This window comes from Dipteris shenzhenensis, chromosome 2 (genome assembly GCF_047967505.1).
Source record: "Dipteris shenzhenensis isolate YYH24624 ecotype China chromosome 2, Dip_SZ_1.0, whole genome shotgun sequence".
In the NCBI taxonomy this organism is placed as follows: domain Eukaryota; kingdom Viridiplantae; phylum Streptophyta; class Polypodiopsida; order Gleicheniales; family Dipteridaceae; genus Dipteris; species Dipteris shenzhenensis.
Genome location: NC_141597.1, coordinates 19,595,273 through 19,667,361, shown reverse-complemented (window position 1 = coordinate 19,667,361; position 72,089 = coordinate 19,595,273). Strand labels below are relative to the sequence as shown.

Genomic DNA, 72,089 nt, shown 5'->3' with positions numbered 1-72,089 from the left:
TTGCATCTGTGCTCAGATTCACATTCTGCTGCAAAGGAACTGAAATAGGCTTACAGCCTATCATCCCATATTTGGACAGCATGTCCAATCCATACTGCCTTTGCAAGAGCCATATCCCACTTATGGATCTAATCACCTCAATGCCCAAGAAGCAAGGCAGCTCTCCCAAATCCTTCATCTCAAACTTCTGCTTCAATAGCATTTTCACATGAAGGATATCTTCATCGCTATCACCTGTGATGATCAAATCATCAACATAAATGACAAGCAGCATAATGCCTTTCTCTGTTTTTCTCACATAAAGTGAGAAATCTACCTTGGAAATCTGAAAGCCAATAGTGACAAGATACTATCCTATCTTGTCAAACCATGCTCTGGGTGCTTGCTTCAAGCCATACAAGGCTTTCTTGAACCTACAAACAAACTCAAGATGAACATCATGCACATAACCTAGTGGTTGCTCCATATAGAGCTCTTCTTGCAAATCACCATGCAAGAAGGCATTCTTTACATCCATCTGATGTAAAGACCATCCATTTGATGCAGCCATTGCAATGACTGCTCTTAAAGTTACCATCCTTGCAACCGAACTGAATGTTTCTTCATAAGCAATGCCATATGTCTGTGCATACCCCTTGACAACTAATCTTGCCTTGTATCTGCTCACAGAACCATCTGCATTGTGCTTCACCTTATAAACCCACTTGCAGCCAATTGCATTCTTGTCTTTAGGCAAAGGCACCAATTCCCATGTAGCATTTGCTTCTAAGGCATCCATTTCTTCATCCATGGCTTTCTCCCATTTTTATTTTTCCATGGCTTGCTCAAAAGAAGTGGGTTCTAGTTCATGTATCACTTTGACCATATAGGCATAGTGAATGGCTATAAATCCATCATATTTCAATCTATCCACAGGATATTTAACTCTAGTAGACCTGCGCAAAATAGGCTCACTACCAGGTGCTCTCAAAACATCCCTTGTCTTTCTTACTCCAGGTGTAACAACTGAAGGAATAACCAACTCATCATCAAGGCTCTGTTCTGAGCCTTTGGATTCACCATCCACATAAGAGTGACTTGCATTCACATCAACCATGGGTTGATCTACTTTCCCTTTCCCTTTTGTGATACTTGCATACCACTATCTGCATTGCTTTGAGGAGATTCTCCTAATCTCCATGGCGAAGTATGTGAACCACTGCTAGAGAACACTATAGGTCCACTAATATTTTGTGATTGCTGCTGTGAATTCTGTGCAACATTACCATTTTGTGCATCTACATCATCAATCACATTTACTGGTTTATACCAGTTGCTCATCTCATCAAAAACAACATTTCTGCTCACTCTAAACTTACGAGTAGAAGGGTTATAGCATCTATACCCTTTCTGCTATAGAGAATAACCAATAAAGATGCACTTCTCAGCTTTTGGATCCAACTTGGATATCAACTCATCTGGCACATGAACATAGGCAATGCAACCAAAAACTTTCAAATGAGAAATATCTGATTTCCTACCAGTATACCTCTCCTCTAGCGTCATGCCATATATTGTTGTAGTGGGAGTCCTATTCATTATGTAGACTGCTATAGCAACTGTTTCAGCCCAATAATAATCTGGTAGATCTTTTTCATTGAGCATGGCACAAGATACCTCTCCAATATGTTTGTTTTTTCTTTCTGTAAGTCCATTTTGCTGTGGGGTATGACTGCATGAATATTGCTGCTTTATGCCATGATCTTGCAGGAACCTTGCAAACTCATTTGAGAGGTACTCTCCCCCTCCATTTGACCTTAGGCATTTTATTTACAAGCCTATTGCTTTCTCAACCATAGCTTTAAAAGCTTTGAGATGTCCAAACACTTCACTTTTCTTTTTCATAAAATACACCCAAACTTTTCTGCTATAGTCATCAATAAAAGTGACAAAATAATGATAGGCTCCAATAGATGCAGCTTTAGTAGTCCACACATCAGAGTGGATTAATTCCAATGGCCTCTTACTCTCTTGAACATGTCTAGGAAATGGTTTCCTTGCCTGTTTTCCAAATTGGCAGGCTCCACATACCTTATGCATTTCTGCAACCTTGAACTTATGCAATCTTGCAACAATATTTTGGGCCTGCATTAATTTAAGTCACTGTACATTAACATGACCAATGCATTTATGCCAGATATCAATATCTGCAACTACACTGGTCCCATGTGCAAACATTGCTACACTCAATTCAGGCATGTCCACATGCAATGTAAACATCCTGCCCTTCTTCTTCCCTTTTGCTATCAAGCGACCTTTATTTTCTATATCCTCAACAAAGCATCCATGAGGATTAAATCTGACCTGTAAGCCCTGCTCAACCATTTGACCAACAGAAACCAGGTTCTTGGTGATATTCAGGACATGAAATACATCAGACAGGTATTTCTTTCTCCCATCCTGCATAGACAAATAAATTTTACCAATCTACACAATAGGATGTGCAGTATCATCACTAGTCTCCACAAATCCTAGTCTTTTTATTTTCCTTGCATCTTGCATTCATTCTGCATGACCTGTCATGTGGTTTGATGCACCTGAGTCAATATACCACACATTATTGCTTTCTTCTGCACTTGTCACAAAATTGGTCATGTGTTGCACCATAAACAAATGCTCATTTTTGTCATCACCCTGTCTACAAGAGGATGCATAATTGCCTTGCTGCAATTTTCCATTCATGATGTCATTCTGCTTTTTATAGCAGTCTTTAGCCATATGACCCATTTTACCACAGTAGTAGCATTCAACATTGTTGTTTGCATTTTGGCCTCTCTACCATCCACCACGACCTCTTTGGCTGTCTCTAAAGTTACCACATCCTCCTCCATAGGATTGGTTTTCTTGAGTATGCTACATATCTGATTTTTGCCAGGGCCTCCAGATCAGCCTACTCTACCTCTGCCTCTACCTCTTCTAGCATTTGAGTAGAAGATAGTTTCTTTTGAAGTTCCTCCTGAGAAAGATGCACCACCATTTCTCTACTCTTCAGAAATTAGAAGAGCAATCAAATCCTCAAAATCAAGAAATTTTTCATGGACGGCAATGGATGTACGGAATTGTGCATAATCCTTTCCTAGACCATTCAAGGTCACATAAACTAAATTATCATGTTCCATTGGCGACCCAATGGAAGCAAGTACATCTGCAATCTTGTTCACCTTCATGTGGTAGTCATTGATGCTCATATTTTCTCTCTGCATATTATGCAACTCCTGCTTGAGCTACATTTTCCTGGCTTGCGTATTTGTGTTGTACATTTTTGTCAAAGTATCCCATGCCTCCTTTGGCATGCTTACATCCTGAATATGCACAATCATAGAATCTGAAATACTGATAGACAGCCAGTACATAACTTTTTTAGCGCTCTCATGCCATCCTTTAAATGCGTGCAACTCCTCTTGATTGGGAACATTAGGAATAACGGGTTCTTGTTCAGCTCCAATAATGAACTCCCAATAGCCTTTTTCCTTAAGAAAATTCGTCATTCTAAACTTCCATGCTTGGAAGTTGTTCTTGTCAAGCTTTTTAGTGACTATCTGTGAAAGAGCATCAAACGCCATTACAAAACACTACAAAATATTCTGTCACTGCAAAAAACACAACCTCTGCCTCACAAGGGCAAATCTGCGAAATTGATGAAAGTGGTATTTGACCACATAGTCACTTCCTAGTGACGATTTTGCATCAACAGGCAATAAGAATGATTCTGTCACTCCCAATACCTCTACGCACAGGCATACGATGCAATTTCTACAGCAACTTTTCACCAGCCTGCAGAACAGTGGTCGACTAGCTATTATTCATGGGCGGTGTAACAACCACATCTGTAGCTAACAAGTCAGTGACATAAATGTACAACGGTCACCCTAGCATATCACGAGTGGAGCTCGATATCTCAACACAATCTCCATAATCCATGAGAGGAATGGCACGAGTGCCAATCTCCATAGTCCATGAAGGGAATGACACTAAACAAATTTCCATGAATGCATGGAGATTGGCACTAGTGCCATTCTCCTTTTTTGCAGGGACGAAATGGCACTAGTGCAAATTTCCACCTTGAGATTGTGATTGGTCCTTGAATGGGACTAGTGCCAATCCACTACATGCAAGGGGGACTGGCTCTAGTGCCATTATTCTCTTTCAACAAGGGAGAGTGGCAATAGTGCTCAGTTCCCATTGTAGTGCCATTGTTCCTAGCAGAAGGACACTTGACACTACTACAATTCCTCTCTTGCCCATGCCATGAGTATAATGTCACTAATACCACTCTAACCTTGCAATAGGGGGAGTGGCACTAGTGCCATTCTCCACAAACTGATAGGGAGTTGGCACAAGTGCTAATGTCCTCAAACTTCCATATGGATTAGAAATGTTATCAATCTCCATGTGACTGTGCAGAGAATGTCACCAATGCTAATCCCAATATGGGGTTGCATGACATTGCTGCCAATCTCCACAATCGGTGAGAGGAATGGTATTGGTACTTCCATGCACGGGACATAGTTAAAACTTCAAAACTACTATACAGGTAGAATTGAATCGGAATAGAAAGAGACTATGAAAGATCACTGTATATAGATTTTCAGAGGCAAAAACTGTAGTCACAACTGCCTGCAAAAACTTTCTATTTCCATTTTGTCTTGGAAACACAACAAGATCATCTTGAGGCTTGCAAAAGCCTTTACAACGGTTCACCCATAGTCCACTAACTGCCAGACTGATAACATCATTGCAAAGACAAATCCCAAGGTAGTGGTCTTGCCAAACCCTTTTCACCCAATATATAATGTAAAAGGGATGATGACTTATCAGGGTGGTAACCGGGTGGTGAAACACCCCTCAACAAGTTCCTATCTATATCTCAAATGTGGGCTATTATCTAAAAATTGGTCTAGCCTTCAATGTGGAAATTGGCACTAGCACCATTCTGCCCCTACAAAAAGGGAAATGCCATCGGTGCCAATCTCCATGCTTTCATGGGAAATTTGTTTAGTGTCATTCCTCTCCTAGATTGTGGAGATTGGCACCAATGGAATTCCTCTCATGGATTGTAGAGATTGGTGCCAATGTCATTCCTCTCATAAATCTCTACAACCCCTTATTGGGATTGGCCTTAGTGCCATTCTACACACACACACACACACACATGGAGATTGATACCATTGCTAATCCGCATGGAAGTTTGTGTCAATTTCAATCCCTTGCCATGTTAACCAAAGAGGAGAATGCCAGTTTCACCACCTACTAGGATGTAGAACCCATTAGTCAAATAAGCAAAATTTGATGGGAAGAAAGGACAAGATCTAGATAGCCATCCAAGGGGAAGCAAAAATGCATGTAGAGGAGAGAAGTTGTATATATGTATGTATGTATGTACATCTATACACACACGCGCGCGCACACACACACACACACATGTGTACACATGTGTGTGTGTGTGTATAATTTTCCAAAACTTAACCCCAAAAAATTAGGTTAGGGCAATTTTTACAATGAAATTTCTAAAAAGGAAGTCATAAAAGAACATGAGAAATAACAGGAGCATTAAATTGAATTTAAGACTAGGGGAAATAAATGTGGAAAAGAATCTAAAACTTAGAGCATTAAGAAAAGAAAAAAATAAAGGCTTTGAGAAAAGTAATATAAGAGATTCTAACTAATGAGGAAGATAAAAAAGGAAACAAGTTATAAGAAAACACTTTAGAAAGCCATACTGGGGAGAGGGGGGGGGGGGAACTTAGGATATAGAGTATTAAATGTGACATAATAAATGGGGGGAGGGGGGGGGGGGAACTTAGGATATAGAGTATTAAATGGGGGGAGAGGGGGGGGGGGGAACTTAGGATATAGAGTATTAAATGGAAACCCCCCATGCTCTTACACTCCTCTTGCGCTAGCTTCTTTACTAGTCAGTGACTCCATGTTTTTCTTGAGCTCATAGCGTGTCTTGCTATTGATTGGGCAATAGTTGCTACCATAAGAGTAACTGAAGACCCACATAAGGGTATCGCCTTGACTATGGGAACCACCTTCATGGGTATCGTCTTTTGTGATGCGCTTGAAGAGCCCAGGTTTCCATACATATGGGAGGCATTAGGATTGCTACTTCAAAGCCAGAGAAGGCTGTTAAATGTAGCACTTGTATGGGCAGAGAGCGAAGTAGGATAGAAGCAACCATATCTTGTGCTAGCCCGGGAGGAATAAGAAGAAGGACCTGCATTTGAGATAGGAGCTATGGTGTGCATGATTCCTCTTCTTCGTGGGGTCAGACCTCAACTGTACTTGCTTGGAAGTCTTTGGAAAGAAGGTAAAATGCCAACACATGTCACATTTTCTCTTGTTGCGAGAATCATTTGGTTAACAACCCAATGCTTCCAAATAAATCAGGTCTTGACTTCTTTTCTTACTAAGATAAAAGGACCTTAGTGATAAACTCATATCACTTGGACAAGAGGTCAAAGAAGAGATCCTAGTCTAGCATGCAATCAATGGGCTTGCATCAGATTATGGACAATTTGTCTCTGCATTAGTCACTTGAGATGCACCTCTATCATTTCAACTCATGTCATACATGCTTATGCAAGAGCAATTTGAGACATGGCCTCAAAATAGATTCGAAGAATCATGACACCGCCTTCATAGTAAGAGTAGGCAAAAGAGGGTCATACAAAGAAAGAGACAAGAACTTTGGATGCTCTAGCAATGAGAAGGAAAAGGTAGGGCAGATAGTCTCCATCTTCATCGACTGAAGATCATGGTCCTCCCACCCAAAAGGAGACATGGAATTCTAGAAGTAGAGGAAACTTTGGAAGAGGAGGAAATTAGGAAAGTATCCCTAGGTGAGAGGAAAATTGCAACTATTGCGATATCCCACGCCATTGGGAATCAGAGTACAGAAAGAAACACCGGGATCTAGTCAATGTGGGCCAAACAAACAGTCTTACTCTCATCCAGGCAACCATCATCAAAAACAATCTAGCCACTATGCCCATGAATTGGCTATGCAATATGGCCTTGCTAATTTTCTAGATTATGATAGTTTAAAAGATGCATTTCTAAATAAATTTAGAAAAGAAAAGACTCTAGAAGCAGTGTGAGTTTAGAAATTTGAACTAGAGGCTAGCCGGCCCACAAAGTCCTTTTGAAGAGCAACTTGGTGATTACTTTTGCAAAGGATTGAACAGAGAATTGCAGACTACACGGCAGGAAGAGACCAGTTGGTAGCAGCAAATGACTTCAACAACTTGGTGGATGCAGCCAAAAGAGATGAGGAGATGTGGATATCTCAAAAAATCAAAGAAAGGAAAGAAGAAAAAAGCCCATGACTTTGACATAGATTTAGACACCGAAACTAATTCCAATGTAGAGGATGAGGGCAGTGATGACTTAGAGTCCAACAGCTCTAATGAAGATTTCAAAGAGGAAGAGCCTAGTAGAAGCAAAAAGAGGAAAAAGGCAAGAAGAAAAAGGCCAAGATTAAAATCCAAAGAACAAAAAGAAAGATGACAAGAGCTCAAACAAAGACTCTAGATTAGAACAAATGATCAAGGAACAATTACGAAATCTTAGGTTATCACCCAACAAGGGTAGGATTTATTGTCACTACTGTGGTAAAGATAATCATGACAAAGAGAAGCGTTGGTACAACCCAAACTTCAGAGGAAGGGTACCCCCTCACATTCAAGCAGTAAACAATGTCCACCACTAGAAGTCAATCGAATTGGAGTGGGAGGACCAATGCAGCAAAGATTCATTGCCATTGCACCAAGAAGACAAAACAACTAGAATTGGGGAGCTCAACAAAGACCCAACATGAATCAAGCATGTACTTACTATGGTGTGGATGGCCACAAATAAGGTCCATAGTGTGAATGATAGTGTAAGCATAAGGAGGAGAGAAGCATTTGAATTGTGCACTACAATGCAAGAGGAAACCCAAATCCCCCAGCCTACCACCACTAGGAGTTAACATGGTGTTTCTCACTCATATTGATGAATCGACATAGCCAATGCAGCGAAAGCATACTGTCAAAATAGTCCATAAAAAAAACGAAGCTAGTTATTTTCAGAAGTGGAACATGGACGCACATAATGCAAAAAGAAGGAGGATGTGCTTGCAACTGAAAAGGAAGTGTATGCAATGGCAGTAACGAGGTCCAAAGATGGTGGTAACAAGGTCCAAAGGTAAACAACCACTCCCAAGTTTGGGGGAATCTCTTATGAGTTCAATTCAGCCAATTGATTGGACTAAACAACAAAAGATTAGAAACAAAGCCTTAGAGCAAATCCTCAGATCATGCGGCCAATGAAGCAAAGGAAGCTCAGATACACAAAACAGGAAAACCAAAAGTGGATCCGAGTCCCAACTACACAGTTGTCCGACTTTAAGCTCCCAATAGTATTACCGACAATTAATGAGGAGACCGTTCATGCAAAAGATGCTAGAGCCTCACAATTGCCATGACAAATAAACACATCACTTAGACATCCATATCATTAGGAACAACAAGAGCACAATCAACCACATCAAATAGATGCCCCGAAGGCACAGATTCTTACTCCACTCTAACAGAAATCAGAGAGTAATCAAAAGGTCGAGAGAGCTATAGCCGACACCCAGTAATAAATTTGACAAGGGATATACCTCACATGCATGACAACAGTCTAATCTTGAAAAAGGACACTGCCCCCACAGGTCAACAAATGATAGTCCATCTGATGCCTTCTTAGTCCAAATTACCTTGGGTCAACTACTAAATTTGGTACCTGCATTTAAGGCCCAATTATTCTGAGGCTTACAAAATGACAATCTCCCTAAGGCACTAGAAGAAATGCTCAAGAAGGAAGAAGAGGAAGTTGCAGATATCGACACTCAATTGTGGAAGAGGTGGATTACAGAATACCCACAATTGATATACTGTACAAGCAACAAATAATTCATAGTGTACTTATTGATGGAGGTTTTGGAGTAAACATATTGTCTGAAGAATTGTTCAAGAAATTATGTTGTAATGAATTAGCTCCAATCCCATTCCAAGTAAGAATGGCTGATCAAAGGAGGATTCAGCCACTTAGCATTCTCAGAGGCCAAGAACAACACAAGGGGATTAAGCTTCACTACTATCACATTTGTTGTACTTCAAATGGAGGAAAGAGACAACTCCTACTCCATGCTCCTCGGAAGGCCTGGGCTCAGGGCTGTGGGCTCAGGGCTGCCAAAGTAAAACAAGATTGGGGAGTGAAGAGAATTGCAATCAAAAAAGGTAAGAAAAATCTTGAGGTCTCTCTGACAATAAAGAAAAATTTCCCTCGCCATATGCAACCATTGCATGCAGAAGGTGTGAACATGGTAGCTGAATTAGAGGAAGATGAAGAGAAAATGTTCCTTTGAAGAAATCCATCAGTTGTATCTCTAGTTGAGGTAGATGTGCTGAGCATTATGGAGCAATATATCAGTCCAAACCATAGCATTATGATCCTACTATCCCAACCACATAGGCACACAAAATCAGAAAGAAGTTAGATACAGATCAGTCACATTGAGGATGATACCTTGTAGGACAATCCCAAAACACGGCCATTATTGAAGCATCTGAGAAACAATTTGAAGAACATATGAATAGAACTGCAAGAGTAAAAGAGGACGACTTAGAGGAGATGAACCTTGGGGATTGTCATCAACCACAAACAGTGCTTGTAAGCACTGGGCTTTAGAAGCCATTCAAAGAATAGCTTAGAAATTTGCTATTGAAATTTAAAGATGTGTTGCATGGCACTATACTGATATGAAAGGGGTAGATCCTACATTTTGCCAACATAGGTTCAACCTAAAAAAAGATGCAATTCCAGTGATCCAGCAAAAGTACATAATGAACCCCAACTATGCCAAACAAGTAAAAGAGGAGCTAGATAAACTACTCAAAGTTGGATTCATATATCCATTGGATCATGTCACATGGTTGTCACCAATTGTCATTGTTTTAAAAAGAATGGCAAACCAAGAATATGTGTGGACTATAGAAAGCTGAATGCTACACCAATTACTGATCCATTCCCACTCCCATTTTGTGCCTCACATTCCTAGATGCGTTTTGTAGGTCATGAAATAAGAAGCTTTTAAGCCAAGATACCACACCATACTTTCCTCCCTTAGATGAGAATAATAGCTACTTTCACATATAAGGTCATTGCGTTACACTCACATGGAATAGAAATGCTCGCACTAGTGGAGACTCGCAAAATGAGATTCAATCCATGCATTGGCACTCTAGCCAGTTTACAATTTCTATGCACATAACATACATTCGTACTCGCGTTCATATCAGAATTGAGGTGGAGAATACATTTCACTTCTTTATTTCATATGACAAGGTGCATGAAACCCTCTTTGTCTAGCATTGTTTTATGCTACATCATAGGTGGTTGATAGATAAAGGGTTGGAGGTTACTAGGCATTGGGTTTAGTCGGACGATTCAACCTCCCAATTCAAGGCTAGAAGGCCTTTCTATTTCATATCTAGATTAGAGAGTGCGTGCTAAGATTTCCTAAAGATGTGATAGTTTAGGTGTTGAACTTTGTAGAAAACTACTCTTAAGACCGTATTAGATAATTCTGGAAAAACACAATTCCTAGAATGGCAGTTTTGGAAGAAATTGTAGCTCCCCTCAATGAAAAAACAGGAGAAATATGTGAAAATAGACTAGATAGCCATTCATGAAGTATGAAATATCAACTACATTGTCAAATAATAAATAGAATATCAGTGTCTAAACTACGTTATCATCAACAAAATAATAAACTTTGAAACCCATTTGAGTTAGATTCATCTCGTGAGCCATGGTGATGTTCAAAAACACCTTCATAATAGCTCTTTGGAATTTCCATTGATATTGAGACTCGCTTTGTTGTGAGCATTCTCATTTAAAAATCTCCAAAACACCGTTTAAAAAATGTAGAGTGTAATTAATAACCATGAGTATTAAAACGCACAGGCTCTTTAACTTGACCAAGTGTTTTTAGAGGAGAATGAATGCAAGATATGTAGTTGATGGAAAATCAATGGGCAATGACAAGCATTTGATGTAAATTAGGTGGCAATGACAATCATTTATTGTGCACTTTCAATGTTTAGACTGACTAGCTTTATTGTAAAAGGATAACTTTACATGTCATGTTGATTACTCATTGCAAAGTAAAAAAGTACACTTTAGGATGAAAACATAACAACTTGTTGATGCACCATTGAAATCCCTGAAATAAATCATGATTCCAAAGAAACTCTCAATTTCTAGCCCCAAAGAGAATGACACCGGAAAGAATGGCATGAGAGACACTCCTTCAAAATACATTATGAATGTAGTTATGAACATGTTTGCATATTATTTACACACAACACTTACGCACCAATTTACATAGCTGGCAAGAAAGTAGTAATTCCCATAAGTAATGATTGTATAAAGAAATATAATGTTGTTATTCAAAACTCATAGTCTGCAAATAACTCCTCTCCTGCATGTATATCATCTATGGATTCAATACAAATGTGACCATATTCTACAATATCTATGTTCATCATGGAGTCATACCAAGGTGGAACATTAGGGGAAAATACATAACAAACGTTTGGCTTTACATTGGTATTTCTATTGCTGTTAATAGATCCTGCCACATTGCGATATTGAACATCACCAATAATATGCACCATATCCTTCATAGGGATAGTAGGGTCCTCTTGGATAGAGAACTTCTTTAGCCTTGGATGAACTCTACGTAATTCCTTCCAGTCTCTGTAGGAGTACTTGTCACCTCCATAATGGAGAATAGTAGTCCCTCTCTTGATGGAGTCATGCACAAACAAGCCCAAGCTAGCACCTATAATGGTTGACTCATGCACCTCGAAAGCCACATTTTTTATCCAAAACACTTCGCTGATAGGGACAGGTAACTTTGGTGGTCCAAATGGATCGCTAGTTGAATTTGCATCTCTTCCGCTCTGGAACTTCCCTCCATCTCCACGTCGCATTCTGAGATCACCATCTCAGCCATCCGATGATCTTTATTCCGTGGACAATCCTTCCACTGATGAGACTGAAGGCATCCAAGACACAAGCCTTCTCTCCTTGCCTTTTGAGACTTAGACCAAGCCCGGGCTGCCATTGGGATTACTTTCCTTTTCACTCCAATGGTGGTACTGGATTTAGGAGTTTCAGCTGGTTTCGCCTGCTTGGCTTGACCACTCAGTTGAGAACCACTCCCTCTACTAATCCATTTCTTCTTAAACCCAGACTTCTTCGGATACCAATACTGGGTTCCGAACCCACTCGGCTTGTTGCCCTTGGCATCTTCATAGTTCAGGGCTATGGCTATTGCATCATCTAACGTGTTCGCGTACTTAGCCCGAACTTTCATTTTTATCCCATCATTCAATCCAAATATGAATCTTTTACTTGGATTAATTGAGGCAGGGGTTCATCAACCTTCATTACACTCTCTCGAAACTTATCAGTGTATTCTGCCACCGATAAATTTCTCTGACGAAGGTTTCTATATTGATTCCAAGCTCGAGATGCTTCGTTAGGAGGTAAGAAGTGTTTCCTGAATTCTCTTTTAAACCCCTCCCAAGTAGTGGATGCTATACCATCTTTTTGTTGCTTAATCCACCACCGATACGCTGCCTCACTAAACATGTGGGTGGCCTCGCGGATCTTCTTGATGTCATTTTTGATTTCACAAATGGGAAACGCCTTGTCCCATTTGTGTAACTAGGTCTCAATGACATCAAAACTACGGTCGTTCATCCGACCAGAATACTTTTCCGGCCTGTAATTGGCAATATTTGGTACTTTAGCCTTCCTAGGCTCGACCGTATGGACACTAGACTCCGGTTCCATTGGAGCCTTTCCCTTCTCCTCTCGAGAAGGTCTGGCAGACATACTGTGTATCGCTCTCCTAAGTTCAGACTGCCCTGCATTGGCTTGTAATTGCTGCGCTAATAACTGTTGCAAGGCATCCTCAAGCAATGCAATCCTGCCAGATAAGGTATGAGCTACTGGGCGCGACACCTGCTGGGTTGGTTGGACTCCTGACTCACCAGGGTCCCTCCTGGAAGCCCCTTCTTCTGCTTCCATTCAGTTCAATGGGTGTTTTGTTTTGTTTTTTTTAAAACACCGCTAGAAAACTGTATTTATAAACTAATGCAATTCAGTGTACTGACACCCTGACACAATTCCCTATACTAGGGAAGCTCCTGCAAACTAACTTTGATTGGAACACACAGGCATAGCCTCAAGCATAATCTGTCCCTACTATAGCATCATAAACTGCAAACTCTGCTACTACCACAAAAGCCTAATCTGCTTCTGACAAAACAGGACTGACGAAAACCAGAAGGAAAAATAGATAAAGTGCTCCCTGGACTTGTTCGCTCCTGCTTTAGCTCCACAACCAATTGATGCGCTCCTCTTTTCGTCTGCCAGCGCGTAGCTGTCTGATCGAAATCTGTCTGAGGGAATCAGGTCAAAACTGTCACGGGCCAGCCAGCCACGTAGCTAGATATCCCGAAGCTTGCAGCCCCAAGTAACTTCCTGATCGCAATTAATACGTCTGCCTACGAGCTGTTTACGTGACGTTGGAGAGCTTTGACCATATGACGAAGTGACGAAGTGATGAAATGATGAAACATAATTTTTTTTTACAGGCTCCCCATAATCTCCGTAATCCTGCCTGCGCGTTGCTCATCCACGAATTTCATCGAAGGCCTCCCGTAACACGTATCACTGTTAAGCCTCCATTTCATCGTAGACCACGAGCAGCGCCAACACCTTGCTCACGGGTTAATTCGTCGATCAAACGATCAAGTGATACGCCCTTCAATTGATAGCACTAATAATAAACCGTTCGTAGCTTTCATCACAACTCACGAACCCCTTCCCGTTCTGTTAGATCACGTTGCAAGAGAGCTCGACTCAAAATTCGTCCATCCCTTGAGCTCTTCCTGGCGCTCTGATACCAATTGTTACACACTGACTTCTATTTCCTACAGACAGATCACAGGAGAAGCACCACTATCGTTCCACCCAGCCAACCTTGCTGAAAATACCAAGAGAGAGACAACCGAGAATTCGAATTACAAAGCATACGTGAATAGTTCATTCTCTTCTCTCTCTAGCTTCAACAAGCCCCATCTCCCTAGATGGATCTAGATGCCACATGTCATCATCACAGGGCCTTCCTAATGCAACATTTCACCCCTCTCTTGGGATGCTTTAATATCCTTTGCCCCTAGGCACATTCCTTGCACTAGGCCCTTAGCCTTAGATCCACCTAGTCTGGTGCTATCAACCCTCACCTAGGACCTTGACATTAATTCCCTCCCGATCTTTTACATGAAGCGCAAACAAATAATTACAAACATAGATCCTTTAAGGGAAATGTCGACTGATTCTTCGGAGGTCATGCTACCTCGGCTAGAGCGTAACATCCTCCATGAGCTTTTCCATTTTAAACATTGTCATTCTTTTGAATTTTAGAGCACTTCTAATTTCAAGATACACATTGCATGTGAGGCCTAGAAGGATGGGTCCGGAACCTTCAATGCTCCTACATGTGTTGATAAGTTTTGGTGACTTCGTAGAAGTTTGAATTAGTTTGTACTTTTGTACTACAAAGAAATTGAACCCAACAAAGAAACAAGTTAAAAGTTAAATTTTTGAACAACAAACTCAATGTGAAGGGCCTATGAAGGAGAGTAGGCTAAAGTTTTTCTCCAACTTGCAAACAACATTATGGATATAAGATGGGGCTTTCTCAACCTCAATGAATGCAAGAATTGAGAGTTTATTTCCCAGTTCTGGCCTTGCCACTTGATGAGCTTGTGCCCACGCAAGATTTCATATTTCTTCTGGTTGCTACTAGCTCACGGAGTTCTACCCATTGGCTCTTGGTTGGAGTGATGCTCGGGTTGCGCAGAAGGGGTTTGGGAGATGATCCCCCATTGCTTGTGGGGTTATCAGGTTTTACATTAGATTTGGTTGGCTTCCCTCAGGATCATGGCTAAGCACACAGATGATGAGTAGAAACTTCAACTGGAAGATGGTGGCCTAGCTCATCAAAGGTGGGTGCATATGCCCCCTTGATTGATCTTATCTCACTGGCATACAAGATACATGGACAATAGGTCTCTCAGATAGAGATCCACGACACACTTTAACCCGCTCGTTCACGCCCACTCCCTCTATTGGAGGATAGTGGGTGGGAGACAATATCCAACATTACTGCTTGGAACATCTGGGTCCCTCGGTGTAGTTGGGTGGATATCATCTTTACTTTGCGTGCTATTTGGGAGCGTGGTATTCTAGGTTCAAGAGAGAATGAGGTCAGATATGGTCATGAGAAATCCTAGCTTTTGCAATAGTAAAAGAGGATTAGGAAAGAGAAGCAACCAATATTTTAAGATAAGTACTCACATGATACCAAAGAGCTTGATGTTGACTAATATGATAGACAATAAACAAGGACAACGGTAGATAGTGTGACCCTAGACTCTAGAAAGCCATAGTGTATGTGGGACAGCTCCCAATATGACATATGGCATGTCTAGGACTCACTAGACTATAAAACACACCTAGAACACTAATTTTAGACTCATTTTGGCTTCATATTCCAATAATTGCTGGTTGAGGCAGAGTAGAAACTATAGTCAAACTATCAAAATATGATGATGCCTCATCAATGAGAGCATTCTTGGATATAATCAACTTCTTCTTGACTCAATCATAGGGTCAATATGCCTTTGATTCTATAGCATATCCAAGGAACATGAGCATAAGAGAGAGAGCCAAATACTCCCAAGTGACCACTATAGGGATTAGTTACTATGAGTTCCTTTTCCAGTGTCATGTTTTACAATGAAGAATTACGGTTCCTATTCATCAACTACATAGCTGTGAGACATGCCTCTGCCCAATGCTATCTTGGAACATTTTTCTCAGGTCACAAGAAAGAATATCCTTTTCTAAGAAATTCCTGCGTATGGTGCCATGATCATCTATGTGATAGTAGTCATATTTTATTGGTTGATGTGATATCTGTCAAAGGAAAGATGATGCTAAAATCTCAGAACCTTAGTTGGGTCCTTCATATTTAAAAAGAACAGCTTTTTAGTAGCATTTTTTTCAATGGTTTTCGAATTCTTTAATGCAAGCTCCTCCAGCACACTGAGAGAATGTGTAGAAAATCTTCAGCTCTTGAGTAACCCAGAAGAAAAGGAAAGACGGCTGAAGGCACCTGTGGAAATCAATGCAGATCTACGTATGGACCCTAATTATAAGTCTGACGATCAGGATATGTCCGTGAATGACAACCAAGGTTTTTAATGAGCTTGAGGCTCTTTGATTAAGGATGTTGTGTTAATTTATTTTTGTATACCTCTAACCCTAAGCGATTAGTAGCAATCAACAAGACTACACAACTTGATGCATCACTATTTTCTATTGTTGTTCTTCCACCTTAGGGGCTTCAGCAGAAACTCAGAGCCCATGGGAAAGAGTCCTGGAGAGGAACGATGACATAAGGGCTAGAGAAAAGCACTGCCTTCATAAGAATAACAGCAGCTTATGTGAAGCTTTTGCAAAACCAGGAACATGGGATCCTAACTTTAACACCTCTGGCTGGGGTCACAAAGAACCTGGCGAGGATAAAGGCTCATGCAAATTTGCTAAGAAGCAAGCTCATAGTTGCAAGCCAAATTACACGACACTTGACAAGTGTAATGCTCTTAGGGAGTTCAAAAAGGGCCGGGGGGATGATGGAGTGAGTCTGGATCAACATCTTAGCTGTAATCACCAGGGAAGTTTTGGCAGGTATGGATTCTCTAGCAAGGGAACAGAAAAAGGAGGTGATGCACACAGAGCTGATGCAAATTTATTCTACAACGAAGGGGAAGGATCTAGCACAGTGCCCCTTTTTGACACGAGCTCACTGGACAGGAGGGGAAGAAGGGGCCGAATACCAGGAACATATCCTTTGCCTGTTTCAGCTGCTGGGTTTCTGTCAGGTTCTCCCGCTACAGCTCTTACAACCAGGACTGACTTGGCAGTTGACATTGAAAAGGATAAGATTTGGTGTTATCAGGATCCTACTAAAACTATTCATGGTCCATTCTCAATGCAACAGCTGAGGAAGTGGGAAAAGACTCAGCTTTTTCCTTTAGATTTACGAATTTGGAGAAAAACAGAGACCCAGAATGAGTCAATCTTGTTGACAGATACCCTTAAGGGGAAATTCTGCCAAAATAGTGGGCTGGATTCCTTGCAAGGAGGTAGTGTAGATATTAATTCTCAGATGAGCTGGGGTACTGCAGTTCCTGCAAGAGATCTGAGAGAGGCCTCCGTTCTAAACAGGTCTGGGACCAACTGTCAACAGAAAGATGGAAGGGCTGAATGGGATGGAGATGGTTGGTGTGGTGCATCAACTAAGCTCAATGATAGCAATGCAAGGGTAAGTAGCTCCATGGAAGAAAATTCGATGGGGAGCTGAGTCAGGATTTCCTGATCACCATCGTTCTGTCAACCTGGGTCACGATCATAGATTCACAAGAAAAAATGATGTCCCATGCAGGTTCTTTGCAAGAGGCATCGGTTAAGAAAGGCCAATCCTGTGAGGTTAAAGCATTAATCGAGTGCTCTTGTATACAGGTGGATTTGAGTAGGATTTCCACAAAAGGACTCTGCTTTCTCTTGGATTTCCATGGTCATTGTCAAACTATGTGCTATATAAGTGTTTCTGCTGTTATTTGTACTAACTGGAAAGAGAAGTCACTGTATCAGGAGACACTGTCAGTTTTGGATGGTTGGCCACTTGCCTTACATGTTATGAAAAAATTTCAAACAAAAGGCATGTCATATTATACGGAGTTAATTAAGATGAAAGGGCAAGTGGCCAATCATGATGTCATTGTGTTGTTTGACTCGGCGTCAACTCACAATGTAATCAATTCCAAGCTCGTAAAGAGGTTGAAGTTAAAGACTAACCCATCTGACTATGCGTATACAATCAGGATGGCAGATGGAAGTTCAACTGAAATATGGGACCAAAGGGTTACCCAATTGGAGCTTTGTATTCAGGACTATGCTGAGAAGCAGAATTTTGAAATGACCAAGCTTGCTCATGCAGATATAGCCCTGGGTATGGCGTGGCATTCTAGAAAGAATCCAGTCATTGATTGAAAAAAGCACGTATATCAATTCAAGATGAATGATGTGCTTTATGTCTTGCGAGGTGAAAGAGATATACCTCAGGGACCGTTGGTTTCCGTGATGGAAATCCGAAAAGCTCAAGAAGAGTTTTTATTCCTTTGCACAGCATCGGTAGAGCCGATTGATGATTCTTCGGCTAGCACTGATGTTACGCAAAGTGGTGAGATGGACAAGCTGGCTAATTTTATAACAGAGGAGTTCTTTGAATGTTTTAGGGATGAACTACCTTATGGGTTACCTCCAGAGTGGAATGTTCAGCATAAGATTGAACTGATCCCGGGGGCAGAACCTGTAAATAGACCTCCCTATAGAATGAGTTTTACTGGAGAGGCGGAGGTGTGTAGACAACTGGAAGAATACCTCAAGTTGGGGCAAATTCAACCAAGTTTCTCACCTTTTGCTTTGCCAGTGATATTAAAGAAGAAAAAGGATGATACGTTTCGCCTCTGTATAGATTACAAAGCATTGAATAATATCACTATTAAACACAGGTATCCGATGGCTCAGATTGATGATTTGCTAGATGCATTACATGGAGCCGTGATTTTCAGCAAGATAGATCTTAAGTGTGGCTACCATCAGATCCGGATTAGAGCCAAGGATGCGTATAAAACCGCTTTCAGAAGCAGGTTTGGTCATTATGAGTTTTTGGTAATGCCCTTCGGACTTACCAATGCTCCGACTACATTCATCATGCTTATGAACGATTTACTACGTCCGTATATCGAAAAGTTGCTAGTACATTTTATTGACGATATTCTAGTGTTCAGTAAAAGTATTACTGAGCATCGTGAACACTTGAAAATAGTGTTCAGTACTTTGAGGAAAGCCAATCTTTATGTAAATAAAAAGAAAACTATACTGTGTATGGTTAGGCTTGAATATTTAGGATTCACAATCACTCCAAAGGGGGTAGAAATGGATTCAAAGAAAGTGGCTACGATACTGACTTAGCCAATCCCTCAGAGTCTGACCGCGTTGCAATCATTCTTGGGATTTGTCCAGTTTTATAGAAAACATATCAAAGGATATTCCGAAATAGTATCGCCATTAACTGATCTGACCTCAGATAAAGTACTTTTATATGGAGACAGAATCAACAAGAAAGTTTTAACGCCATAAAACACGCTGTGGTCACAAGACCGGTGTTAAAAATAGTTGATCCCCAGAAACCGTTGTTTCTTAAAACCGATGCAAGTGGCATTGCGGTGGGAGCAGTTCTCCTTCAAGAGGAAAGGCCAGTAGCCTTTGAAAGCAAGAAGCTTTCTCCCTCTCAAAGGAATTGGCCAACTCATGAATTGGAGTTGTATGCTGTTATCCATGCTTTGAAAACATGGAGGCATTATTTATATGGTTCAGAGTTTTATGTGGATGTGGATCATGATACTCTAAAATATTTTTGTAAATAGCCTAACTTGAGGGGCCGCCAAGCTAGGTGAGCAGAGCTCATGCAGGAGTTTAATTTGACGATTCGGTACTGAAGAGGAAAGGATAATAAGGTTGCTAATGCGTTGTCTCGCATTATGCACAATATGAGTTTTACGGTATTAGAGAGTGCTCTAATGACCGAGATTAGAGAAACTCAATGGTTGCACGAGTTTGTCCAGAGCTTATGGCCTAAAGCTCATATGTTAAAACCCGGGAAAAATGAAAAGGATGACCTGGCATCCAGAAAAGGCTAAACTTATGTAAGATATACCATAAGGGATGGTATGCTGAAAAGAAATGACAAGGTTGTAGTACCTAGTCAGAATGATCTCAGGCTAAGAGTCATTCGACAATGCCACGATAGCCCGTGTGCGAGACACCCAGGAGTCGAGAAGACATAATCTCGTGAAACGAGATTTCTTTTGGCCAAAGATGAAAAAGCATATTCATGAATATGTGACACGATGTTTCTCGTGTCAAGTAAGTAAGGCCGAGCGGCTGAAGCCACCCGAACTTTTATAGCCCTTGGAAATACCACTAAGTAAGTGAGAGAGTATTTCCATGGACTTTATTGTAGGGCTGCCTAAAACACAAGGAGGGTATGATTCTATCCTTGTGGTGGTTGATCGTCTAACCAAGATGGCTCACTTCATTCCGACTAGAGAGTCTGTTAGTGCCCCGTAAGTGACGGATTTGTTCATTAGTTATATATTTCGTCTGCATGGATTGCCTAGATCCATAGTGTCAAACAGAGATGTCAAATTTACCGGTCATTTTTTTACAACGGTATTTGTGACACTGAGGACTGAGTTGGGAATGAGTAGTGGAGATCATCCTGAGATGGATGGTCAGACGCGTAAAGTGACGGATTTGTTCATTAGTTATATATTTCGTCTGCATGGATTGCCTAGATCCATAGTGTCAAACAGAGATGTCAAATTTACCGGTCATTTTTTTACAACGGTATTTGTGACACTGAGGACTGAGTTGGGAATGAGTAGTGGAGATCATCCTGAGATGGATGGTCAGACGGAGAGAGTCAACCAGACTTTAGAGGATATGCTCAGGGCATATGTGTCATTGAGGCAACATACATGGAATAAGTGGTTGCCATTGTTAGAGTTTGCCTACAATGATAAAAAACATTCCTCTACCGGGTTCAGTCCGTTTGAGCTGAACTATGGTTATAGACCAGCAAATCCAACTATAGCTGGAGTACCTCAGAAAGTGCCTAGTGCCGCGAACTTTATGATTCAGATGCGGGAGATGCTAGCACTTGCAAGAGCTAATATCCGCCAAGCTATGGATAGAGCAAAGGTGTATGCGGATGAAAACCGATCTATAAGAGTATTTAAGGAAGGAGAAAAAGTTTTTCTAAGTTCCTTCGCACTCGAAGTCCTTGACTTCAAAAGAGTGTGCTAAGTTATCACCTCGATACTATGGGCCGTGGTTAATTCTAAGAAGAATAGGCAAGGTAGCCTATAAATTAGAATTACCACAGGTGTGTAAGATGCACCCGGTTTTTCATGTTTCGCGCTTAAAGAAATTTTAACATACAAGTGACTCACTAATCGAAGGTGTGGTTTTGTTTCAACAGATAAAGGATAATGTGAGGAGCAAACCAATAAGAATCCTGGACCGACGAACAATGCAAATACGAAATCGGAAGATACCCACGGTGTTGCTTACATGGCATGGTCAGCCTCTATCCGAAGCTACCTGAGAATCCGTATATCAGCTGCGGAGAGTGTTCCCAGACTTTATCATCGAGGACGCTGATGTTTGAAGAGGAAAGGAATGTTACGCTCTAGCCGAGATAGCATGACCTCGGAAGAATCAATCGATATTTCCCTTAAAGGATCTATGTTTGTAATTATTTGTTTGCGCTACATGTAAAAGATCGAGAGGGAATTAATGTCAAGGTCCTAGAAAGGGATGATAGCACCAGACTAGGTGGATCTAAGGCTAAGGGCCTAATGCAAGGAATGTGCCTAGGGGTAAAGGATATTAAAGCATCCCAAGAGAGGGGTGAAATGTTGCATTAGGAAGGCCCTGTGATGATGACATGTGGCATCTAGATCCATCTAGGGAGATGGGGCTTGTTGAAGCTAGAGAGAGAAGACAATGAACTATTCACGTATGCTTTGTAATTCGAATTCTCGGTTGTCTCTCTCTTGGTTTTTTCAGCAAGGTTGGCTGGGTGGAACGATAGTGGTGCTTCTCCCATGATCTGTCTGTAGGAAATAGAAGTCAGTGTGTAACAAAGGAGCACTACCTTACCAGAATAATAATAACAATTAGTAAAAAATTTGTTGAACTTTTATTTAGCCTTTGTTTCTAAAGATACTTTGTTTCTTTGGGCTGACAGAACAGAAAACCTAGTCCGTATAGATGTTCACCTCATCTTGATGGTCATAGTAGCCTGTGAAGATTTACTCAGTCCGAGGTAATGTACAAGTGGTGTTCACAGTGGCAAAATTTCTGGAGTACAAAGGTAGTGCAAGGATTGATCCTGGCTATTAAAACCTATATATAGCACCGAAGATAAAAGTATGCATTTTCCCTTGAGCATCCTTTTCTCTCCCAAAAGTAGAACAATAATTGGGAGAGAAAATGTCATATATTACAAGGGCTGGCAGGTGTCTATTGTGGGACCTCTACAAGGGGGCCCCCACAAGGGCTGTATGATTTAGAGTCTGCTCACCCTCATCAGGATGTTGCATCCTGAGGTCCAATTATTTTCTCCAGAATAATTTCATGAAATTCAGACAAGAGACTGCCTAGTTTCACATTTAGATTGCCAGTAACATGCTGCACCCTTGTTCACACTGTGTTCTGAGAAATTACTTCTCCAAACTTTACAAAGAGGTGCCCTGCTGATGAGCTGCTTCCAGTCAGTTCCTCTCTGTTCTTGCTGTCCCCATATTCATCGAAATACCTGGGATAATTTGATGCTGGCCGAGACTGGACCAAAGGCTTTACAACAGCCACGGGAGTCAAAGATAACAGGACCCTCACGACATCCTTCATTGTAGGCCTAGCAGCCGGATGCTTTTTGGTGCAGAGTAGAGCAAGTTGTAGAGCTTTACTTACAGCTGCAAGGTCTGGACAGGTGTCCTGAAGTACAGGATCAACAGTTTCCATGACCATGCCAAACTCGTTCTTATTCAAAACCTGCATTAGAAAAGTACCATAATTGCCCTCACGAGAATAATAATAGCTAAATCTTGGGGAAAGGTGATTCTAAGTAGCAACATTTGCACACTATATACAATAACATACCCATTGATGAAGATTGGTTTCATCATCCACAGCTTTCCTTCCGGTCAGCAGCTCTAAGAGAACAACGCCGAAGCTGTATACATCTGATTTCTCATTCAGCCTGGATGTCCTCGCATACTCTGGGTCTATATAGCCAATGGTTCCCATGACCAAAGTCGAAGTGTGGGACTTTGATGATGAGATGCTTTTAGCAATGCCGAAATCTGTGAGATGGGCTTCAAAATTACCATCTAAAAGAATATTACATGTCTTCACGTCTCTATGCACAATCCTAGGGTCACAATCATGGTGCAAATACGCGAGTCCTTTAGCTGCCCCAAGAGCTATGTTTACACGGAAATCCCAATCAAGCTTCATCTTTTTTACACCTGGAGAAAATAATTATGTATTATGGTATGCATTAGAAATTCAAAAATCTTGAAGCAAAGAGCCAAGAAATAGCAACCTCAGGAAGTTTCAGACCCCAAAAGATTGTCAATGTAGAACATACCATGTAATATGTCCCATAGACTTCCATTCTCCATATAATCATAAAAGAGGAGATTTCCATGTGGTGAAAGAGAATAACCATGCAGACTGACAAGGTTCCGATGCTTTATTCTTCCCACCGTATCGAGTTCAGCCTCAAATTCTCGGGAATTTTGCTGATAATGATTGTAAAGTTTCTTGACTGCAATGGGTTTTCCACTTTTCAGTATACATTTGTACACAGTGCTTGACGCACCAAAGCCAAGCACATACCGCTGGCTTAAATTATCTGTCAGTCTCATGATATCATCATAGGAATGGGATGCCAAGTCTGTTTGAAGTATAACCATTCGAGGAGGACCTGCAATGTTCAATATGACTTCAAAATGTGTTTACTTAGTTTGTCGCTATCATCTGAAGGTAGAAATTTTTGTATAGATTTTTTACCTTGGAAGGGTTTGTGTGTCTCTTTCAAAAACTCTTCAGGTTGATGATTGGATTTCCATAACCAAGCCAAAAGAGCAAGTACACATATTGCACCGGTAAGACCAAGTCCAATAAACAAATTCTTGGATTTCAATCCTGTAAATAACGTTTTGCTACTCAGCATGCAAAATCTTGGACAACATAAAACAGGTACCATGTCAAATGCATATCACGTTTACCACTTTAAAACCCAAGCTTACTGACTGTTTCAAATGATAAAATAAAACAAAGTGTTTAGTAATGTCTTGGTTTTCTACAAAAAGTGAGTGATCTCATGTACAAACATACTTGGTATTAACAATTATTTGACATGGTTAGCTTTCATAGCACTAGAAGCCTGTGTATAAGCACTTACTTAGTATTAAAAATTGTTTAACACAGTTAGTTTTCATACCACTAGAAGCCTGTGTATAAGGACCACAATGAAGCCCAATTTTATTCCCACACAGCCCTGAGTTGCCACGGTAGCTGCAGGAAACAATCACAGGAATTAATATTCGATCAAGAAAGACAGATAGAAGTAAAATAGAGGAATATGAAAAAAAAGGAAACTAAAAAGGCCATCTACCTTTCAACTGTGAATCGTGTAAAATTTCTTACTGCAGGTATCTCACCAGTAAGATTGTTGTATGATAAGTTCCTGCTAGTGTGTCATTTGAAGACAATTAGCCTTTAAAGACTGAATGGTCCAACAAGGCCCCATATGAGCCTGAACAACCATTCTTGTATATATAGAAAGGAAAATTCAAAACCTTAAAAGTTTCTTTTTCAACAAGATAAACTTACAAAGCGACAAGGCTCAAACAGTTCGTAAGCTCTTGGGGAATTTCTCCAGACAAATCGTTGTCACTCAGATATCTAGAGACCATTGAAAAGCACTTATTATCACATAAAGAAGACAAAGCATAAACGGAAATCCAAGATAATCACATGAATCAAACATCCTCGTAAGTTCCTGAATTTGTCAAATGGGAGATCAGTCTAGCTTACAAGAACAATCAAATACATGCATTCTTGTATACGTGTAGTCCTATGTGTGTGTGTGTGTGTGTGTGTGTGTGTGTATGTAGATACGTATACATAATTATAGCGAGATCAGGGATGCTGGTGTACAAAAGGAAGAAAGTCACGAGTCACAAGGCAATGCCAAAAAAGGTGAAGCAAGGATTCCCTTGCAGCCAAACATCTGTGATGAACGAGAGGAGAAATATGTCTAGTGCTAGGAGTTCGCCAAATAAAATAACCCTAAGCATCACCCACCATCAAAACCTATTGACGAAGGGGAAGTTTGAAGGTCCAAAGATGCCGCAATCTTTGCACCACCACTTGGCATTACAATTCATAGACTAAATCTGAGTTGCCCGATCAAAAATCCCAAATCCTTATACAAACTGGCTCTTCAGACATCAGCCAATAGTAATGGACGAGTGACAGAACCTTGGCAGTGTAGAGCCCAATCATAAGAGGATAAGGAAGCTCTAGCTTTGATACCAGTAAGAAACATTGAAGCATCTGAGAAAAATAATGCCAAAGGGATCGATAATGCAGCCCTAAACCATACTGCTTGGTTGCTGATGGAAAATATAATAAAGTACCATCTGCATGAAGCACGTTCCCTGCCAACTGAATCCCTTTCGATGAAATAAAATAAGAGGGCCTGGGTTCCTACAAGGCAAGAGCACGATCAAATACCTTTGGCCGATGCAGACTCTTAGCATGCAAGGAATTTCCATCACAAAAGTTGCAACCATGCCATTTGAGATGAGAAAGAATTACTTTCCAATGTGAAAACATTCTGGACACAAAAGGGAAGCCCTTAACTCTTCCATCAATAAAATCCCATTGAGTGGGATGCCAATGCCCGAAAGCATGAGTAGTCGACTATGAAAGCAAGTGGCGCATCATAGCAGCCCAAGACTGGTGACCCTACAGGAATTTCAGCATCATCTTCCCGTTACATGCCAAAATATGAATGTGAATATTCAAAATAGTCAGCCCATCGTGCACATTTGGCAAGCACAGGTGCTCCATAGAGAGTAATCTAATGCTCTTACGGCCATGCTTTGGGCACCAAAAAGTCTCCATAAGAATGGACATGAAAGATGCAATATCCTTCTTACCAAAGATCATCAAAGGTAAGAAGAACTAAATGTAAGCAACCAAAATTGATTGTACAATACGGAGTTGGACATGCAGTGACCAGGTGGCTAGCTTCCAATATTCTAGCTACTTTTTAAGCTTTGCAAGCACCCAATCTAGTTGTTTGCTGCTGCTCCTCCCCGTTCCAAGCTGCTCCCCCTCGCCTCCTCCCTCTCCCCGCAGCCCCCTCCCTCTCAGCCCCTCTCCCTCGGTGCCCCTCTCCCTCTCTCTACCTCGCAGCCCTCTCCCTCGCTGCCCCTCAGTCTGCACCTCCCCTCCTCGCCCTCTCCTCTCCTCCCTGCCCCTACCCTCCCCACCAGCTGCTCCCCTACCCTCCCCGCCCCCCAGCCCGGCCCCCACCCGCCCCTTCTCTCCGCCCCTTTCCTTTTCCTTCCCCCCTACCCTTCTAGCCTGCCTCCCCCGCCCCTTTCCTCCTTCTCCCCTCCCTAATCCGACCTCTCTCGCCTCCACTTCCCATCTCCTTCTTTTGATTCGTGTTTCCCCATCGTCGCCTTTCGCCTCTTTCATTCTCCCGCAACACTTTTTGGAACGGACGGAGCCTCGAAGTGTTCGAATCAGCCTCCTCACCTCGATTGGCAATGGATATTCCATCAGCCAATCCTATTCCACTTCCACCGGCCACAAAAACTATTACATTTTCTCAAGACGAGTTGCAACAGCTCAAGGACATAGAGATTGAATGCTCTACCACGTTGATCACATGCATATTCGGGTCTCACCCTTCCATATCCCAAGCTAGAGACTGGATGCTTGCGGCTCTTCCTCCATACCTCACTCCACGACTTTTAGATGTTCGTCTTTTCTGGGACACAGGAAGATTTTCTTTGACGCCTTCAATATTGGTTTCGACCTAATGGAGGCAGACAAGGAAAATTTTTCACTCTTCATCAAATTTCTCAGGCTTCCCCATGTTTACCATTGATTTCTTCCTGTTATTGGGAAGCATTTCGGCGTGGCTGCTAAGATCCCCCCCCCCTCCCTGGGTTGCCGTTGACTGCAGCAGAGGCAACCAGGGCTGATGGGATACCTAGAGTTAGGGTCCTCCGTAAGGATCCTAATCTCACGATGGACCATGTTATGCTTCAGCGCCCGGATGGTTCTTTCTTTTGCCAAAGTAGAGATTGCAGGCAGGCAAGACCAATGCGGGATATACAGGACCATTGGACACTTCGCTCTGGATTGCCCTAGGAAGAAGAAAAGGCCCAAGAAGCCTTCTGGTACAGCACCCCTCCCATGGCCTCGACAGGGGGTGGTACAGGTCCAGCACCTGCTCCTCGACCTCGACAAGGGGGTGGTACAGGTCCAACACTTGCTCCTCGACCTCGACAGGGTGGTCCTCCTCAAGGTGGTGGTACAGCTCCTACACACTAGAGTGCTCATCGACAGAGCGCTCCTTTGGTACCGTCGCCTATTGCCTCCGATGCCTCGGGACCTTCAAGGGCATCTGCCGCACCTCGTTGGGTTCCGATTCGTGTGCAGATTCCATCTTCAGTTCACAAGGATGCATTAGTTGACTCTACTTTAGTTCGAACTGTCCCTCCAACCTCACCTCACACAATCCAAGACGCTTCAGCGTCAACCTCCTACCCAATTGCAACTCTTCCCCCGGACCCAACGGGTCCTCCTTTATCTGGTTCAGTGCCAGACCCTCTCCCTGTTCTACAGGCAAGAGAGGTCTCCGCGGCTGTTCAGACAGAGGGTCATCTTGAGCAATCCTCACTTCCTCCCTTGGATAGGGGGAAGGGGGTGGTTTACACTATTGATCCTCTTCCCTCAAAAGAGATCCTTCGCACTCCGATGTCTTGTGTGATTCACAGTAACTCATTTTCAGCTCCAGTAGATGCTACAGATTTCCTAGAGGAGTTTGTGCCCTCTACTTTTGGTGAGCCAGTGATTGGGTTTCCTGTTGACAGCCACTTGGTTCTGTTGATTTTCTGCCGATTGGTTCCATTCATCGCGCAGGAGGTCTTCCCCTGTTAAGGAGTTTGTTTCCGCCACTAGGTCGGGTAAGGTGTTCTCCACCTCCTCCTCCTCCTCCTCTCCCCCCCTCCGTCTCCCCTCTCCTGCCTCCTCTTCGTCCCCTCGCCCTCTCCTTCCCTCCTCTCCCTCATCGCCTTCTCATCCCCCCCCCTCCTCTTCTGCCTTCCACCTCCTTGCCCTCCTCCTTCCACTTCCGTCCTTGCTCCCCGCCTCGTCTCCGCCTCGCTCTCTGACACTCTTCCTCACCATTCCTTTTTCTTCTTCCTCCCTACGACAGGAGCATTTATGCATGTTAAGGCGAAAGGAAACCTTGGTGGTGACCCTTGGTCTGGCCAAAGGGACTCTATGGCAGCACCCTCGAATCCCACGGCCGTTAAGATTCTTCTTTCCCCAACTGACAAGCAATAGGTACAAAGTGGCATTCCCATCGCATAAGTACTTGATCAGATAACACACCTAGCAAGGTGTTTTTATATGGATGTGCATAACACTAAGGCAAAAATGGTATTTAATGCTCGATCGACCATGCAAAGCATATCGGATGGGCACAATACTTTTCCTACGCCTTAACCTAGGTGGTATTGAAATGTTCTCAAAGAGGCACACCCATTCGATAAGTACTTGGTCAAATAACATACCTAAGGTCGTGTTTTTTTGTGGATGTGCATATCACTACAGGAAAAACGTTTTATAATGCGTAATCGACCATGCAGAGCATATCCGATGGTGACAATACTTTGCACGCATCTCAAGACAAGGTGCTTGTGGGCCGAATTGTGGACCTCACACCTACATGGACACAAGTGACAGAGTGGATCCAGGCGAGCTTGGCATTAGAGGGAGATCACATCCAAGAGATCACCATCTATGGGCGAGGCGTTTTCCTCATCCAACTGAGCTCTCCCTACAATGCCTCGACACTTGTGGGACAAAGCCCCATCCTCCTTGGCCCACATCTTGTTTACCTCTTTCCTTCGTATCATGGGTTCACAATGGAGGACATGGATATGGCACACCATGTTCCACATTTTCCGGATACACTCCGCTTCCCAGGGCTCCCCAAGGAGTATCGAGCCATCCTCCCTTCCATTGGTCGAACATTTGGCACAGTGCTCGATTGCCCGCCAGAGTTAACCGCCTCAGTTCTAGCAGATGGAGTCCCAAAGATCAAACTGGTGGTTGAGAGCCCAGAATCCCTCCCAGAGTTAATCCTTCTAGAGACCCTTGAGATGCAACGATGGCGAAAACTGCAAACGCTAGCTCAACGGGGACCACAGAGGAGCCGATCCAAAGCCTGACGAGCCTAATGGATGAGGGAGCCTAAAGCAGAGGTGAACTTTCAATTGAGCTTCACACACGAGGAGCCGATGTGTGGTTTGGCCACAGGAATTATCAGATTGCCACTGAAGACAAAGGTGGAGCAGGCACACTTCTGGTCCCTCCAGAAGTGCACAGAGATGTTCGGGATGAAAGCCTCCTTTATAATGAAGTGGACATGGAAGATTGGTATTGAGCCGGTATCCACCCTAGTACGACGCCGCACAAACACTGACTACTCGTCCTCTAAACCCCGACAAAATCACACAAGGCAGTCTTTCTGAGACAGGCATCCACTCGTAGGAGAGCCTTGTTCCCGACTCTCTCGTCCTCATGCACTGGACCATAGTGAGTTGGAACGTACGTACACAGGCTCCATGACCATGTTCATAGCCAACCGTAGTACCTGATACTTTGACATGAGTTACAGAGGACAATGGTAAGACGGACAGTGAGCATCCTTATGATTCAAGGACACATGTTTTCAGCTGCAGACATCAAATGACGCCATCACCTTCTCCCACAGAGAGGTCCAGAGGAGTAATCCCCCACAGTAGAACAGAGCGAAGAAATCTGCATCTCAGTCTCACAGACTTTGGCTCTAGAGATCTATGATCAGGGCGAGCTCATTCTAGGACGGACAGTTTGGATAGGAGTTCGGACAAGAGAGTCCAAGATTGGGATCATGAATGTGTATGCCCCAGCATGTAGACAGCACCGCCCGACCTTTTGGAGAAGTCTATCAAAGCGTCGCTATCATCCAGGTATTATTTATGAACGGTGTACCAACCGCATCTGCAGCAAACAAGTCAGTGACATAAATGCACAACGGTCACTCTGAAATATCACCACTGGAGCTCGATATCTCAACACTCCCCCTCGAGCTCAATCCCAATTCCTGCACACCAAGCAAGTCTCTGAACTTGCGCAACTTCTCTCCACCCAATACCTTCGTGAATATGTCAACTACCTGATCCTCTGTGCTGACATAAACTAGATCAATAAGACCTAGTAAAACCTCTCCCGCATATAGTGATAATGCACCTCATTGTGCTTTGTTTTAGCGTGATAGATTGAGTTATTTGCCAAGTATATACTGCTCATGTTGTCACAATAAATGACAACTGGCCCATCTGTAGACTGATGCATATCATAAAGTAGCTTATGCAACCAAGCTACCTCACATGCAACCATTGCTTCACCCTGTACTCCCCTCTGTGCTCGACCAGGGCACTGTAGGATGTTTCTTGCTGCTCCAAGTAACTGCAACACTCCCAAAAGAGAACACATATTCACTGATAGATCGTCTATCAAAAATACTATCAACCTATCAACATCAGTGTATCCATGCAACTGTATCTAAACCCCAGCCTAATAGTCCATATTGCAATGTGGACCTCATATACCTGAGTATGCATCTAACCGCATCCAAATGCGATTTCCTTGGAGCCTGCATAAACTGACTTACCGATCCAACATAGCTCAAATCTCGCTTGATAATAGTCATATAAATCAAACTTCCTACTATGCGTTTGTACATAGTAGGGTCTTGCAAAAGCTCACCTGCATCTGCGCTCAGCTTCATATTTTGCTTCAAAGGAACTGAAATAGGCTTACAGTCTATCATCCCATATTTGGACAGTAAGTCCTTTTCCTTTAGCATCGCCCGAGATACCTCTCCAATATGCTTGTTTTTCCTTTCTGCAAGTCCATTTTGCTGTGGGGTATGACTGCATGAATATTGCTGCTTTATGCCATGCTCCTACAGGAACCTTACAAACTTATTTAAGAGGTACTCTCCCCCTCCATCTGACCTTAGGCATTTTATTTGCAGGCCTATTTCTTTTTCAATCATAGCTTTAAAAGCTTTGAAATGCCTAAATACTTCACTTTTCTTTTTCATAAAATACAGTCAAATTTTTCTGCTGTAGTCATCAATAAAAGTGATAAAATAATAACAGCCTCTAATAAATGCAGCTTTAGTAGTCCACACATCAAAGTGGATTAATTCCAATGGCTTCTTACTCTCTTAAACATGTTTAGAAAATGGTTTCCTTGCATGTTTTCCAAATTGATAGGCTCCACATACCTTATGTATTTTTGCAACCTTGAATTTAGACAATCCTACAACAATGTTTTGAGCCTGTTTAGAAAATGGTTTCCTTGCCTGTTTTTCAAATTGATAGAATTCACATACCTTATGTATTTTTGCAACCTTGAATTTAGGTAATCCTGCAACAATGTTTTGGACCTGCATTGATTTAAGTCGTTGTACATTAACATGACCAATGCGTTTATGCCAGATATCAATATCTACAACTACATCGGTCCCATGTGCAAATATTGCTGCACTCAATTCAGACATATCCGCATCCAACGTAAACATCATGCCCTTCTTTCTTTTTGCTATCAAGTGATCGTTATTTTTCATATCCTCAACAAAGCATCCATAAGGATTAAATCTGGCCTGCAAGCCCTACTCAACCATTTGTCCAACAAAAATCAGATTCTTTGTGATGTTCGAGACATGAAATACATCAGACAGGTATTTCTTTTTTCCATCCTGCATAGACAAAGGAATTTTTTCAATCTGCATAATAAGATGTGCAGTATCATCACCAGTCTCCATAAATCCTGATCTTTCTATTTTCCTTGCATTCTGTATCCATTCTGCATGATCTGTCATGTGGTTTGACGCACCTGAGTCAACATACCATACATAACTGCTTTCTTCTGCACTTGTTACAGAATTGGTCATGTGTTGCACCATAAATAAATGCTCATTTCTTTCATCACTCTGTCTACTAGAGGATGCATAATTGCCTTGCTGCAGTTTTTCATTCATAATGTCATTCTGCTTTTTGTAGCAATCTTTAGCTATATGACCCATTTTACCACAATAGTATCATTCAACATTGTTGTTTGCATTTTAGCCTCTGCCATCCACCATGACCTCTTTGGCTCCCCCTGTCTCTAGAGTTACCACGTCCTCCTCCATAGGACTGGTTTTCTTGAGTTTGCTACATATTCTGATTTCTACCATGGCCTCCAAATCGGCCTCCTCTACCTCTACCTCTGCCTCTTCTAACATTTGAGTAGAAGACAGTTTCTTTTGAAGTTCCTCCTGACGATGTACCACCATTTCTCTACTCTTCAGAAATTAGAAGAGCAAACAACTCCTCAAAATCAAAAAATTTTTCACGAACGACAAGACAATGGATGTCCAAAACTATGCATAATTCTTTCCTAGACCATTCAAGGTCACAGAAACTAAATCATCTTCCACTGGTGACCCAATGAAAGCAAGTGCATCTACAATCTTCTTTACTTTCATGTGATAGTCATTGATGCTCATATTTTCTCTCTGCACATTGTGCAACTCCTGCTTGAGCTGTATTTTCCTGACTTACGTATTTGTGCTGTACATCTTTGCCAAAGTATCCCATGCCTCCTTTGACGGACTTACATCCTGAATATGCACAATCATAAAATCTGAAATACTGATAGACAACCAGTACATAACTTTTCTGGCTCTCATGCCATCCTTTAAATGCCTACATTTCCTGTTGATTGAGAATGTTAGAAAGAACTGGTTCTTCATTTCTTGTAATGAACTCCCAATAGACTTTTCCCTTAAGGAAATTCGTCATTCTAAACTTCCATGCCTGAAAGTTGTTCTTGTCAAGCTTTTCAGTGACAATCTGTGAAAGAGGATCAGACGCCATTACAAAACACTGCAAAATATTCTGTCATTGCAAAAAACACAGCTTCTGCCTCACAAGGACAAATCTATAAAACTAACGAAAGTGGTATTTGACCATGCAGTCACTTCCTAGTAACGATTTTGCATCAACAAGCAATAAGGATGATTCTCCAACTCCCAATATCTCTATGCACAGGCATACAATGCAATTTCTACGGTAACTTTTTACCGACCTGGAGAGCAGTAGTCGCATAGTAAAAACAGGACCTTTTTCTCAGTGCTTGCAGAGAACTTTCGCCTCTAAAACGGACCTCGAAATGGCCTCGAATCAAAAAAATAAAGTCACCAAGGACTTTGTCTTCTCTCGCAGCATATACTGCTCTCTCGCCACACCGCAAAAGGCGTCTCAATCTGAGACAATGCACTCTTGCACTTTTTGACTGTACTACCTGCAGAGATTTGCTTCCAAACTCGAAAAAGGAAAGCAACACTGGTCCTCTTACCAGGACACCACGAACTTGGTTTGCTTTCTTGAGCTCCTTACCATGAACCAGGCTCTGATACCATGTGAAGATAGTGGGAGAAAAGGAAGGAGTCTCACTTGCGGCTTTCTCACATACACAATGGAGAAATACACACAAAGGTGGAGGCTGAAAACAGTTTTCCTCTTCTTAGTTGTGAAAGCCAAAAGAAAGCTTGTACAAAAAAATAGAAGAACTCTATATGTGGACCTCAAACCAAACTCAGCTAACTAAGGTGGCACACTAACTGAGCCACGAACTAGAGTACATAAGGATAGCTATCATCCAGCTATTATTCATGGACGGTGTACCAACCGCATCTGCAGCTAACAAGTCGATGACATAAATGCACAAGTCACCCTGACATAGCATGAGTGGAGCTCGATATCTAAACAAGACCCGTGGAGAGAGCCAGATTTCAGCAAGACACATGGCAACCTTCTCTTCTCCTTTAGACAGAGGAGACACAATGGATTGCTAGAGAGATTAGACCGTTTCTATGTTGGGAACGAGGCACTACACAGAGACAGATCTACCAGGATTCTGGCAAGTACCACGATGTACTTCACTTGGATCAACCCCGCCGAGGTCTCCCCAAGAAGGGGATCTACATTCCAGAGGACCTCTTGTAGGACGAGGAGATTCAACAGGTCATGGCACGGATTTGGGAGCAATCAAAGATGGCACCGTGTGAGGACTGGGCTGTGTGGGTAGCCGATGCGATTCAGAGGAGCAGTGAGGAGCTGCAGGCTCACGCTCTTAGGCGAATGACCCTCCAAGAGCATGAGCAAGCTTTGAGAAGAGACCTCGCCTCCATCGAGAGGCTCAAGGAGCAGGACCCAATTTCTCAATGGCTTAGTGATAGATTCGAGAGCGCTCGTCTCGAGCTTCAGGACACGGAGTTGCAACGGGCTGAGTTCTCCTATCACTCCTCCCGGGCCCAATGGATGCAGCAAGGGAACAGGATGACGAACCAGCTCTTTTAAACCACTGAACCCCGATCGAAAGGCACACCACTTCAACGTCTCCGGGACTTGCAAGGCATCATGCATACTGACCCGCATGAGATTCTGGACATGACCACCGGTTTTTACAACCAGCTCTTTCAGACGGAGAGGATGACCCCAACTAGTCTTGTGGCCCGAGAGCTAGTTTGAGATCACGTTCCGACAGTAGTCTGTAGGACTTATGCGGCATACTTGAGAAGCCTTTCACAAATGAGTTCTGGGAAGCCCTCAAGGCTCTCCCAAAGTGCCCAGGTGAGGATGGCTTAACTCCGGCCTTCTTTCGAAACCTCTGGGAGATTATCTCCACCCCTTTCCGTCTAGATTGCCAAGAGATTTGACACAGGCCTTCTCCCTCAATCCTTGAGCAGGGGGTTGTTTAATCCCAAAAGGGGGAGATAGGTCAGAGATCCGACAATGGAGACCCATCACTCTAAACATACAAGATCCTTGCCAAGGTCTTGAGTTTGCGGTTACGGCCCCATCTTACCGGCATCATTCATGACACACAGAATGGGTTTGTCCAAGAGCGCAGCATTTTGGACAACATCTTTACGTTCTGGGAGGTAGTGGATTGGTCCAAGGAGGAGTCACCGCCACTAGCCATCCATCTCTTGGACTTTGAGAAGGCCTACGACAAGTTAAAGTGGTCTTTCCTGGAGGGCACTATGAAGAGATTGGGTTTCTCAGACAGATGGGTCAGAGGGGTTTCAACGCTATATGCAGGGAGCTCTAGTCAAATGCTTATCAGAGGACACACAGGCGAAGCCTTTTCTCTCTCTTGCTCGGTCCACCAAGGCTACCTACTCGCTCCGTTCCTCTTCTTGTTTGTGGCGGAGGCTTTGGGCTACTACTTGAGATCACAGGTGACGGGCCTCACACGTTTGAGGCTCCCAATCAAACAGGAGGAGGAGCTACTTGACTCGGAGTTTGTAGATGACACGGCCTTGTGTTGAGGACACCATAGCGAGTCTAGAGAGAGTCAAGGGCGTCCTAGCTATTTACTATGAGGCCTCGGGGACACGGATCAACTGGACAAAATCTATAGGTTTCTTCACATGCTTTGAGTTGACACAGGAGATCTGTGAGTGGGGGAATGACTTTGGCTTCAAATGGATACCACGGCCCAGAGAGCAAGATACCTAGGATGCCATGTGGGTATTGACATTACAGCAGAGCAGCAGATTGCCCCGGTCCTTGAGAGTGTTCAACACAAACTTCTCTATTGGAGCTCGATCAAACTCTCCCTAGCAAGTCGCGCCTTAGTGGCAAACCATGTCATTCTTGCCACGGCCTATATCGTCTCTTGCTGGTGCTTTCACAGAGGATGCATTGGGCAGCTCCGACGATTGGTACGAAAATTCCTTTGGACACGTTCACAGGGCACGAGGAACACTAGGGCCCGAGTAGCTTGGCAAACAGTAGTCATGCCACAGGAAGGCTTGGGTGTCATTGATCCGGAGACACAGAGCAAGGCCCTTCTCGGTAAGTTGGTGGTTCATGGCCTCACCCTAGGTGCAAAGCCTTGGAAGCTCCTCTTACAGCAAGGGCTTCTGAGGAACACCCCATGCACTGGGGACAGTGGCAACCTTCACATAGATAGATCTTCTCATAAGCCTCCCTTACGAGGAAGAGCTCCCCCCTAGTGAGGAGTCTTCACAAGGTGTGGCAAAGATTGGCAGGGGGTCTCATCCGTGCTCCACCTAGATGCAGAGAGGAGTTTGAGTGCCAGCCCCTTATGTGGCACCCAGAGATCAAAGATCAAGAGGGACGTATACTCGGACAGCAGACTCACATTGGTTGGGCACAGTGGGACAGTGGTCCAGCAAGGTCCTTTGGCCGTTGGAGCAGACGGGACAGGGCAACGGATGGTCGAGATTGACTTAGCCATTCCTGAGTCCCGGTGGGAAGGACTTCATGCTTGGAGAGACAACAGAGGGTTGGGGCAGTTTTCCCATACTAGTGTTCCCTTGAGGATGTTGATACAGTCGGCAACACACACCCGGCTTCTTTCGTGTAGGACCTGGAGGCCTACTTCAGCCACTCACTGAGAGGAAGTGGCACATTGACCCTCCCAGTATCTCAAAGCAGGACGCCTCTAGATGGCACCTTTGGTTGTGGAAAGGTAGACCACTGAGGGAGGTCCAATGGGATCCGGGAGAGTGGTTTTGGCCCTCCAGGGGCAGCCTAGCTAAGACGGTGGATGAGGTGCCCTTCTTTTCCTACACCACATGGATTGGCAAGAGGCTTCAGATGGACTCGTCGAGGTGAACCCCCTCGAGGGAGAGACATTGGGTGACCCAGAGAGCACCCCGGGATGTGCGCTCCAAGTTTTGGATGCGGTTGTGGTCCAGCTTGCGGCCGAGGAAGATCTCATACTTCTTCTGGCTGGCGGCCCACGGAGGCTTGCCCATCGGACCGTGGTTGGAGCAGATGCGAGTGGAGGGGCAGTGCCATTGTTGCTCCGATGGTGTCTTGGAGACTTTCTTGCATTGCCTATGGAGCTGTCGTAGCGCAACGAGGATCTTGATGGGAGTCCTCAAAATCATGACATGTTGCAGAGTCTTCATAGAGACTACACCTAGGGGATGGTGGCTTGGTTGACAGAGGGAGGACATGCATTTCAGATTGATGAGATCTCCCCAACCTACCGGATGCAGGGTCAGAGCATCCAGAGGATTGCACTCCACGAGGCAGTCCCTCCTGACAACCTAGCTCCTGCTTCTGCTAGGGAGGATAGTGTTTAGGAGGTGGTAGCCAGCATCACGGCTTGGAACATTTGGGTGGCTCGCTGCAGTCTTGGGGTGAGCACCCGGTTCCACCCTCGGTTACCCTAGTTGCCATCTGGCAAGATATCATTTACACTCTACGGTCCACCTGGGAGCGTTGGACTCCAGGCTCCATTCGTAAGCTGTATAGTCCCCCCACTTGGCTGTTAGTCCCAGTTCCAGAGATCCCCTAGGCAGTGAGCTGGGTTTCTCTGGAACAAGCCGGTTTCTTTCTTTCAGCCTTTTCCGGTTTTTTTCCTTACTCAGTACCTTCAAGGCTGCTGTCTTGTATGAAATCTTTCAAGCATTAATAGAAGGTTCCTTTCTTTGAAAAAAAAAAATTTCCACCCACATTTAGTAAGTAATAGTGTCATACTGCTGCAAATTTGCCATTTTACCAATAGTCCAATCTTGCCCGATCTGCAGACTGGGCATTATGCTGAAGAGTATATGTTGATAGCATAGGCTTCAGTTCCTTCCAAAGATCCACAACATTGAGCTGAGAGATTGATTGAGACCAATGTTGATGTTCAAATGTCAGCATGTGGGTGTTACCAGTGTATTATCCCCTTGCTAGGTGCATTATTGAAATCCCCACAAATAAAGGCACGTTGCCTCCACGGATATTGTTGCATAGCCTTCACAATTAGTGCTCTACGATGAGAAGATTGACGTGCATAAATCAAAGAAAATTCAGGTATTTCACCCTGAACAAGACACTGCATAATGATCCACCTACCTTCCTTGTCATTTAAAGCCACAATCGGCTGAAGGGCATGCTTTACAAGAAAGGCAACCCCCCCAAAAAAATGATCTCCTGCATAAAAGATGTCATAACCAGCAAAGTGTCATGTCCTGCCTGCATACATATGCTGATTGTGCTCTTGCAGAGCCATTATATCAGGCTGCAATTCATTGACATATGGCCACACAAGCTTCCATTTCCGGGTGTGACATAAACCCTATACATTGAAAGTTTTGTTCAAGCATATTTAACGATATTTTATACATAGTTTAGCTATGTATAGCTGATAATCTCCCAAGCGAATACATCACGATTGGTGGAAGATAGGGGTTCCACGCTCTCTTTTCCACAAGCCAAGAGACAGTTTTGTTTGGGGACAGGTCTATCTAGAATATTGCAGGCCTTTCAGCCTGTTCCCCGTCTGTTTATTACTTGGCTTGAAGTTTGATCGGGGACTTCCGGGCTATGCCCTTTTGCTAGAAAGATTATCATATGTTGCTTCCACAGCCGTGGGTCCAAGAGCATGAGAATCTTTTTTGGCACCTGGACAAATCTTACTTGGTGGATTGCCCTACTTGCTCGCATCCAAGGAGACTGTTTCACATGTACTCTGGACCTGCTCTGTTGCTCTGATTTTCTTATCTTTTCCCAGGATCTCTTGGAGATCTTCCTTTGGCCCAACTGAAAGTGTTTCATCATTGTTTTTAGTTTTTGAATAGTAGCTGCTCCACTCTAGGGCAGCTATGAATGTACATTGTTTATGAATGAGATACTGCTTTTCACAAAAAAAGGTCAGCTATGAATATGTGTGTGTGTGTGTGTGTGTGTGTGTGTGTGTGTGTATGTGTGTGTGTGGATAAATATAGATATTCATATTTACACAAAAACGCACATGCATATGTATCTCTTTGTGTGTATGTAGATATGTATATATGTGTACACACACGCACACACACAAATATGCCTATGTGTGTATAATTTACTTATTTATGTAAATAAGTGTGAATAGCCAGCGAATATGTCCCACACACCTTGTTTGCTACCTCTCAATCAAGCCTCTTCGCCTGATCTAACAAACAATAGAAGCAATAAGGTATATGTCATATATGAGAGGACTCATAGACATAGTCAATGAACCAGAGAGGAAGAGTCGAAGGGGAGAGTAGAGGGCAGGGAGATAAATTTCATGTTGATTTCTTTTAATATCCCCCCCCCCCGCGTCTTGTTGATTATCATATGTCCCCTCTTTCTTAGATACACAATTGTTGCAGAAAGTTTATGTGTCCCTCCTCTTGTCAATTTTCGTTCGTTGCGTCTCTCTTGTATATATGTTCCCATTCTAACATGCTGGTTTGGGATTGACATATTTCTAATATGCAGATCTATCTATCTATATCCCCATGAAACATATGTTCTAAGGAGGGAAAATATTAACTGAAATTTTTAATTTGTCCCCCCATGGAATTTAAAAGTTAAGCAAGGCTAGGTTTCCTTTTTATTTGTGTTCAATACTTCTTGCAACAATGCAGCACACCATTTGCAAATACATGTGAAACAATATGCCTCTCTCTTGATCGAGTGAACACCAGCAAGAGACAAAAATCACAAAAACCCTAACATCAGAAAGGAAATTGAAATCTATATCTACCTCTTCGACTTCTATCATGACACTAAACTCAAAAACGTTCGACATGTCCAACTTTCTGGAGGTCAGTCGAGGCCTATCCCATGCTCTTTTCAACTCTTATAATAAACACAAGCATGGAGTAAATTTGTGCCATCCCTCCATCAAAGCTTATAGAAAAGAAAGCTAGCCTTGGTGCAGAGCGATCTGGAAGAATGGTTATGGCTTGCATGAGTAGGTGACTCGGAGAGGGAGAAGGAGATGCCCTCCTTGTGCATGACATGCATTAGTTGTCACCTTCAGTTAGAGACTACAGCATGAACTCCCAGGATAGAGTTAGATTGGGTTTCTAGATAACGACCCACGAAGGTTTGCCCATTGGTCCATGGCTAGAGCATTTTGCGTAGATGGTAGATGCAACGGCTCCACGGATAGAGATATACAACAATTCCACATTTCCTTTAGAGCAGACCCGCAGCATAGAGGATTTGGATAGGGTTCCTCCACGTTGTTGCTAGGACACAGAAAAAACAACGGGACTTCACTTGGGGATGGCTGCATGGTGGATGGAGGGGATCATACCTTCTTAATCAGTCCAGCCTCTCGAGATCCAAGCTCAGAGGGTCTTTCAAATAGAGGCTCAAAAAGTGATGCCTTCCTTCCAACAGCACCCTGTGCCATCGCAAAAGATAGTTGGTGTCCAACATCACTGCTTGTAGCCATCTTGGTTGCCTGTTGTAGCTTTGTGATGGGTCACCGCTAGGTTTTCACAACAATCACCTTAGTTTCTATCTTGCAGAACGTGATTACATCCTGCACGTCATCTAGAAGTGTGGGACATCAGAATCTTAGGCGATCCCTAAGAGGCAAACACGCTTCTACAAGACTTGGCATGCATGTGTTTTTTATGCATTGCAAAGCGAGGCATTTGCACATGTATAGTCCTCGACCTTGGTTGCTAGCCCCTATTTCAAAGATTCCTTAAGCAGTGAGCTGGACTTTCTGAAAGACATCCAATTTCTTTTTCTATATGATCAAGACAGAGTTGACTGATTTATATGATTGGTTTTTTATATGCATTTATAGAAAGTTCATCTGTGTGTGTGTATGTGTGTGTACACGATATTCTAGATTTATCAAGTGTGTGTGTGTGTGTGTGTGTGTGTGTGTGTGTGTTTCAGAGCTCAAAAAAAGGAGATTTGGAGCTTTAAAGACCTGGTGTACAGCCCGCCACAGTTCCGTACGGTTTCCATACAGGTGTACGGCCTGTACGGCCTGTCTTTGTCTTCTTCAGGTTGCTGTTTTCAGTTGACTCCCTGCTCTTTGGGTCGATTTTATGCAGGGTTTGGCTCACAGACTGTTCTCTACGCTGGTTTTGAAGGCTCTCTACTCCCCTTTCTCTCCTCTTGGGTTTTTGGGTCCTGTGCACTCTTTCCATCGCCAAAATCTTCACTCTTTTTCTGAAATTTAGTTCATCTGGGATTTTTTACTGGTTTTTTTCTCTATTTCTTCTACAGATCTTGTCTTATCTTTTCCTTCGATTCCTACATCTCTCTTTCTCCTTCTTCTCCTTACAAATATACTATTTTCCTCTTCTCTGTGGGCTGTTTTTTTGGGACTGTTTTTTTCTATACTATCATTTCTCAGGTACCTCCTTTTTTGGGTTCCATCTTCTTCCAAAGACATGGCCGAATATTCCTATGAAAAAACTTTTCAAAAGGATCGATCAATTCAATGCGAAAAACAAAAGCAGGCATAGGGTCAGCATGTCCCAGTGCATGATTTTGTTGAGGCACAACTGGTTTACGATGTCATGCATGAAGGATTTGTAGACACAAGGAAAGAGCGGAAAGACTGTTCCATTGGTTGGTCTCACGGTTGAAGTGGATGAAATTGTGGATCCAGTTAGAGAATATGCCAAAAATGCAGTTATTTTATTTTTCCCAGGTCGGATGCCACCTGCTGCAAAGGTAGGCAACTGGTTGACCCGCACACTGGCTGGCTCGTTTGTTCGGAAGCAGCCAGAGGTTTTTTTGAGGTCATTATGGTATATGAGATTCACAGGCAAATGCTTTTGGAACATTCGCCCCTCTTTTTTGGGAAGCAAATGGTGCATGTTTTGCCATGGTCACCCACAAGGGATTTTCAAGCTTTGATCCGACACCGATGTCCGGTCTGGGTTGAAATTGTAAACTTCCCACAATGCATGGCTTCACTCTTGCCTAAAATTGCAGTGACTTTAGGCAAAGTGGTTTGCCCACCAAGGCCCAATGGCAACTCAAATCGATTTTGCATTCTCTGGGATACTGATAATCCCACACCAAAGTCTTATTCAGTCACGGTGAACAATGTTGACATGGGAATATAAATTGAAATGGGGATTATTTGCAAGGGCTTGCTTTGATTGTAAAAAATTTGAGCACATGGCTTCGCAGTGTCCAATGAGTCAGCATAAAATGCCTCCTGCCACTTTGCCTGTTCAAATGCCCACTAAGGATGCTCCTGCCTCTATTGGGAATAAAAATAAAGGTAATAGACAGTTTTTTGTGAATCAGGATAAAGGCAAAGCTCCAGTGGTTTCAAATGGGAATGTTTCTTCCCCTTTGCCTCCTGCTATTCAACCCTCAGCAAAAGGACTGAAACCTCCAACTGATGGATGGCAAAGTCCAAGAAAAGTTATTTCTGTTCGACGACCTCCACCCCCTCGCACTTGGAATGGTGCATCTTCTAGTGGAAACTCCCCAGAGGTCAATTCAAGAATTGGGATCATGTGGGCTGCAATGACAGCTAGCAGAACCATCTTCCCTGAAGAAGAGGTTGTTGCTTTGCTGTCCACTCCTCAAGCGGATATTTCTTCTGAGGGAAGAAGCCCTAACCCTGAGGTAGAAATACAGAGTTGACATCATGAAGGTTGTTGCTGTACATAGCTGTTATTCTCCTGTAAATATCTGTAAATATGACTGCTCATATCAAATGCTTCACTCTTAATGTTCAGGGGATGTGTGACAGTAGGAAATGGAAATCAGTGTGGCTGTATATCAATAGATTTCAGCCTGACATAGTGGCATTACAAGAACACAATCAACATGTCTATGCAAGAAAGACAAGTCATTATTGTGGCTATGATATCTTCTATGCTGGGGAGCATTCTTTCTCAGGTGTAGTCTTTCTGATCAAGCATGAACTTCAGCCACTTATTGCCTTAAATGACAACCAAGGCAGATGGATTATTCTTCAATGCATCATTCAAGGCAAGGTGTTTGAATTTGCCTCTATCTATGCACCTCAATCTTCTCGGGATAGAACTGCAATTTGGGATGCCATGCAACAATATCCATGGAGATATCATGCCTTCATATGTGAGGATTTCAATAATGCTGCGCAACAGGGTGACAATACATCAGGACATACTCATATGTTAACTCCTGAAAGGAATGCATGGTCTCAATTACTGATGCATCTTGATTTGGTTGATCTTTGGAAGGAATTGCAGCCTTTGTCACCAGGCTACACCTTCCAACATAATGCCCTTTCTTCTTATCAGGCACATCTGTATCGCTGGTATAGTGTAGCTCTGCAACAAAATGATGATTTTACATGCAAAATGTGGATTGACTATGCCTTTGTGCATTCAGATCATGCACCTTTATGGTTGAGGTTATCTCATTATGATATGCCAGATGATAGACTGCCTCAAAGGCAACATCTGATTGTGAACAATAGCTATTTGCAGCATGTTGTTTTCAAGGCCATGATTACTGAAGCATCTCACTCTCTGTCTTCTCAGAGCCATTTTGATATTGATAATGCATGGGATTCTTTTGTTTCCAAAATGCAAGTTGTAATTAAAGTTTATGGCAAGTCTTACATGAAAACTTTGAGAGAAATTGTTGCTCAGGCCAAATTGACTTGTCAAGACCTCACTGAACTCAGCCATCTTCGTCCATTGTCTTTACATGAGCGAACAACACTATGCCAAGCCAGACATTGTCTTCAAATCAATGATCACAGGAAACTGGCTAAATGGGAGACTAGAGCAAGACAAAAATCTTTTACAGATAAAGGCTGCTCTTCCAAACAATTTTTTAAAAGCTTGCATCAAAAGAGATTAAAATCAAACATTTGCAGGGTGCCTGATGGTTCATGGACTACATCACGGTCACAACTTGCTTGTATTTGTGTACATCATTTCTCTCAATAGCTTGGTTCCGCAGATTCTCCCTCGCAGCAGGTTCTGTCTACAAGAAATTCACTTTTACAGCATGTTTCTCCAATTGTTTCCACTACTCAAGATTTGGAATTGGAGGAACCTTTTACTGAGAGGAAATTGTCAGATGCAATCAAATCCTGTGGTAGATGGAAATCTCCAAGATGGGATCGTCTTATAATTGAGTTTTTTCTAGAATATTCGCCTCTTTTGAAGCATACATTGCTCCATATGGTGAACTCTGCTTGGTAAAATCAGAAAATGCCAAACACATGGAAGAGAGGTCTTGTTAAACTCCTTCCAAAAAAGCAAATTTGTGAATCTTTGGCTGATTGGAGACCTATCACGCTTATGCCAGTCATTTACAAAGTCACTACCAAAATGATTGTTGATTGGCTCAAAGGTTATTTACATGATGGGTTACATCCTGCGCAATATGGTTGTGTTCCACGTAGGCATATCACATATAACATTGCTAATGCTTATGTTGGAATCGAATATGCAAAATATATGTAGCAGGATGTTTTGCTATTGCAAGTTGATATTGCTAAATCCTTTGATACTGTTAAGTGGGACTTTATTTCATCAACTATGCAAGCATTGGGATTTGGCACAAAAATGCAGCAGATTATCAATTGGCTATATCAAGATAGTAAAGCTGCCTGCATACTTTCAAGGGATATTTCCACAATGGACTCTTGGTTGTTCTCTTTAGCAAGGATGTCCCCTCAGTGCTTTACTTTTTGCCATAGCCACTCATCCAATGCTTCAATATAAGGTTCACCTTTTGGATACTGGCATGTTGCACAGATTGGAAATTCCTGGCAACCGTAGCATGATCGCTCAAGCATATGCTGATGATTCTTTCTTTACTCCGAAAAATACTCGAAGCGATCTCTCCATGATTATGCAGGCTCTTTCTACATATGGTTTGGCTGCTGGTCTTCGTGTCAATTTTCAGAAATCAAAATTATTGCCGTTGCATGCTAAAGACTGGCATAGTCTTTTGTGGCCTAGGGAAATTGTTCCAACTTCTCAATTGATTCGACATCTTGGTTATCCTCTAGGTTGGGGGCTCACTCGTTCTCAACGAACTGATTGGGTGCTCACAAAATTGAGAGCAAAACTTTTTTTTTTTTTTTGCAAAAAAAGACTTCTATTAAGTATTAAAGAAAAACCGTTAGAGCAAGCTCCATACGGGATACATCATGCAATGCACGAAAAGCTCAAGAGCCATAAAGAAAGGATTGAGGCTGATAGTGCTATCTCAATCCGGTAGAAACCTCCGAGAAAAAGGGAGAACCTCTCCAAACTCGAAGAAAAATAGTCCTTCTAGAAGAGGCTGCCCGTGAAGAACCCTGCATGCTAGCCCATATGGCTATCAAAGTGTGAACCGTGTCAATCCAAATACCCGTAAACACCTGTAATGGGTGTATCTGGGTGCCATCCAAGGCCTCAGTACATCTGGCTCTCCAAATGTGCCAAGAGGAAATGCTAGCCAAAATCTCCCAAGAGGTGTCCACTGAAACATGAGAAGCTCTGAAGGGAGTAAGTGGTACATCCTGTAGAGAGCAGGGCTCTATCACCTGCCGACGGACCGAGAGTGCCCTAGAAGAAGGCTCACCCTCATAAAACACCTGGGGCCCGGTAAGAGATAGCCATGCGACCGAGCCCCAAGTCATGAAGAAAGGGGATGTGTGAAAGATGCTGAGTATCCGAGCAACCCCTTTCCAAACAGTCCTCGCCTGATTGCAGTCCCAAAGGCAATGTTGCACTAACTCCTCTGCAGAATGACATCGAGGACAAGTGGGATCAGCCCCAAAACGTGATCTCCACAGGTTCACTGCAATCCCTCCATGAATAGAAAGCCAAAAGAAAAGAGTGATCTTTCTATTTCTGAGGGATTTCCAGGGCCTCCTCCAAAAATTTCTACGCAAGTCTGCGGTGATGAAGAAGCTTTCCCAATGGGGGGCTCTGGAAGGAATCCAACCCCTACTGTTCAGCTGAAACCTCCTGACATTACCAACCGTGAAACGAAAGAAGGAAATCCCCCTCTCTCGGTGTCCATGATCTATCCATTCCCACTCTCCTGGGTCCCACTGCAAGCACCTGATAGGTGCACCTCCATATAACCACAACCTCCAGGAACCCAAGGCCAAGAGCAGAGGGTCGGGGCCTAAGTACCACTGCAAGCCCGCTCCATGGTCCATAAAACTAGCAATCCTGACAGGCTGAAAGGCAACCTCAAGAAGAATGCCATCCTTGGATGTAGAAAGTAAACCTCCATCCCCAACATCAAAGACCAGTGCGTATTCCCCGAGACCTCGGAGAGCGATCACCTATAAAGGAACTGATGTCCGCGAAAAAGCTCCCATCCAAGTGGTGGAAGTAGTAGGTAGCTCAACTGTCCATTCCACCAGGATAGCTGCATCTATCTGCTGAATCCTGCGGGCTACCCCTCTGAGGTGACTCACGGACTGCAGTCTCTGATCCACAGGTAGCCTGATAAAAGATTTCCAAGAGTCTACTATGTAGGCGGGGCCTCTCTCCCATTTAGACCACTGCATGTAATGGAAAGTGCCCAGTGGTCTGGCATGCTCGTCAAGAATACTATCATTCCAAATGATCGGCTGCCTATCAATCTCTTCGACGGTAGAAGGTGGAATCCTTCGAAGAGTGTTCCTGAAGCTCCCCCAAGCTTTCAGGATGGCAGTCATGAGAGAAGAGGCAAGAGATCTGAGAGGGGCTAATGTGAAAGTCCAGCGAGTGATGTTCACCCAATCATCTCAAAAGGTTGGTGTGCAAGCCTGAATGCGTCCAAAAAAGAAATCCTTCCAAGGTTCCTGCCCATGCATGAGTCCCCTCACCACCACCTTACAAAGCAATGCCATGCACTGCAAGTCCAGGTCAATGACATTAAGGCCCCCTTCACATGTAGGGAGAATAACAATCTCCCAGGCCACCCTTGCTGCAACATCTGCTGTGCCATCAAGTCCACTCCATAAAAAATTCCTGACTGGTCTGATGAGCTGAGTGATGCAATCCCTAGACCGGCACCAGCAAGAACACACGAACCAGGAGGTGGCCAAGAGAACCTGGTTCACTACCACAACTCTAGATGCAAGGTCGAGTTTGGCAAAGCTCCAGAACAGGAGCTTTTTCCTTATACTTTCTAGTACTGGGGCAAACTACTGTGCTGGAGAGATGTCCAATCCTACCTGGCATCCCAAATATCTGATAGGAACACCCCTCTGAATCCAGGAGAAACCAATGTCAACACACCAGCCTGGAATGTCCTCATCACTGATCCAAAACCCAAAGGATTTATGCCAATTAATGTGTGCCCCTGCAGCTGAGCAAAAAATATCCAAGGCTGTCCGGAAAGAATCAAGTGATTGCAAGGAGGCCTGAATAAAAATAGCAATGTCATCAGCCAACTCACAGTCAAAAAGCTCCTGCTCATGTCTCAAGGGCAGTCTCAGCCCAAAAAGCTCAGCCTCAGATCTAAGGAAGATACTCATAGCTTCTGCCACAAAAAGAAAGAGGAAGGGGGCTAAAGGGCATCCCTGACGAACTGATCTGGAAATCTGAAACCTGTCACCCCTTACCCCTCCAATCAAAACCTGGCTGTGGGCTGATCTGTAAAGGGAGGCCACACCGCTGATCCAAGCATTTGAAAATCCAAACCGTAGAAGAGTGCCCTCAAGAAAACCCCAATCTACTCTGTCATAGGCTTTCTCGAAGTCCAAGAGTAAAACTGCTAGCCTCTGCCCACTCTGCATAGCCCACTCTGTGGCTTCCCAAAAGGAAAAGATATTATAAAAAATGCTCCTGCCATGCACAAAGCCTGTCTGAGTATCATGGATCAGGTCTGGAAGAAGGGGCTGTAGTCGCATGCTGATCGCCTTGGCAAGGATTTTGTAAAGAGTGCCCAAAAGAGTGATGGGTCTCCAATGGGATACAAAATTCCTATTGCCACCTTTCGGGATAAGGTGAATGAGTCCCTCGGTCAGTGAGTCAAGCATCTCACCCAAGTCCCAAATGCCCTGCAGGGCTGAAGTAATATGATCACCTATCATATCCCAAAAGGCTATAAAAAAAGAAGAAGTAAGACCATCGGAACTAGGGCATTTACCCTTATGAAGGGCAGAAAGAGCAGCCTTAAACTCTATGTTGGTAAAGCGTGCATCAAGTGAACATAACATCTCTGGGGTGACCAACACAGGTAAACTCTGCCAAACTTCACCTCTAGCCACCTCTCTAGCCTGTGAGTTCGGATCTGCGGAAAGAAGGGAGTTATAAAAAACTGTCGCTAAATGCATGACGGTTTCCGGATGGGACTGCAAATTGCCGTCAGAGTGAATAAGCTGCCTGACACTCTCTCTACTATGTCTGGGGCCAAGTGTAGAGAACAAATGTTTATTGACTCTCCCTCCCATCTGTATCCAAAAGGACTCCCGTGCATGAAAGGCATACTTTGCTCTCTGCTCAAGCAAGGTCTGCAAGTGAGCCCTTGCAGCAACAAGGTGCTCCTGTATCCAAGCATTTGATGGTCGTTTTTGCTCCTCCCTCTGAAGGGCTGTCAACTGCCAACGGATACCGAACTCTCGCCTGAGTACCTCATCTCGTCGAGCACGAGCAACTGAGTGATAGAAGTCGCTGATACTGTTAAGTGCTGTGGCCACATGTGAAGGACCGGCCACATGTGAAGTGGGCTGGAATATCTTACCCGACCTGGTGGTGGAAACAAAAGCCTCTACCGGAGCAAACCTCCTGCCATACACACGAGGTCCGAGGGGAGGAAAGTCCACAGGTGACAGAGAGAAGGATCTCTAAAAAGGGATGCCGATAACTGGCTCTCCAAAAGTAGAGGGTACAAAATCATCATCTAGGAGACTAGATAGGTCCTCCAATGCGGAAAAAGAGTTCAACTGAGCCAGTCCGGGGTACGAAGGATTCCTACCGAAGCAGGAAGAGAATGTAGAACCCCCTTCCCTCTGTCCAAAGAGGGAGGCACCTGTACTGGATCCTGATCAACAAGTGGTGCAGACGAGGTGCCAACTACCTGCGTTGCTGAGAAAGGTACAGCCTGATCCAAGGGTGGAGTCGAACAAGGCTCCTGAACAATAGTCTCCTCCTGAGGCTCCAAGGGGGTAGCCTCCGAAGAGATGGAGGAGTGAACTAGAGTAGAGGGCCTAGCCGCGATCGGAACCCACCGTGGATGAGAGGTGGGGTGGGGTGCCGAGGGGACTCGAGTAGCCTTAGAAGAGGGGGAAGCCCGTGTCTGAGGCCGTGTCTGTGGAGCGGTCGAACCTGCTTTAACTCTCTGTCGTAAGCGAGTACGAGCTGGTTACTTTGTGGGCCTCTTTTTCTTCTTTGGGCAATCTTTGGCGAAGTGCCCCGAGGATCTGCAAATCCTGCACTGGTCCTGCCGACCTGCAACCTCAAATCTCTGGCGGAAGAAAGACCCATCGAGTTGCTGTAGCATGATGTGATCATCTGAAATACTGGGGTCCTGGACAATGACCCTAACCCTGGGTACCCTGTCCATCTTGACCGCCTCAGCAACCGAAGAGGGCTCGCCAGGGAGAGGAGGGATCTCTACCACCACACCAAACCTCTCGCCAATAACTGAAAGAAGCCGATGATAGACTGAGGGAAGACCAGGGAACCTGATGAAAACAGAAACTCCCTACTTGTCCTCTTCAACTGGGTCAAATCCCAGTTGAAAAGGAAACAAAAAGATCCTCCTGTGGCCTAGAAGTAGAAACCCGGCCTGTAGCAGGTCTCTCATGACGTCCGGGGAATCTAGGCCTGATGCGGGGGGGGGGCAGCAGGCTGCTGCGCAAGGGGAGCAGCAGCAGGCGCGGGGGGGAGCAGCAGCAGGCGGGGGGGGGAAGGCTGCAGCGCGGGGGGGAGAGGACAGGTAGGAAGGGGCAGCGAGGAAGGAGGGGAGGGGGTAGCGAGGAGGCAGCAGGAGAAGCAGAAGGGAGCGGGGAGGGGGTAGCGAGGAGGAGCAGCAGGAGGGAAGGGAGGGGGCAGCGAGGAGAGGAGCAGGAGGAGCAGCAAGGAGCGGGGGAGCAGCAGAGAGCAGGGAGAGCAGCAGCGAGGAGAGTAGCAGTGAGGAGGGGAGCAGGAGGAGCAGGGAGCAGCAGCAGATGCAGTGCTCTTCATGAGGGCAAAACTTGAATATTGGAAGCTTGCAACTTGGCCATTACATGTTCGTTTGCGAATAACGCAATCCATTCTGATAGCATACATACAATTCTATCTGCCTCTCATCATGTTCACTAAGGCAGATCTGGTTTCCTTTATGTCTGCTATCATGGAAATTTCAAGGTGTTCAAAAAATGGTAAGAAAAGTCTCAGATTACTCTCTATGCATCGTCTCTGCTCTCCCAAGATGCATGGGGGACTGAACATACTCAATATTCAAATGCATATACTTGCTCGCAGGGGGAAAATGATGTTGCACTTTATGCAAGTGGATCAGCCTTGGGTTTTCATGATGCGCTCTCTTATTGCATATTGATACTTCTGCTTTTGGGCATTGGCAGCCTATACAGTGGGATTTCCTATTTGGCTCTATTCAAGGCAAGATCAGAGGCTGCCCTTTTGTCTCTCGTTTGCTTCTTGATTGGAAGCATATTTTATCCCACTTGGAATGGCATGGCAGGGATTCTTTGTCGGGAAATTCTTTGAGGGCTGAGAATATTTACTGATCCAAAGTATTCCACCCTCCTTTGGCTATACAAGAACCCAGGCGTTCTTATTTTCTCTCTTTCAAAGGCATCTCTTCTGTGGCGGATGTACTTCAAGATGATGGCACTCTTTTATCTTTTTCGATGGCTGCAGGCAAATATGGTTTAGGAGCTCATTATCGTCCTTTTTGGCATCAAATTTCACAAATGCTCCAACCGTTCTTGCTAGTACCTCGTTTGGAACTTCAAAATAGGCTTGAGGATTGGACTCTACATTCTTCTTCCTCTTCAGCCCGTCCTTTGAAGCTTTCACATATCACGATGCCCTCTCTATATAAAGTGTTATTATTTCCGCCTTGGACTTCTAACAGAACAAATTCTATTTGGCATATGGATCGCCCACTACAATGGTACAGAAAGCGGCTGCATCTCCTTTGGCATTATAAAGTCCCTCTTAGGCAACCGCCTTGGATTTCTGATAGAACAAATTCTGTTTGGCATATGGATCACCCACTATAGTGGTGGAGAAAGCGGCTGCATCTCCTTTGGCATTATCAAGTCCCTCTTAGGCAACAGCTTTGCCTTTGGCGAGTCATACTTGGCAGTTTTCCATCTGGGTAGTTACTCGCGCATAGACATATTGCTCCAGCTATTTGCCACAGATGTCTACATTCTGCTGAATCTGTGCTTCACATCTTCTGGCACTGTCCACACACTTGTGATTTCCTCGCTCTCATCCGACAAAGGCTTCAAGCGAGGTTTCCTACTGTTACTTTTGGCAGGTTCTTCTGGTTGTTTGGAGTTCATCCAACTAGACAGGGTTTTGATTTATTTTTTGTTTGGGTGCACTACTAGGCACTGTGGACTCTATGGATGGACAGAAATCAGTCTTTGGTGATTCTCTTTTTTCATCTTTTGTCTGCAACAATCATTCTATGATTGCTGCCAGACTCATTTGATTTATCATGATGTATATACAGCTTATACTGAGATTTTCAGTTGAGTAGTAGTTACTCCACTTTGAAGTAACTATGAATGTAATTATTTTATAGAAATAAAATATTTCTTCTCACAAATAAAAAGTATGTGTGTACACACACGTGTGCACGCACACACATATACACATTTATTTTATGTGTGAATATACATATATATCCACACACACATACATAAATTTCACACATGCGCACGTGCACACACACACAATATCTGTATGTATGTATATACACACATACATATATGTATGTATGTATATACACACATACATACATGTGTGTGTGTGTGTGTGTGTGTGTGTGTGTGTGTGAGAGAGAGAGAGAGAGAGAGAGATGTACGTATGTGTACATATACATTATGTGCGTGTGTGTGTGTATGTGTTCATACACATACTTTTTTTTTTTGTAAAAGAGATATTGCATTCAAGAAAATGTACATTCATAGCTGTCTAAAGTGGAACAGGTACTACTCAAAACTAGAGGCAGTAATAAAACACACACGCGCACGCATGCATGCATGTATGTGTCTTTCTACCAATCTATTTGTATATATGTTTGTGTGTTGTGTAAAAATCTCTCTCTCTCTCTCTCTCTATATATATATATATATATATGTGTGTGTGTGTGTGTGTGTGTGTGTGTGTGTGTGTGTAAAAATCTCTCTCTCTCTCTCTCTCTCTCTCTCTATATATATATATAGAGAGAGAGAGAGAGAGAAACACATATATGTATACATATACATATTCATATACATAGATATGTCATATAATATCTATGTATATATACCATTAGGAGAGAAATGGGGTCTCAAGAGGACCTTGTAAGAAATGGATTAGTGAAAGATTAGTTTTTGTAATCCAATCCTACGTGTAGGGTCCATAATAGAGACAACGTGATTCTTATGAAATTACATTGTAGAGATTTACAAGCTGAATAGCAGCTCCTGCGAGCCCTCCCCCTCCCTCCCGCAACCTCTACCCCCCCTAGCTCCCCCCGCCTCGACCGCCCTCACCCCCCCTGCCTCTCCGCCCTCACCCCCTTGCCCTCCACCTCACCTCCGCCGCTGCCGCCTACAGCACCCCCTCGCCTCTCCGCTCTCACCCCCCTCGCCACTCCGTTCTCACCCCCTCGCCTCTCCGCCCTCACCCCCTCGCCTCTCCGCGCTCACCCCCTCCCCCCTCCGCTTCACCCCACTGCGCCCTCACCCGCCCTCCCCCGCCCTCCCCCGCGCCTCTCCGCCCTCATCCCCCTCGCCCCTCCGCCCCCTCGCTACGCCTCACCCCCCCTCCTAGCCTCTCCGCCTCAACCCCCCGCCCCCTCGCTTCGCCCGCCCCCCGCCCCCCCGCTTCGCTCCCCCCCGCCCCTCCCGCTTCACCCCCCGCCCCCTCGCTACGCCTGCCCCCCGCCCTCCCGCCCTTCCGCCCCGCCCCGCCCCCTCCCGCCCCGCCCCTCCGTCCCGCCCCCTCCCGCCCCGCCCCGCCCCACCCCCACTCCCGCCTCCTCACCTCACACGCCCTCCATCCTCAGCCCCCACCCCCCGCCACCTCCGCCTCCCGACCTCCCGCCCTCGTTTCCACCGCTTTCCGCCCTCTCTGCGCCTCCGCTCTCACCTGCGCCTCCGCTTCCCCACCCGACTCACGTCGCTCGGTTCGCCTCACCCGTCTTCTTCACACCCACGCTCCACCCCCCCGCATCTATCCCCCCCTTTTTTGGGTGGCAGCCTCTTCTTCATCGGAGGTCTCGCAGTTTGTCTTGGCGGTATGGCGGCTCCCTGCCCGGAACCAAAGGCCCAGTCGGACCCTCCCTCTCCAGATGCCTACCGCATTATCTTGACAGAGCAACAATCGTCTCGAGTTCAGGAGGTTGCCAATGACTTTGCCCTTACCTCTGTCAGAGTCATTGGACATTCCCCCTCCAGATCAGCCATCAGGGACTGGCTCCAGTCCACTCTCATGCTAGAGGACGGCCATATTGAGGAGGTGGCCCTTATGGGAAGGGGCATCTTCTGGCTCAAACTCTCCAATGCGAAAGCTGCGAGCAACTTGATTGCTGGTTCCCCCACGTCTGTGGATGGAAAGATCATTATGATAGTCCCTTGGTACCGTGGATTCAGTGCAGCGGATTTTGATGCTCGGTTCTGCATACCTCGCCATCCAGTGACGCTAGTTTTTCCAGGTCTTGCTGCTGAGCTGCGGCCGATTGTCAGGGACCTGGGCTCCCACTTTGGCTGGGTTATGCACGACACTTTCGCCAATGCGGTGACTACGGCAAGAGCCCCCCGAGTCCGTGTGGTTGTGACGGACCCTGCGACTCTCCCTGCAGTGATCAAGATCGTGACAGATGCCGACAGCATCACCCAGAGCATGGTAGTCACCGGACAGCCAGGCCAGTGCCTGAGGTGTCACGGCTTTGGGCACTTGGCTGCGATTTGCCCACGATTCGCCAGTTCCTCTCGGCCCCCCCGCCCCCGCCCCCGCCCCCTCTCCCTCCACCCCCCTCCCCCCCTCCGGGCAGCCACCTCACGAGGAGCAGAGGCAGCCGGAGTCCGGTCCAGAGTTAGCTGGCGGTTGGACTGAGGTTAGAAGGAAAAGAGGAAAGAACAAGAAGATTTCCGATAAAGGCAAGGAGGCAGAGGTTACCCAACCTGCAGCAGCACCTCAAAGACCTGATAGGCAGCCGCCCCAGGGTCCTGGGAGAGCTTCTTCTTCGATGGTAGCCCGTCCTCCACAGCCTCAGGTCCCCCTCTCTTCCGCTCCCCAGCCCCTTTCCACTCAGTCCCAGCCTCTTCCCCAGTCGCACCCCACTCTTCCCGACCCGCAGCTTCAGCCCCCGCCTCTTCCTCTTCAGTCTCCTCCTCCTCCTTCTCAGCCCCAATCCCAGGTGCAGCCCCATCCCCCCCCGCCTCTCTCAGTTCCCCTGCAGTGTCAGCTGTACCGATGGTTCCTCAGCCGAGGGCAGCCCCCACTCCCCCTCCTCCACCCCCCCCACTAGTCGCCTCCGTGGAATCTGAGTTGCCTACCCCCAAGCCACCTCCCCCTTCCCCTCCACAGGCAGGACACCCTAAGTCTACACCACCACTGGAGCAGGCTTCCCTGTCCGCTAGCCCCTCAGTTGCAGACTCTGGTGGGCCTCAGCTTCAGGAGAGAGAGCTTCCTTGCGACTTTTACAGATCTGGCCCCTGGGATTACTTGGATGTGGCCGACCTTGGGACCTTCCCTGCGTGTCTCGACATCAGTATCTTCCTGCTCCGCAAAGGGGCGGATGGAAAGATCGCAGCCTTGGCCTCGAGGGATGGCCCTAGCTTTGCTTTCACGTTCCTCAGCGACGGCACCGAGACTTGGACAGACGACTCGGTCTGGGAGGCTCTCAAAGAGCAGACGCACGCTCAGGTTTGCTCCTAGATAGGCCCGTCCGGTGGGCAGCTTCTCGAGACTCAGTGGTCCGAGGGAGACGTGCGCCTGCGGTGGCGTTGCGCCGCCAAACGCTTCAGATTGATTGTGATTCTCAGGCCCCCTCTGTCATGGCCCCTCCCCCAGGATGTCAGAACCTGGACCCCTCAGAAACTCCGAGCCTTCTACGAGATGACTACCTCAGAGATCTCGAGCTGGCTCGAGAAAGCATTTGCTCATGGCACCAAAGGCCTCTCGCCTTTGCTAAAGGTGTTGAAGAACGGGCAAGACGACCCCGCCTCCCCCTCCAAACCTTCTCATAAGCGTCAGCGCCTCCACTCTGAAATGTCAGCTTCTTCATCAAATCTGCCGCGAGCAGACCGCTATTCGCAGCCTCCCAATCCTCACCATGAGCCTACACCTTGTCTCCTGGAATGTGAACGGGTTTCATTCTTCTGGCACCCGTGGTCCTAGGAAGCTCATTTTGAGACAGGAACTTCAGCCAGTAGTGATTGGTCGTTTGGATATACTTTTGCTCCAGGAGCACAAGCTTTCTGTGGCTCATTCCCGTAGTTGTGGGAAGATTCTCCCTGGACGTTCTCACACTTATTGGGAGCCCTCGATCGGCGCACAGGGGAGGAGTGGAGGTTTCTGTACTTCCGTGTGCGAGCAGTTAGCCCAAGGTGTTTTTAGTCATGGCACGTTGATCCCAGGCCGTGCCCTCTGGGTAGGCCTGGAGTTGGAGGGTTCCAGAATAGGAATCCTCAACATTTATGCTCCCACAGACCTCCTGTGCAGAGCCACCTTCTAGAGGACACTCACAGGGATTCTCCCAGACATGGATTCCTGGATTGTTGGAGGTGACTTCAACAATCTGGAGACCTTGGAGGACCAGCAGGGCAGAGGACCATAGTTTACAAGCATGTCTCAGGCAGAGCAGTCCGCTTGGGACTCGTTTATCTTCACGACAGGAGGTAGGGACAACTGGAGAGACCCGTCCTTCCGTCGTTGGCACGGGAGCTTGGACTTCTCGTGGGGCTTCCGCAAGGAAGGAGGCAGACTCCTGGAGAGGCTGGATAGATTTTATGTCAGTGACTGGGCCATCAGCAGAGGCAGTCGGGCGAGTATAGTTCCAGGGACGACACTTTCCGACCATGCGCCTATGCTCTTATCATTAGACTCGGCAGTTCAGGCCCTTCCCCCCGTTCGTGTCGGATTCCCGACTCCATCTTCTCGAGGGAGGACGTGCATAGCAGTATCGGTAGCCTTTGGGACAGAGATTGGGACGAGTGCGTGGATCTGGTTGATTCGGTGGCACAGGCTTTACAGGAGTCCAGCCAGATTTGCCAGCTCGCAGCCCTACAGGTTCGACAGGAGTGGTGGGGCAGAGAGAGAGCTCTTCGGAGGGACCTCGCCTCCATTCAGCGACTCCAGCAGGCAGTCGGAGGAGCTTCGGATCCAGGCCCTTCGAGCCAGAGCCCTTCTTGAGGAGACTCTCCAGTGCCGTTCGGAGTTTTCCTATCACGCCTCTCTCTCTTTCTGGGCTCGGAAGGGCGATCGGATGTGTAGGGAGTTCTTCAGGACGCATGGCCAGAGAGCAGCAGGTGATCAGCTACGGAGTCTTAGGACAGCGGAGGGGCACATCGTTACTGATCCGGGTGAGGTCTTGGGGTTGGCTACCGACTTCTACATGACTCTTTTCTAGCAGAGTAGCTTGCCCCTCGCACTCGACGCTCCCGTGAGGAGGTGTGGAGGCACATTCCATCCCTGGTCCAGCCCAACATGCAGGCGACGTTGTTGGCACCTTTCACTACGGACGAGATGTTGGAGGCCTTGATGGCCATCGACGGGCAGAAATGCCCTGGCGAGGATGGGCTATCCCGAGCTTTCTTCACCTCCTTTTGGGATCAGATCCATAAGCCCCTCCTAGCAGCTCTTCAGAGGATTTTCAGCAGCGGATATATGCCAGAGAGCCTCTCCTCGGGACTGATTTGCCTCATCCCGAAGGGAGGAGATCGACAGGAGATCCGTCAGTGGCGCCCGATCACCCTCCTCACCACTGCCTACAAAATCCTTGCCAAGATGATCAGTGCCAGAGTTCGGCCTCTACTTCCAGACCTCATTCATGACACTCAGACAGGCTTTGTCCAGGATCGCAGTATCCTGGATAATGTCTTCACCTTCTCAGAGGCAGCGGAGTGGGCTCAGCACATCGGGTCACATTTAGCCATCCTAGGTGGACCTTCGGGATCCTTACTCGCGCAGCACCGGAGCTAGGTTTGATCACTTGGGGCGCGTTCTGCTGGTGCAGCACCGCACCTGGTTTTCATCACTTGTTCGAGGCATGTCAGCAGGACCCCACATTCCTTATCACATAGGGGATGTGGGGGCCGCCGCTCGAGAGCATTCCGCCGCACCTGGCAGAGGCTGGCACAGGATCTCAGGAGAGGCAGCCAGTCTGGGAGATTATTAGCAACATCGCAGGATGGCACATTTGGACCTCACGCTGCGCGCAGATCCTCGGTGGCACCTCCTTATCGACTGCCCAGATCATGACTGACATCTGGAGTGAGACTATACACACCCTCAGAGGCCAGTGGGACCAGATACAGGGAGACTCCCGGGCCGGTTGGGAGAAGCGGAGACGTTTCCTCCGGGTTTGGGACACACAGGGCCTCTTCTTCGAGCATACTTCGCAGGGCCTTCAGTGGCGCTACTCACCACCTCTCTGGCTGTTCATTCACACTCGCCTGATCCCTCCGTGAGAGAGAACTTTACTTTTTGTTACCTTTTGGGCTGCGTCCGATTTGTGAACGCAGCCCGTCAGTTGCAATGCTGACCTCTTGTATCTTGTTTTCGAAGTAATATAATTAGCACTGTTTTTTCGGCAAAAAAAATAGAGACAACGTGGTTTTGGTGGCCTGTACATGGTTTGTCTTGCAATTATGGTCTAAAATCCACCAAATGACAAAATAGTCTTTATTTAAATTTTACATGGCAAAATAGAATGTCTCCATTAGCTTGGTAACCTAATGGTCAACGCCCTTACTTATGGTGTAGATGGTTGTTAGTTCCATTCATGATAATGCACGTGGTGCATTAACTCTTTTGGTGGGCGAGGTGGACCACATGTGGCGCGGGTTTACACGTGGCAAGCTCTCACATTGCGCAGCTTGCACTGGTCCAATTTGTAGTCCTATAGCCACGGGCGCCAAGGCAAGTTGCAGCCGCTATTTTTGACTCTTTGTATAGCCTTAAATGCAGCCCTTCCCCTCTTAGCCATCCTTTTTTACTCTTTCCACAAGCCTTAATTGCATCCCTCCCCCTCTTTTTGAAAATGTGGACACATGGCAGCACACGGCTCTCCCTCCCCAATTCTAGTGGTTTTCTCCACCAAATCGATGGTATTGCTTTAGCAAACCGCCCGCCTTTTTCAAATTGAAACCACCTTGGACCTAGCCATAGTAAATGCATATGCCACCTCAACATACCATTGGCCCACACAACCAAGAACTCTCATTGGTACACCTCGAATCCCTCTCCTTGGGAGCTGCCATGTGCCCTCCCTAAAGCAAATATACTAGAGGGTTTCTTGCTGTCCCATAGACCTTTTTGGTCTCTAGTGGACGTTAATAGACTTTCTTTCTCTCTTTCTCTAATCCCTTAAAATTAGGAAATGCTAATTCGAGGCCCTTTTGAGACCCCATTTCGCCCCTAATGATATATTTACACATAATATATGTTTATACATATACACATAGATATGTAAGTATACAAATACATGTTCATATGTATGCACATACATATGGGGACATAGATATGTAAGTATACAAATACATGTTCATATGTATGCACATACATATGTACCCACAGCACACACACACACTTTTGCAGATAGGTTTTATGGCGTGACCTCATAGCCTGTTACAGTCCAAACAGTTTGGTAGAGGATAAGGATTTTGAAACTCAAAATCCTTGAGGGTGCTTTAGTAATAATATGACGTGAGACAAAAAGAATACTTTCAAGCACCCAAGGGAACAGGGCTGATGAGATCTTACAAGATGTTAAGGTTCTGCAGTTGACCCAATTCTTGGGGGATGGATCCTGACAAATGGTTGTGTGAGAGATCCCTGTACCAGATTTTATCAGGATTTTCCTTGACAAAGTATTAGCGATGCTGAACAATAACTTTCTTAATTAAATGCAGCTTACATCTTATAAATATCTCTTAGATTGCCAAATTCTGCTGGGATTGGTCCAGTGAGCTTGTTCTTACTGACATCTCTGCAAAACCATTCAAGTAGAGACTGAAATTAAAAGCTAATTGATTTTAAGGAATGGGGGCATGGGCAGAACCAATCCACCAAACCCAAATCAAATTATCGTACAATTTGAAGAGATGCTCAAGATCACCAATTGAATCAGGAATAGGCCCTGACAGATCATTGCTGGATAAATCCCTGCTCATGCAAACAACGAAGAGGAAATGTCAGCACATTGAAGAAAAAAGTAAATATTTGGCTTTGATCACAAAAGAAATGTGTGTATTAAATTTGAAGATTTAGAGAGAGAAAACTGAATATGCACTTACAGAGTGTCCAGGTTGCGGATATGGCCAAGTTCTTCAGGGATACTTCCCCGCAAGAAATTGGATGAAAGGTTTCTGAAATAATCAACAAATCCTGGTGTAAGACATGACAAGAAGCGTGGATGGAGCAAAATAAAGATGGATGACAGCGTAAGAAACTTTATTTTACTCACAAATAAGTGAGACTGACAATGTCCTGAAATTCTGGAGGGATCGCACTGCTTAGTTGGTTACCATGCACATTGCTTCACAAAACAAGTCGTTGTAAGCTGAAACACTCTTAGAAAGACAATCAAAGTGCCGCATAAAAAGAGAAACAGAATGCCACTGTACTTACAAATAAGTTAGTGAAACACAAGAACTTAAATTCTCTGGGATTGGCCCCTCCAGCTGATTTTGGGACAGATTCCTGCAAACCCTAGGAATTAGTTCCTCCCTTAGAAGTAGCGAATGCTACCAAAGTTTTTTGGAGATTCGATGCAAGCATTATTCAATGCTAAGTGATATTATTAGATGATTTCTTTAAACAATATGCATCTATGAAATGTATGCTTGTCTTCCAAGAAATATATGCCATTCTTTTTTTGTCTTAATATGCATCTATGAAAATCTATGTTTGTCCTCTGAGAAATCTATACCATTCTAAATTCCTATTTAACCCTCTCAGATAGTACAGACCCCTACGATTGTAAGAATCAAGGCATCGCCACATATTATCTATTGATGTCTTCTTGGCGAAGGGGTTTAAATGCATGTGAGTAGCGCTTTGTTGGTCACTCTTCTTAAAAGAAATAAAATAACCCTTGACCAAGCAAGACTACACTTAAACATGTTCGGCTTTAAGAGTGCAGCTGCTGTTTGTGTGATATGATCTGCTGAAAGTACACATGTACACACATACATGCAGGTATATACATAAATGTATACGTATACATATGTACATACATGTGCATACATCTAGGGTGCACATATACATGTGCATAAGTCTATGTGGTTCTAAATTTCTATTTAAGCTTGTCAAATAGACACATCTATACTTATAAAATCAAGGCATTCTCATACTATTATCCATGGGTGTCATCTGGCAAAGGTCTTTCAGTGCATGTGACTAGTACTTTTCTGGTCTCTCATCATAAAAGCAGCTATAACCCTTGACCAAGAAAGAGAAACTAAAACATAAGTAATATTGCAAACTAAAAGTTCAAATTTGAGATTGCAGCTGCACTTTGTGTGCAAACTGTTGGAAATACACATGTATACATACGTGCAGATATACATATAAATGTATAATACATATATGTGCATATACCTTACCGATATGTGCAAACAATACTGCAAACTAAAAGTTCAAACTTGAGACTGCAGCTGCTCTTTGTGTACAACTAGGGTACCTATAGGGACGCCTCTTTTATGCAGTACAGGACGCCTCTTTTATGCAGTACAGATTACCATGGGCAGCTCAAGACCTCATCCCATAAGTTTCAGATTGAGGCAAGGCCTGAGATTGCAGCTACTCGATCACATACAAACTTGAGGGTTTGTACACTATGTGACACAGATGAGGTGGAGATTAAGGAGAGCATCTCTTGATGCGATGCCCCAGATATCATGAGATTCGTTACCTTTTCTCCCATGGATACATAGATATGAGCAATGTCATTGACTACCCCAACCAGAGATGTACCACACTCTTCGTATATTAGGTTACCCAACTCAGGCTCGTAAGATTCACAATGCAATACGGCCATAGATAGCAAGTGATCACAGACATCTTTTTCGCAATGCAATGTTCCTCGAGAACACCCTATAGAGCGTAGTGAGGATGCCAGTAAGTGATCTCAGACTGTTGTAGAGACATCAGGAGTCTTGATAGGACCCTAGTCGAGCCTACAAGGAACTCACACTACTCATGACAGACACTTGAATCATGATACATGGAATCTTTCCTGTCATTCCTAGTTCCACCAGTACTTTATTTTATCTATTGCTTTTGAAGGTGTGATAGACACCTCTAATTCCTACCATATCACACCTCCAATTTCACGTTGACTTCAAACTCTTGGTCTCATAGTTTCTTTGGGTCTTCTGCAAACGTTAATGAACATTTCTTTCTCTCATAGTCTTTTTTGGTCTTCTGTAGACAGTAATCTCGCTCTCACACACACAAGGGGTATAGACCTCTTTATGCATATACCCTTGAGAAAGGTTCCTTTTCAAGTATGACTCCTGGTACTCTATTGAAGAGATGCCATTACCTGGAATAAATGATCTACTGTGCTCTCAACTCTTTGCCATCATAATCCTCTACTTTCTTGCCACTCCCTAAATTTCCATGGTTGACTATTGATATAAGATTACCTTGGATTTTTTTTAAATGGTATCCGAACAAACATCCATTCTGAACTCTGCGGAATTTATTCCACACCCACCTTTGCTCAAAGCCAAGAATGGGGTAGCGACAACTGCACCTCTCCATCTTGATGAAGATGGGGTATCGAAGAGAAGGAGAGATGGCCTGGTACACAAGGCACCGCCCCCTTCACCCAAGAGGACACCTTTCCATGAAGGGAGACTATTGAAGGAGGGATTAGCAGCTTTGACCATCTCCTTAGACAAGGACACACCTTCACAAAAGGGTCAGACGATGCACCCTTCAAGGGATATACTCATGTCTAAAGGGACACACCCCTTCAAGAAATATACTCATGTCTGATGGGATACATCCCTTATGAAGGCCGTGTACAAAGAGTGAGTGTGTGTGTGTGTGTGTGTGTGTGTGTACAAAGAGAGAGAATGAGAGGTGTGTGAGAAAGAGTGAGAGAGAGAGAGAGAGAGAGAGGTGTGTGAGCTCTAGAGCCTCAAGCAACCAGCCCGTGAGCCTCAGCTCCCAGCTGCGTTGGGTCAGAGCCCAAAAACCGGTGATCTAGAGCATTTATCACCAGCCGTACAGCCCGTCAGAGCGCCGTACGGATTCCGTATAGGTGTACGGCCTATACGAACATTTCTGCTTCCTACAGTTTTGCTGCTCCCAGTCCATCTCCGGTTCCTGGATCGTTTCCACCCAGGGTTTTGCTTCCAGACCACATCCACGCGCTGATTTTGAAGGCTTTTGCTCCCGTTTTTTCTCCTCTTCAGTCTTTGGGTCTACTGCACCTTTCCCATCGCCACAATCTTCCTTTTTCCTCTGAAATATAGTTCCTCTGGGTTTTTTTACTGGTTTTTCTCTCTTTTTCCTCTACAAAACTGTTTATTATCTTCTCTCCACCTCTACATCCCTCTTTCCCTTCTATCTCCTTACAAATATACTCTTTTTCTCTTCTTTGTGGGCTTCCTGTGGGCATTTTTTTGGGACTGGTTTTTTTCCTCCACTACCCTTTTACAGGTACCTCCTTTCTGAGTTCCACTTTTTACAAAGCTATGGCTGAATATTCCTATGAAAAAACGTTTCAAAAGGATGATGTCATGCATGAAGGATTTGCAGACACAAGGAAAGAGTGCAAAGACTCGGTTCCTTCAATTGGCCTCATGGTTGAAGTAGATGAAATTGTGGATCCAGTCAGAGAATATGCTAAAAATGCAGTCATATTATTTTTTCCAGGCCGGATGCCACCTGTTGCAGAGATAGGCAACTGGTTGACTCGCACACTGGCTGGCTCGTTTGTTCGCAAAGTACACTATGCAGCCAGGGGGTTTTTTGAGGTTATCATGGTGGATGAGATACACAGACAAATGCTTTTGGAACATTCGCCTCTCTTTTTTGGGCAGCAAATGGTGCATGTATTGCCATGGTCTCCCACAAGGGATTTTCAAGCTTTAATCCGACACAGATGCCCGGTCTGGGTTGAAGTTGTAGACTTCCCACAATGCATGGCCTCACTCTTGCCTAAAATTGCAGCATCTTTAAGCAAAGTGGTCTGCCCACCACGGCCTAATGGCAACTCGAATCGATTTTGCATTCTCTGGGATACTGATAATCCCACACCGGACTCTTATTCAGTCACGGTGAATAATGTGGACATGGGAAGTGCTTTTTATAAACTGAAATGGGGATTATTTGCAGGGGCTTGTTTTGAGTGCAAAAAATTTGAACACATGGCTTCACAGTGTCCAATGAATCAACATAAAATGCCTCCTGCCACTTTGCCGGTTCAAATGCCTACTAAGAATGCTCCTACCTCCATTGCAAAATAAAAACAAAGGTAGTAGACAGTTTTCTGCAAATCAGGATAAAGGCAAAGCTCCAGTGGTTTCAAATGGGAATGTTTTTTCACATTCATCTCCTGCTATTCAACCCTCGACAAAAGGACAGAAACCTCCAACAGATGGATGGCAAAGTCCAAGAAAAGTTATTTCTGCTCGAAGACTTCCACCCCCTCGCACTTGGAATGGTGCGTCTTCGAGTGGAAACACCCCATAGGTCAATACACGAATTGGGATCACATGGGCTGCAGTGACAGCAGTGAGAGAGAGAGAGAGAGAGAGGTTACTATGTGAAAGTAAGCAAATACAAGAGGCAGCTTAAATCTCATTCTGTCATCATAAAAATACCCCTTCAAAACTTCCAATAAAAGAAGAAAAAGTGCTTTGATATCATCTATACCCTAAGGCAGTGCCAGGCTTGGCTTCATCTAGTAGGAAGTAATAGATAAAAGAAGCACTTTCAGGAAAATTGGAAATTCAGCCGTCTTTGCAAAAAAATACTTCTAGATTGTAAAGAATTTTTGTATCAACTCAAGGGCTGGTACACACTTACAATTCAAAGAGGTCCTGCAATTTTCCAAGCTCGGGTGGAATCTCTCCTGTCAAGTTGTTATCGTTGAGTTGCCTAGAGCCATGCAGCATGAACCTGTGTTATTTTTTAGCTCATAGTGACATAGACTTTATGCATATGAATCAATTTTAACTAGAGTTGGAAAATGATAACTGAACAAGAGTCTCTTACAAGTATTGAAGCTTAGACATGTTGCCTAGCTCTGGAGGGATAGGTCCAGTGAAATGATTACCCTGTAGATACCTGCAATGTACAAAGGATAATAGTGTAGACACTGCTCAGAAGCCATTAGTTATCTCTCAGTTGTACTCTGTCACCTGAAGCCTAGCTCAAAGTGTACCAAGGGAAAATTGAACATAAACAGAAGTATACAATCCCATACAGCCAGTTGTGATTCATAAACTTTGACCCATAACAGAGTAAACCAAAAGCTAAAATATACAGTACTCACAATTTCCCTGTGTAGGTAAGATTTCCAAGTATCGATGGAATCGGTCCCCGGAAACGGTTGTAACTCAGGTCCCTGGAATAATAAATAGACATAGCTCTAAAAGACTGGGTAAACCATGCTAGATAATAGCACAGGACAAAATCTTCTGCAAATATGAACATGTTTCACAGCGTTGTAGCTTGACTTTAATTAATGATAAAAATCATGTAGCTCAGGATGCGTAAACACATCTCCTCTGCAGATAGGCTTACAAGACTGCCAATGCTTGCATAAGCCCCACAACATCAGGGATACTCCCAGTCAGTCTATTCCCTTGTAAGGACCTGTAGACATTACACTTATGTGATGTCAAAACCACAACCATTCCTCTATTAGTAAACAAAAATCAAAACCCCAGATTTGATATCTTCCAACATTCATGTTTTCCACTTTTAATTGATTCATCGGTATATGGATAGAAGAAACACAAGAAACTCATATTTAATAATACTTGCAGAACAGGAAAAACCATTGTCAAAGCTGTAAGAAAATATATAGCAATGAAAATGCAGACTTAATCTCAATAGGTCCTTCTATACTAAAAATCATGTAACACACTAAGAAGATATAGACACGCTTACAATGTGGCAACTTGAAGAAAACCAATGTTGAAAGGGATCTCTCCAGTCAACTGATTGAATCCCAAATCTCTATCATCCAATTCAAATCATCAGTATCAATCAGCCACAATCACCTTGTAGTCACACAGTTATAAAGAATGCACTGAACTTACAAGATTTGAAAACTGCTACAGTTACCAATGCTATCTGGAATTTCACCTGTAATATTATTGCTGCGAACATCACTGCAAAATTTCACAGAAAGTGAAGCTGAAGTGTCTATGTAAAAATAGCTATAAATGTTTCTAGAACTCAGTTACAGATAAGTGTATTAAGCTTTGAAGGTTTAGGTGGATACTCACAAATACCATAAACCAGTCAATCTACACATATCAGGGGACAGATTCCCTGAGATGAAGTTGTTTCGCAAGCTTCTGTATATCAGCAGTTCCAAAACATAGGTCAGCAGTTCTTTTCTTTTTTGAACATGTACAAATAAAATCTAACATTCATTAAAATTATATGCTTCTAGGGATCCTTACAGGTACTGTAGCACTTCACTCCAATATATGAGAGACGGTATTTCCCCAGACAGAAGATTCTGAGCCAGATCTCTGCCAACACGAATGCTTCCTCAGGTAAATATTTTGCATCCTACTCGTAAAATGAAATCATATAGCAAAGAAGTAAAACACTTACAACACTTTGAGGTTGGGAAGCTGAGACAGGGTTGATGGGATGGGTCCTGTAAGCTGGTTGCCTTTCATCACACTGCACTCAAACGCACAATGTTATTTAGAGGGCCAACAGCCCAGCGTGCCCATTTATGTACGCGTTGGCAGTATTAGACCTTAAATCAGCAAATGAAAGAGGGCCTACAGATAAATTCAGGGTAAAATCAATGACAGAAGTCTGATTTCAGCCAGAAAAAAGTTCAATAGACTATGTCTGAGCTATACTGGAGCTCGAAACATAGATTAAAGATAAATCAACATAATTGACACCTCTAAAAATCGAAAAGTGAATTGCTATTGTAACAGAATGAGAACTCACAAATACTCTAGTTCCTTCAATTTAGAGATGGAAAATGGAATATCTCCTCCAATGTCATTGAAAGAAAAGTCCCTGTCATGCCAGCAAACAAAACGATTGCAGGGGTTAGCGATTGTCAGCACACTTCATGCAAAGCAGAGCCTGCAGGTAAACAGGCCCCTCTATCAATTACATGTGGGGCCGACCTCTTTGTTTTCCAGGTAATTAAATCAAGCGCTTTTTAAGGTAAAGAACATTAGACACGTACAAGTATTGCAAGCTTGGACAGTCACCAATCTCATCAGGGATCTGTCCAGAAATCATATTGTGGCTCAAGTTGCTGCAAGACCAATCTTATAATAGTAAATCTTTTAGAGTCTAGATGCTAGCATCAGCAACATAATCTTTCAATATTGAGTCACTGAGAAGCATGCTGTAAAAACAATTCATCCAAGACACCAATGCTGCAAGTTGTTGCAACACCAATCTTATAATAGTAAATCTTTCAAAACTGATGCTAACATCAGCAATACAATCTTTCAGTATTGAGTCACTGAAAGCAGCAAAACAATTCATCCAAAACACCAATGCTGCTGCCGTTTGACGCTAGGCAATCCCATGTTGCAAGAAGTACAAAATGATGGTGGATGGTTTCTAGCTGTTAAAGGTTCAAACAACAACTTACATGGATTTCAAGCTCTTGAGTTTTCCAATCAAAGGAGAGATTTCTCCACTAAAGTTGAGACATGAGAGATTCCTGCGTAAATTCATAGTTGTCAGTAGTATAGTTGATGAATATGGACTTAAGGTCGACAACGCACCTTACAGATAGCAAGGTACAGACGTGAGTCAAATGGGGGCAATTAATGTAGCTTGTGTATTGAGTTCATTAAAACTCTCGTTTTACACATAGGCAAATCCCTTCCGGAAATATTTTAATGCACGGATAAATCTGCAGTTCGCAATACTCACCCGTTGCTTAAAATATCACAGTCCTAAAAGACTCAAATGTGTTGATTTTTCAAGCACGGCAACACATAAGGATACTCGTGCTCACTTACTATATGAGATAATGAAGCAACAACAACACAAGAGGGACTAACTGATGCAGAACTTACAATCCAACCACTGCTAGTGTTGTGTTGTCACAAACCACCCCTCGCCAGAAGCAATGGTCTGCATCTGTACTTGGATCCCAACTGTAAAGCTCATTATTGGCATCTTTTAATGACCTTTTCACCTCCAACAAGACCTTCCCTGCATTTTGCAAATCTTATCAGCCTTGACAGAGAGGAGCAGCAGGTTTCACCAACCAGAGTGACAGCAATGTGTTTTTCTCATAAATGTAAAGGACCTTGCTACTTCGCTTTTACTAGCACAAGAAACCCTTCAAGCCCAGTTCCGTAGCTGCCTTTTGCAGCCAAGTTAAACTATAAGACCATACTTGCATCAAAAAGGTGGCATCCCTCAATGAAGAAATTTATGCGGATAGATCCTGGAATCACAACTCAATAGGGTAGATTCAAAGTACTGAAAGCATGATGGACTTATGCCTACTACGGTCTCAAGCTTGGGTTACTGCAGAAGAGTTTGGTGTCAAAGTCGTCCGCAAAGTTCAGCGCTTGAAATGTCACAAACGCTCAGCAAAAGGAAAGATAGTGGTTTTAGCACGTCAGTACAGGTTTTCGATTAGCAGGAGATCGTGGGTTTACATGCAAATGGGATGATGCCATTGCCTTCTGTTTCAAAACCGCTTGGAATTTCAGAGCTACAAAACTGACATGCCTAATTTGACGCTGGAGATACCATGTTCTCCCAAGGCATACGCGGCATGCATGCCGTTACAGTTGGACATTCTCCGAGATCTTTAAGGCAAGCACACTGCCCGAAACAGTTGGACCACCCTTTACGAATATACAACAAACGTAAATGGGTGTGCAATGAGTAAACGACCGTGAGACGACATAATTTTTTTCGCTGTGCTTGCTATAGCCGGATAATTACAAGACTTGGCTAACATATACGCGCGCGCAAAATTATCAACGCGTTTAGGTGCATCGACAACGCCATAATAGGGACAGAATCCAGATGCAAACAATCAATGCAAGAAAACGGCTAACGAAGCAGTTTCGAGAGGACTACAGCTTCGGTCTCACGTGAGTGCAAGGATACCATGCAAAAGCGTAAGGCGACACAAGCACAAATCACTGCATTGAAGCTACTGTATTGCTTCCGAGGGAAAAATCAAGGATGCCATGTAAGAACATGAAACGTTTTAGGAGTCTGGTGGAAAAGGAAATTGGCAACACTGAAGGAACCAAATGACAATTAAACAAACACGAACGAACGGAGACAAGGCAACGGCTCTTGAGATCGATACATGATTACTATCTTACTTTCGACTAGTAGAGACGAACTCTGACCTTCTTCAGGGATGCCACCTTTCGTGCCGATGCACAACAGGATACTGACGGCAATGAGGAGAATGAAGTGACAGTCGTGCTTAAAGTGCCAATTACTTGAAACTACTTTCATTCTGACGTTTGTTATCAAAGACTTTGAGTGCTCCCAGAACTACAATACAGGCCGGTTCGCAGTAGCTCGGTTGGATGCTACTCCTGCACGAGCTGCTGCCAACGTAACTTGCTCAACTTCTGACTAGCAGCATGAAACGACCTCGCACATGTTGATCAGCCGCCCGTTCTTCGTTTTTGCGTCTTACCTTCCTTTATACGTTGCCTTCTGATTGTAAGAATTTTGAATTCCTCCTCTACGATCGTGTCACTGAAGTCTTCCACTGAGGCCTTATCAACCGTCTCGCAGCAGTAGTAACGTTTCGTGGGGCAATGCTATCGCATTTCATCCCCTGCATTCTATGTTTCCTGGGCAGTAGAGTAAGTATGTTTCCTGGGCAGTTCTATCACATTTCATCACCTCCGACTGCAGTTTTCGAACACATATGCCCACTTATCTCGCATGAACCAGGCGGTATGCGCGGCTTCGCGAGCAGTTGCAACAAACAAGTCACCGAATACTTCGAGCTGTGACTCCTCGAGGGTTCACTCAAACTCGCAGGAGAAGATAAAACACTTGAACACGCCACAGAATCCTCCGGAGTCTTTCAGACTCAGGACTGGAAAGCAAGAAATGTGAGCTCCCTTAACCTTTCCGTAATCCGGGCTCGAACACGATAGGAAGAACGACCCCGCTAGCCATCGCAATGAAGCGGCAGTCGTCAAGTGGACGACGCAGAGTGGCGAAAACTCGAAAACGAGCTGTTGATGCAGGAAAGGACGCAGGCTGCTAGTAGCGCGAGTTTTCACTGAACTGAAAGAAAGACAGTCTGAGCTGGTTGGTAGATATACGATGCATCGGGTAGCCTCGCTAGACGCAGGGAGCTCCGCTGGCCACAATGTGAACTCACAGCCGTCGGGTTCAAGGAGGGCGCCATAGGGATCCAAACGAGCTCTCCGGGCAGATTAAAGGCGCTTAAAGACGCTACAGTCTCCTCCAACGCCCAGCTGTAACCTGTAAGCAGGGGACGAGCATGCAGCAGCGAAATTAAATTGTGCGAGAACTATAGAAACATAGGAGGGAATTGGAACCGAAGGAGGGAGGTTGGGCCTCGAGGAATCGATCCAATCCAGAGTCGCGGAAATCAAGGTCTTTAGAAGGGAGCCGGGAGGACGACAGGAGTCGACTGCAGTCTGCAGGGCGCTGGTGAAGGTGACATAAAGGAGGGGGGGAGCAGGGTGGTGCAGGCTATGAAAAGGCTGCGAGCTGAGAGAGAGAGAGTATGTGAGCTGAGACACCAGTGTGGGCTAGCTACTGCAGCAAGGTGATGGAACTTGGAAGGTGGTGGTGATGGAAGTGCAGTGGGACGCGTGCAGAGGAAGAAGAGAGAGAGAGAGAGAGAGAGAAAAGAGTTGGAGAGACTATTGAAGGTAAGCGTTGCAGGCAGTAGTACGCAGTAGACAGCTATGGCTCGATCGGCGAGCTCAGGAAAACAGACAGAGAGAGAGAGAGAGAGAGAGAGATGCAGACGAGCTTCTCAGGCTGAAGCAAAAGATTTCTGATGTGAGATGCATGTGTGAATCTGCAAAGCTAGCAGCTTGAATCTGTTGCTCTTGGGGAGCTAATGCTTCTGCGAGCAAGCTGGTAGGAATCCGTAGAGCAACAGCAGACAGCTTATGGCATGGGCGAGCTCAGGACGCAAGAAAAAGAGAGAGAGAGAGAGAGAGCTGCAGACGAGTTTCTGAGGTTGAAGCACAACATTTGTGATCCGAGATAGATGTATGTTTGAATGTGCAAAGCCAGGTTGATAGCTTTGATATCTGTTGGTGCTTGTGAGGTGATGGTTCTGCCATAGAAAGATGACTTTATAAGTCTTCGAAAGACCCAACAGTCTATGCACATGAATATGACAGAAGCTGATACAATGAGGCATGAGCGGAAAGGGTGGAACCATTAAAATAAGAGAGAGAAGCCAGTCTTTGGAAAGAACCAAGAGTCTATGAGTCTGAAAGAAGCTATACGATCATCAATGAGCTGAAAGGGTGGAATCATGATGGATTACGGAGAGAAGCTGAGCATAGGAAATAATAAGAAGGGCAATGGGGAAGCATTGATATAAGCCAAGAAGCAGGAGGCAAGAAAGAAATCTAAGAAATATGTAGCTGAGCAGTAGTAGTGAGTGTGCAATCCGTAGCTGAGCAGTAGTAGTGAGTGTGCAGTAGTGAGTGGGGGTTGCTGCTGCTGCTCATCTGAGGCCATATTTTTTCCACGGAACAGTACCCCCAGTACCCTGCTCCTCCTGCACTCTCTTTGCCAGAAGCTCAGAAACCTCATCCATGGCTCTCTCTCGCTCCCTCATCGCCATCACCTTTGCTCATCATCTCCTCTTTTTTTGGCCTTGCCTCGACTTGCTTCTTTAATCCATTCACAAGATCTCTTGTTTGGATTTTCGGTCGCCGTCCATTTGATCTCGGTGTTTTTTGGCTCGACGTCGACTTCGATTGATTGATGTGCGCTTGTTGAGTGGACTTGGTTGCGAATTGCTTTTGTGGACGGGGTTATTGATCCTGGGTTTGCTTTTTTGAATACGTAGACGCCGTAGAACATAATTTGGATTCCGTTGCTGATTCTCAAGAAAAATCCCGTAACAGTTTCCCGATTGATTGATGTGGCGTTCGCTTGCTGCGTTTTAATTCGGTGCTTTAGAGCCAAGTTTTGATTTTGGATTTTTTCTTTTGTACGTAGAAGACCAAGTGTTTCCTCTCATGTTTGAGGACGATCGTCATAACTTTCTTGCTACGAAAAATTTTGGGTGGTTTCCGTTGCTGGCTCAAGAGAAAATCACGTAACAGTTACCCGTTTCATGGATTTTCTTGCCCCTCATCGATTACGTTCTCATCAGAATCTCATTAACGCAAGAGACGGACTTATAAGACTTAGCGTTAGTGGGGTGGCAAAACCGACAAAAATTCTGAACAAGATCACGGTTCATGTGGGTTCCATGAAGGCAATCCCCACAGATTTCCGTCAATCATCTCTATCAACCTTCGATCCT

At 44.4% G+C, this 72,089-nt stretch overlaps 1 protein-coding gene across 3 annotated transcripts; it reads right to left on the bottom strand.

Moving 5' to 3' along the window:
- Nucleotides 1-22,261: 22,261 nt before the first annotated feature.
- On the bottom strand, nt 22,262-69,847 carry LOC147904445 (uncharacterized). Of its 3 annotated transcripts, none has more exons than XM_087386501.1 (27): nt 68,944-69,847; nt 67,639-67,777; nt 67,206-67,277; nt 66,789-66,860; nt 66,542-66,613; nt 66,188-66,259; nt 66,031-66,102; nt 65,851-65,922; nt 65,662-65,733; nt 65,510-65,578; nt 65,141-65,212; nt 64,890-64,961; nt 64,610-64,681; nt 64,421-64,492; nt 60,005-60,076; nt 59,841-59,912; nt 59,671-59,742; nt 59,468-59,539; nt 59,292-59,363; nt 59,138-59,209; nt 24,751-24,822; nt 24,533-24,607; nt 24,359-24,432; nt 23,926-24,060; nt 23,501-23,839; nt 23,011-23,378; nt 22,262-22,902 (listed from the first exon to the last, which is right to left on the bottom strand). In XM_087386501.1, exons 1-27 carry the CDS (start codon nt 69,053-69,055, stop codon nt 22,552-22,554), a joined length of 2,958 nt encoding a protein of 985 aa, XP_087242627.1. In that variant the 5' UTR covers nt 69,056-69,847; the 3' UTR covers nt 22,262-22,551. The 3 variants fall into 3 exon arrangements, with proteins under 3 accessions (XP_087242627.1, XP_087242644.1, XP_087242636.1); XM_087386518.1 differs by having other exon boundaries at nt 23,579-23,839; XM_087386510.1 differs by having other exon boundaries at nt 24,533-24,604.
- Between the last annotated feature and the right edge of the window lie 2,242 nt (nt 69,848-72,089).

Excerpts from the sequence above, each read along its gene's own strand:
- LOC147904445 (XM_087386501.1), bottom strand. The coding sequence starts at position 69,055 with ATGAAAGTAGTTTCAAGTAATTGGCACTTTAAGCACGACTGTCACTTC. Across the intron at positions 24,823-59,137 it reads CTGCAGAACCTTAACATCTT|ATATCTGAGTGACAACGATT; the intron begins GTAAGATCTCAT and ends AATGGTCTCTAG. Across the intron at positions 24,608-24,750 it reads TGTTTGAGCCTTGTCGCTTT|CAGGAACTTATCATACAACA; the intron begins GTAAGTTTATCT and ends ATGACACACTAG.